The 72,089-nt window shown below is 34.7% G+C and overlaps 1 protein-coding gene across 3 annotated transcripts; it reads right to left on the bottom strand.

Annotated features, from left to right (window-relative positions):
- Positions 1-22,303: 22,303 nt before the first annotated feature.
- On the bottom strand, positions 22,304-65,468 carry Washc3 (WASH complex subunit 3). 3 transcript variants are annotated; one of them, XM_005322358.5, is made up of 7 exons: positions 65,300-65,468; positions 64,659-64,757; positions 57,131-57,196; positions 54,775-54,873; positions 50,187-50,294; positions 33,348-33,412; positions 22,304-22,545 (listed from the first exon to the last, which is right to left on the bottom strand). In XM_005322358.5, the coding sequence occupies exons 1-7, from the start codon at positions 65,348-65,350 to the stop codon at positions 22,461-22,463; spliced, it is 573 nt and encodes a 190-aa protein (XP_005322415.1). In that variant the 5' UTR covers positions 65,351-65,468; the 3' UTR covers positions 22,304-22,460. The 3 variants fall into 3 exon arrangements, with proteins under 3 accessions (XP_005322415.1, XP_005322414.1, XP_040135222.1); XM_005322357.5 differs by having other exon boundaries at positions 50,187-50,297; positions 65,300-65,466; XM_040279288.2 differs by lacking the exon at positions 50,187-50,294.
- Positions 65,469-72,089: the final 6,621 nt, after the last annotated feature.

The following is a 72,089-nucleotide window of genomic DNA, read 5'->3' as shown; positions in this document are numbered from 1 at the left end:
TGGGCCCTGAATGTCAGACTAAAGAATTTGGAATTTGTTTACTGGGTGATGAGAAGAGACCAACAGCTTTTTAGTGGGGAGGTGATGGGCCTACAGCTTTAGACAGATTACCTTGGTAGATGCTGGAATTTAGGAGTTGAAGGGAAACAGGGAGGTGATTCTCAGGGCATAGGTGAGGGGGTAACATGGAGCTGAACTAGAGTGCTGGCAGTGGAGCATCAATGAGGAATAGTTGTCACAGGTGCTGCAAAGTTTTAGAAAGACGGTGATGAGTTTGATTTAGGAAATGCTAAGGTATGAGAGTGAACTACTGATAATGCTCTATGGTAAAAAATATACCTGGGCAACTGTGCTGAAAAATAATAGAGAGGCTATGAGAACTCACAAAATGAGTTGCTTACACGGACCCAGTCCACAGCAAGGAGCTAAAAGGTCCACATCTTATTTTTAGTCCTTTTTTTCTTTTTGATGTGATTATATGCAAAAACTATTAATTCTTTTCAAATAGCTTGGGAGTTAACATTGAAAAGCAAGCTTTCACTTGTTTCTCCTAAGAGATGACTATAGAGAAGATTGCAGTATTAAGGCTATTTGAAGTTTGCACTTATTGACTTGCTCATGGAAGCAGTAGTATTTGAAAATGAATCAAGTCAGATTCAGCAGTGCATTGCTTGGCCAGAGGTCTTGAATTAGGAAAGGTTCTAGAATATTAAGACTACAGCCAGCAGCCAAGAGTCACGTGGCTTGGGGCACAATGTTACTGCAGAAGACACAAGGAAGCAAAACACCAGCAGGTTCTGGCAGGCCTGCTTTGTTGGTCTACGTGCAGCTCCCAAGGCAAAATCATTCTGGACAGGAACATATTTGCTCCTTGGGGGGTGGAGAGGGGGGTCTATAGAGCTTCCAAACAAGGTCAAGGTAAAAACTACAAAGGGATCTCCATTGAAAAGACTCTTATTTTTTTTTAAAATCCAAAAGTTATGTACTGCCCTATAGAATTTTTCTAACCAACATGGCACTCACTAGCCAAATGTGGCTACTGGATATTTTTAAACATTTTTTTGTTTAGTTTTAGATGGACAGAATACATTTATTTAATTTATTTTTATGTGGTGCTGAGAATTGAACCCAGTGCCTCACACATGTTAGGCAAGCACTCTACCACTGAGCCATATGCACAGCCCCACTATTGAATATTTGAAAAGTGATTAATCCAAGTTCAGATTTGTTATGAGTGATACCATACCATATCAGACTTCAAAGACAGAATAAAAAAAGGATGTCAAATAACTCATTAATACTTTTATACTAGTTTTATATTGAAATACTATTTAAATAAAATGTATTATTAAAATAAATTCTAACTATTTCTTTTTACTTTTAATAATATAGATACTGTGAAATTTTAAATAATTTATGACTTGTATTTTCATTTTATTAGAAGTGCTACAGAAAGTTCATGCTATTTTTGACTGCTTTAATAAAATAGTATTATCTCCTCTTAATTTTCTGGCTTTTTTTTTCCTTAGGGGGAACCTGTCAAAACATGTGAACTGTTAATAAACAGGTTAATGCATTCTTATCTGTTGTCTGGGACAATTTATCTGCATTTCAATGTTTCCATGAATATTAGTACAACTGCAGGTTTGTTTTAATGGTTATGATGTTCTGTACAGTTTGCATGTTATAAAAATGAGTTAAATAAAAAAAATGTGAAAGCCTTCATTATTGGGTGCCATTAAATAGCAAGAAAGGCAAAGAAAGGAAAAGGTTTCATATTAATAACTTTCAAACCAGCCAAGTTGTTGTCTGACATGTTCAAATAGATTCGACCTTTCTAAAGAAGAGGTTATTGCAAAATACTCCTCTCCCATAAAGAGTTTGGAACCAATATCTGTTAGGAAACCAAACTATAACTGCAAAATCTCAAAAAAAAAACAAAACAAAACAAAACAGTGCGTGAAGGATCGTTTTGCTCTCCCATTGGTGAAGAGCAAGTAACTGTTTAGAAAGGGTATCCCTGGATTCAACTGTAGGGCTTCCAATTCATTTTGTTTTTGTTTTTTTCTTGTGGAAATTGTAATGTTTGATCATAACACTGACCTTTAGCTTAATTTGCCCTAATTCTGCAAACTTTCCTGCTTCACACCAACAAACTTCTATGATTCTACAAATTTGGTGTATGTTAGCATTTAACAGAATGTGAAATAGCCTCAAGGATTCTCCACCAAATGGAACTGATTATACAATGAAAATAAAATTAAGCAAGGATCTGAGACATCATGTAAAATATTTTACTATGTTTTGCAAGCCTCTTTGCATTCAAGAAGCAAGTAAGTTTGTTTTTAAATAAAAGTAGTCTTTTTTAAAAAAAGCAAATCCTTATTCACTGTCTTTGAAGTGAAAACAAGCAAAAAAAAAAATCAAAAGTTAAAACTACCACAGTGAGATCCAAAAGGGAGAGTTATAACCTGAGGCTTGCCTGCCACACTGAATCTGCTGTGCTTCAAAGCTCTTGGGAGCTGTTTATGTATACAGACAGTCTGATAGTACTCAGTAGACAGTGAACCTTTTGGAAGAACAGACAGTTCTTAAATACCTGTCACTGGCGTTATATTGCAGAGCAAGATGAAACTGAAAGATTCTCATGTTCAGCCTTTAATATTGGTACAACAGAAATGACTTCATCTGTGCAATTAGTGAACAAGCTGTTCCCTCTCAAGTAATAGCTCCAGGAGGAGAAACTTATTTTGACTTTGATTTGTCCCATTTTTCTTCCACACTGAATGTTGTAACCTTGTGAACCAAAATCTCTTGGCCTAATAATTACAGTCAACATGAAAAGCTCTACCCTCAAATTATAATTATTATCACAAATAAAAAGAGGGAAAATCAATTAATCTCAGTCCTTCCATTTCAATGTTAACAGATGACATCCACCTGCACCTTGGAAGTTTTGTGCTCCAAATATTTTGGCACTTTTTCATCTGTAAAATAAAACTAAATTTCTGCTTAATAAATAGCAGAGGGTTATGTTGTTGCTACTATAGTTGCTTGATTGTTCTGCTTGGGTTGTGTACTCCAAAAAGTTGAAAAGTACTTCAATTCTTTTACTTAAATGGTAAAGAGTTTCTTTACCATTCAGTTTCAATTATTTAAAGAGAGAAGACTGAAGAGAGGCAAGCACTTCCAGAAATAGATGGCTCTTATATGATCAGAGTATATGAGAAATTGCAACTTGAACATTGGTTGAGAAGAAAATGTTCAGATATTAACATATTATATCCCAGAAAAATAAGAATATAAGTTGTGAGTTTTAACTGAGTCAACAGTGAGTCTAAATAAGCACACCCATTACTCTTTTTCATCAAAATCAGAAAAGAAGTATCATAAAATCGTTCCAAATATACCATTCTTCCAGGCCTACTTTATCTTGCCAGTGATAAAGTAAAGGAATCTGGGACTCTCAGCAATGTTTCTTAAGGAATGCCAAGAGTTTTTAGGACTTAAGGATCTAGACTCATCATTTCAAAGGAAAAAGTGAATGTAGAGCAAGGGCAAAATGTTAGGAAATGCTCCCTTGAAAAGTAGCAGCAAAAATTCCTTTATGCTGTGCCTTTTGAAGAGGGATTCTTACTAGAGCCCACTTTAACTTGGGAAGAGTAAGTTCAGAAAATACTTTTAAGTATCACCATTTTCTCTCTAAAAAGTGTTTTTGGCTGGGTTTGGTGTACACCTTAATCCCACCTTAATCCAACTCTGGAGGCTGAGGCAGGAAGATCACAAGTTCAAGGCCAGTCTTGGAAACTTAGTGAAATCCTGTCTCAATATAAAATAAAAAGTGCTGGTGATATAGCTCAGTGTAGAGTGCTTGCCTTGCATAAGGCTCTGTGTTCAATCCTCAGCACTGAAAAAAAATGTTTTTTTCATTTAATTTCACATCTGATATTTTTTTTAGTGAAAAGATTATTTATTTATTTGTTTGTTTTTCTCTTAGTGCTAGAATGGCACATGTGTTTCCACTCTAGTCATGTTATTCTATTTTCAAACAGTCAATGCACTAATAGGGATAAAGGGTAGATCAGCAGTAGACACAAGGGAGGGAGCCAAATACCCACTATGTCCTAGCACAGTTACTAACTTTGAACTGATTTTAATGAATCCTTCTGAAAGAGGGTCTGATTTAGGAGATGATTTCACCCAAGACATTTTTTTTAAGTGGGTAGCCTAGTAACCTAGAAGAATCAATGTGCCATTTCTAGCTATTCCCTAGCACTTTTCTGGTCTTCAGGCCATAAGTTATAAAGCTAGACCAGGGCCAGGATAAATTATTTCGGTAGATGCAACATAGGAAGCTTTTCATTTGAAGGAACTATAGGCCACTGGATTAGACCATCTTTTGATGGCTACACAAGTGATTGGAGATTTTTGTGAATGACGGTATCAGTAGATTCAATTAACCATGAACAGTTCTTGTAGTCCTCTTTTGTTTTCCCCCCTAAATATTTTAGAAATGATACAGAAATATGTCAACCACATCAAGATGGGTATAGAAGAAATGAGTCAATATTTCAGAAGAGAGAATCAGAATTGATCATATTCATGTTATATTGGGGAAATGGCTAGAATTGAAAGGGAAAAGTTCATTGAAGATAATGTTGGGAGGAAACAGGACCTTGTTCATTTAAAAAATAATTATTGAATGTGTACAATATACCAAGCTCTATTCTAGGTGTTGGTTTAATTTCAAGGAACTCATATTCTAATGAAATCTGAGAGTCTAATTGAAATTGAAGCATTGAACTTTCACTTATGGCCATGATAGAGTAACAGCAAAAAAATTTATCCTCCCTTCTTTTTTAAAATCTATTTTTTATTTCTTTCCGTATTTTTTGTTGGTGCATTACAGTTGCGCATAATGATGGGATTTGTATATATTTGTACATGCACAAAATATAACCATATAATTTGGCCAATACCATTTCCCAGCACTTCCCCCCCTCCTCCTCCCACTACCTTCCCTTCTTAAACAAAAGCTTGAAACAATGGTTACAGACATTGGAAAGTAGGCACAGCAGGACAGAGAACCACTCCCCTCAAAAAAGGGGGGGGGGGCAGAAAATGAGCCTGATGAAGGTTCCAGCTTTTTGCTTAGAGAATTTTCAGGCCATTGCACAGGAAAAGGGTAGCCTGCAATCTCTCTGAGTTGAGACAAGGTTCAGAGTTTGGAGATACCAAAGCAGTAAGTCTTCAGGGGGAGGACAGAACACTGGAGAGAAAGTTACAATGAAGGAGCACTTCAGATATTTGCAGGGGGTCTCCTTGAGTCTTCAGCTACATTACTAGAAGTCAGCACTTGGATTTGAGGAAAGTACCAAGGCTGGAGAACAAGCTACTGGAAAGAAGCAGGTGGAGCAATCCTTGAAGCACAGACAGGGCTGGGAATACTCTATGTTCCCATGAGCCAGAGTAGAAAGACTTCCAAACACATAAGGAACTGAGTGGGGCCTTACAGAAGGGTATTGACTCAACACTAGTAGCTAGTTATTCCTAGTTGAAAGACTATTCTGTACCCACAAAATTTAAGAGGAAGCCTCAAAAACAGTACACTATTGCCCGGTAGTTTAACTGCATTCCAATGCAAAGACCAAACATATTTAAAGGATTATAAACATCCAGCACCCCAAAATCATTAAACTTAACAATGTCTGATACTCAATTAAAAATGATTAAACATGCTTAGAAGCAGGAATATAAGACCAAGGATAGGAAGTAAGTCAATAAAAACAGGCCAAGAAGTGATACAGATGACAGAACTTGTACACAAAGACATTAAAACAGGTATTATATATAGTCCAAATGTACAAAAAGTCAGAGGAAAACATGAGCATGATGAGGAGGGAAATGGAAGCTAACTAAAAAGACTTAACTCAAACCTCTGGAGTTGAAAAGTGCCCTGGATGTGGCTGGGATTAGGAGCAGATTAGACATTACAAGAAGAAAAGATCAGTAGACTTGAAAGCACAATAGAGACTATCCAAAATGAACCACAAAGACTAAACACACTGCGGGGAAAGTCGAACAGAACATCATTGAGCTGTAGGCAACATCAAGCAGCCTAAGGTGTGTGTAATTGGAGTCCCAGGGGGTGAGGAGAGGCAGGTGAGGACGGAAAAAATATTTAAAGATATAATGGCCCAAATTTTTTCCATTTGATCAATCTGTAGCATGGTTTGAAAAGACCTAGAAGTTCTTTTTCATTAGAAAGCACTACCTCTGAGGTCATTTCACCTGGAATGCCCCAACTGCTTCTTCACCTCCACTGGTCTGAAACACACTTTAAGACTGCAGCCTACACAAGACATTCCCGGACCCTTCCAAGTGATTTCATCCTTCGCTCAACAGTGAATACTTTTTGGATCATCAGTTATTTGAGAGTTAAGTCACAAAGTGACTGGTGAAAGTTCCTGCAAAGTTGTTTCTCTTCTTTTTAATTTTTATGCAAATGTTTCCATGTTTATGTCCTTCCTCCACCCAAATTTTAGATTCTCTTTCCTTTCCCTTCAAAGTATACCTCCTCTACAGAATTGCCCTGTTTCCTGTTCAGATTTCTATTATCTTTTGAAAAATAAGCTCAATGACTAAAAATCTCCCATGATCCTTCTACACTCTTGAGTTCTGTTGTTTTATCCTTTCCCCCTTCACAAATAATCCTCTGAAAAGATTTTTCGATTTTTTTTCATATCCTATGTATATCTATGTATATCTCAACAATGCAATGCTGCATGGAAGCCATCATCCCCCCACCCCCCAAAATTGTTCTCATCAAAGTTACCAGTGACTTATTTGCTGCCCATGTCCAATGGAGTCTTTTAGCTTTAATCTTTATTTATTCCGCAGAACACTTGGAGCATCTGCTATACCTGGAGCTGGGAATATGATGCTAAGAAATACAAATTCCCTCCCAGAGCACAAGTCTAGCAGGAAAGTCAAGCAATTAAGCACAAGGTTTTACCTGGTATTTGTTGATGGTGGCTACTCCCTCCCATTTGAACTTCTCTGTGATGTTGGCATCTGTGTTAGCATCTTCCTGGGTTGTCTTCTCCTTCTGATTCTGATCATGTTTTAACAGCCTTCATTTGAGCTGTTTTTCTTTCACCTGTCCCATGGTTTTCCCCACTGTTTCCTTCCTTGGCCTTCTTCCCAATTTATATCTCAAATTTTCTTCATGTTCTCATTTATGTTAATGGTTTCATCTATCTACTTCCGAATCTCTATCTCAAGTCCATGTTATTTCCCTGAATTGCAGACTTGCTTTACCTCCTAGAGAGTTTCACCTGGATGTCCATAAATGCTCCAAAGTAAACAAGTCTCAATTACATTATTATTATACCTACCCTTGTTCCCCTATGAGCTCTTGAATTTAGTAAATGATACCATAGTCTTAAATCTTGGCACATTCTTTATTTCTTTTTCATTTAAACCTCATTTCCAATTGCTCACCAAATCTCATTCATTTGTTTGTACACATTTTTCAGGAGGGTCTCTATCCTCTCAAACCCTATAACTGGTGCTTTGATTCAGACTTAGTCATTTCTCTTTTGGGTCTATTAGTCATATTCTTCTGCTTTTGGTCTTGGTTTTCATTTTTTTAAATTCAATCAGTTTTATACAGCAAAACATGGCCTTTCTGAAATAATATCCAATTACTTTGCTTCCATGCTTAATATCTTTTGTGAGTTCACCACAGAATTTCAGATAAAAAACTCATGTTCTCCTTTGTGGCCCACAATGCCCAACTAAAAGCCTAGTTTCTCACCTCATTCTGAATTACCCATTTCCCCATGGCATCTCATATATCATGGTATTTGCAAATATTGCTCCTTCTGCTGAATCTTGCCCCTTCCTCCTAATGTCTCTTCAGGTCATTCTTAAGGACTCAAATCAGACATTGCCATATCTATCAGCTTCCCTTACATTGCCCTTCCCCAAGCTGATTAGATGCCCCTCCTGTTACATCCATAAAATTTTCCACAAATATTATTTGTGAAGTATTTACCTTGATGTTAAAAATATTATCTGTTTATGTTTACTAGTTTGTAAATGCCTCCCCACCCTCACTATTTCACATGTTCATCTTTATCTCCTAACAAGCCTATAAACTATGTGGTGATAGCAACCAGAACTGCATAAAACCAAACCCAAAGGAACAGAATGGAAAACCCCAGAAATAAGTTCACATATTTAAAGGCAACTGGTATCTGACAAAGACACCAAGAAAACACATTGAGAGGAGGACAGCTTCTTCAATAAATGGTGCTAGGAAAACTAGACATCCATTTGCAGAATAAAACTAGACCCTTTTCTCTCACCAGTTTACCAACAACAAAAACAACAACAGAAAAACGGATTAATCATTGATAAATTTCTTAAGTCATATGATCTGCCCAGATTGAGTCAGGAGGATATAGACAACCTAAACAGACCAATATCAATGGAGGAAATAGAAGAAACCATCAAAAGACTACCAACTAAGAAAAGCCCAGGACCGGATGGGTATACAGCAGAGTTTTACAAAACCTTTAAAGAGGAACTAATACCAATACTTTTCATGCTATTTCAGGAAATAGAAAAAGAGGGAGAACTTCCAAATTCATTCTACGAGGCCAACATCACCCTGATTCCTAAACCAGACAAAGATACTTCAAAGAAAGAAAACTACAGACCAATATCTCTAATGAACCTAGATGCAAAAATCCTCAATAAAATTCTGGCGAATCGGATACAAAAACATATCAAAAAAATTGTGCACCATGATCAAGTAGGATTCATCCCTGGGATGCAAGGCTGGTTCAATATATGGAAATAAATAAATGTTATTCACCACATAAATAGACTTAAAAATAAGAACCATATGATCATCTCGATAGATGCAGAAAAAGCATTCGACAAAGTAAAGCATCCCTTTATGTTCAAAACTCTAGAAAAACTAGGGATAACAGGAACATACCTCAATATTGTAAAAGCAATCTATGCTAAGCCTCAGGCTAGCATCATTCTGAATGGAGAAAAATTGAAGGCATTCCCTCTAAAATCTGGAACAAGACAGGGATGCCCTCTCTCACCACTTCTGTTCAACATAGTTCTCGAAACACTGGCCAGAGCAATTAGACAGACAAAAGAAATCAAAGGCATAAAAATAGGAAAAGAACAACTTAAATTATCACTATTTGCAGATGACATGATTCTATACCTAGCAGACCCAAAAGGGTCTACAAAGAAACTATTAGAGCTAATAAATGAATTCCGCAAAGTGGCAGGATATAAAATCAACACGCATAAATCAAAGGCATTTCTGTATATCAGCGACAAATCCTCTGAAATGGAAATGAGGACAACCACTCCATTCACAATATCCTCAAAAAAAAAAAATACTTGGGAATCAACCTAACAAAAGACGTGAAAGATTTATACAATGAAAACTATAGAACCCTAAAGAGAGAAATAGAAGAAGATCTTAGAAGATGGAAAAATATACCCTGTTCATGGATAGGCAGAACTAACATCATCAAAATGGTGATATTACCAAAAGTTCTCTATAGGTTTAATGCAATGTCAATCAAAATCCCAATGGCATTTCTTGTAGAAATAGATAAAGCAATTATGAAATTCATATGGAAAAATAAAAGACCCAGATTAGCAAAAACAACTCAAAGCAGGAAGTGTGAATCAGGCGGTATAGCGATACCAGACCTCAAACTATACTACAGAGCAATAGTGACAAAAACAGCATGGTACTGGTACCAAAACAGGCGGGTGGACCAATGGTACAGAATAGAGGACACAGAAACCAATCCACAAAACTACAACTATCTTATATTTGATAAAGGGGCTAAAAGCATGCAATGGAGGAAGGATAGCATTTTCAACAAATGGTGCTGGGAAAACTGGAAATCCATATGCAACAAAATGAAACTGAATCCCTTTCTCTCGCCATGCACAAAAGTTAACTCAAAATGAATCAAGGAGCTTGATATCAAATCAGAGACTCTGCTTCTGATAGAAGAAAAAGTTGGCTACGATCTACATACTGTGGGGTCGGGCTCCAAATTCCTCAATAGGACACCCATAGCACAAGAGTTAATAACTAGAATCAACAAATGGGACTTACTCAAACTAAAAAGTTTTTTCTCAGCAAAAGAAACAATAAGAGAGGTAAATAGGGAGCCTACATCCTGGGAACAAATTTTACTCCTCACACTTCAGATAGAGCCCTAATATCCAGAGTATACAAAGAACTCAAAAAATTTAAAATAAGAAAACGAATAACCCATTCAACAAATGGGCCAAAGACCTGAACAGACACTTCACAGAGGAGGACATACAATCAATCAATAAGTACATGAAAAAATGCTCACCATCTCTAGCAGTCAGAGAAATGCAAATCAAAACCACCCTAAGATACCATCTCACTCCAGTAAGATTGGCAGCCATTATGAAGTCAAACAACAACAAGTGCTGGCGAGGATGTGGGGAAAAGGGTATACTTGTACATTGCTGGTGGGACTGCAAATTGGTGTGGCCAATTTGGAAAGCAGTATGGAGATTTCTTGGAAAGCTGGGAATGGAACCACCATTTAACCCAGCTATTCCCCTTCTTGGTCTATTCCCTAAAGACCTAAAAAGAGCATGCTACAGGGACACTGCTACATCGATGTTCATAGCAGCACAATTCACAATAGCAAGACTGTGGAACCAACCTAGATGCCCTTCAATAGACGAGTGGATAAAAAAATGTGGCAATTATACACAATGGAGTATTACTCTGCATTAAAAAATGACAAAATCATAGAATTTGCAGGGAAATGGATGGCATCAGAACAGAATATGCTAAGTGAAGCTAGCCAATCCCTAAAAAACAAATGCCAAATGTTTCCTTTGATATAAGGAGAGTAACTAAAAACAGAGTTGGGAGGAAGAGCATGAGAAGAAGATTAACATTAAACAGGGGTGAGAGGTGGAAGGGAAAAGGAAAGAGAAGGGAAATTGCATGGAAATGGAAGGAGACCCTCATGGTTATACAAAACTACATACAAGAGGAAGTGAGGGGAAAGGGGGAAAAACAAGGGGGAGAAATGAATTACAGAGGGGGTAGAGAGAGAAGATGGGAGGGGAGGGGAGGGAAGGGGGGATAGTAGAGGATAGGAAAGGCAGCAGAATACAACAGACACTAGTATAGCAATATGTAAAACAGTGGATGTGTAACCGATGTGATGCTGCAATCTGTATACGGGGTAAAAATGGGAGTTCATAATCCACTTGAATCAAAGTGTGAAATATGATATGTCAAGAACTATGTAATGTTTTGAACAACCAACAATAAAAATTTTTTTAAAAAGAAAGAAAAACGGATTAATGTCTTTAAGGACTTAAAATGGATTAAGGGCTTCAAGGACTTAAGTGGAAGACCAGAAACTATGAAACTAATGGAAGTAAATGGGATTGAAGGAATGGGGGGAACTTTAGGACATTGATTTGGGCACAGATTTTGGGGAGATTAGACCTGAAAAGTACAGTCAGGTAAAGCAAAAGTAGACAAATGGGACCACTTAAACTAAGAAGCTCTGTCCCACCATCACCACCACAGTGACATCAAAACAATCAACAGAGTGAAGACATAACTTGCTGAATGGGAGAAAGTATTTGCTAACTATCTGTCTGACAGAGGATTAATATTCACCATACATAAAAACTCAAACAACCCCCAACAGAAAACAAATAACAAAACAAACAACTAAGAAATGGGCAACTGATCTAAGTAGATGCTTCTCAAAAGAAGACATACATATGGTCAAAAGTATGAAAAATGTCCAACATCATTATCCTTCAGGGAAATGTTACTCTAAACCACCAAATGGCTTGATCTGGAATACCCTACGAAGGCTCCTGTGTTAAAGGCTGGGTTCCCGAAACAACAATGTTCAGAGGTGGGGATGTGGGCAAGTGATTGAATCATGAGGGATAAAGCCTCATCAATGGATTAATCATTGGAATAATCAATGGATTAATCCATTGATAGATTCATAGTTTGAGTAGATTTTTGGGAGGGGATAGAAACTGTAAGAGGTTAGAGCTAGTTGAAAGGTGTGGGTCTCTGGTGGCCTGCCCTTGAGGACTATATCTTGTCCCCAGCCTTTTGTTTTCTCTCTCTCTCTCTCTCTCTCTCTCTCTCTCTCTCTCTCTCTCTCTCTCTCTCTCTCTCTCACACACACACACACACACACACACACACACACACACGTGCACATCTGCTTCCCAGATGCCATGAGGCATCTTACCTCCCAGCACACCCTTTCACCATGATGTTCTGCTTCACCTCAGACTCAGAGCAACGAAGCCAGCCAACCATGGACAGAAACCTTTGAAATGGTAAGCCAAAATAAGTTTTTCTCCTCTAGATTATTTTTTCAGGAGTTTTGTCACAGAGATGCAAAGCTGACTAATACAATCACAGTAAGATGATATCTTACCTCATTTATAAAGGGTATTATTAAGGAGAAAAAAGATAACAAATGCTGGCAAAGATGTGGAGAAATGGGAACTTTTGAATGCCATTATTGGTAGAAATGTAAATTAGTACAACCAATATGGAAAATAGTATGGATGTTCCTTAAAAAACCAAATCTAGAAATATCATAAGATCCAGCAATCTCACTACTGGATATATAGCCAAAGGAAAGGAAAATTCAGTATGTCAAGGAGATATTTGCACTCCCTGGTTAATTGCAGCATTGTTCACTGCAGCTAAGATTTGTAGCAAACCTAAATTTCTACCAATGAATGAACAGATTAAGAAAATATAGTATATAAACACAATGGGATATCACTCAGGCATTAAAAAAATAATAAAATCGTGCTATTTGTGGCAACATAGATGGAACTATAGGATATTATGTTAAGTGAAATAAACCAGGAACAGAAAAACAAATACTGTATGTTTTCACTCATTTGTGGAAGCTAAAAAAAGCTGATTACATAGAAAGAGAGAGAGGATTAGTGGATATGAGAGTCTAGGGAAAATAAGGGAGAGAGATAATAGAAAGACTTTGGATAATAAGAAAAAATTACAGTTAGACAAGAGGCATAAGTCCAAACATACTATAGCACAATAGAGTGATTACAATTACTGACAATTTATTGTATATTTCAAAATAGCTGGAAGAGAAGCTTTTCAATGTTCTCACTTCACCTCAAAGAAATAATAAATGCTTGAGGTGATGCAGTTGCTGATTATCCTGATTTTATCATTATGCATTGTATACATGTATCAAAATATCCTGTTTCACTTTTATGCACTGATCAAAAAGAGAGAACATAAGCTACCCAAAGGAGAAGAATTTTGCCCATTTTGTTTATTGTAGTACCCTTGACACTCAAAACAGTTACTTGACATATAGTAAGTACTCATCAGTCATTTGTTATATAAAATAAATAAATAAATCTTTGCCCTGGTTACTTAGAGCAGTACCTAGCACATGTATGAATCATTAAACTCTACTGCAACCTCATTTGTTCATCTGTCCCCCTCCATGATTATAATTTCTCCAGGTGACTGACTGATTTTATTTATCTCAGTATCTTTAGTACCTAGAAAAATTTGTGGCATATTCTCCATTCAATAAATGAATCTTCCCACTACTATTGCAAAAGTTCCTCAGGGCAGAAGTAACACCCGACAGCACCCAGAACAGTGCCTTCCACATAAAAGATATTCATTGAATGTGTGTTTATTGCAAGTTGACCATCAATCACAAATAAAAGACCCAATTAAAAAAAGCATAATACCAGTGTGTATAAATAGTACTATAAATTTACAAAAGACATTTTCTTAAACTTGATCTTTAGGGTCTTACCATTTTGAGTTAATAATTAAGTGTTCACACTATTAAAAAGGAAATCTAGGGGCTGGGGTTGTGATTCAGTGGTAGAGTGCTCACCTAGCATGTGTGAGGCACTGGGTTCAATTCTCAGCACCACATAAAAATAAATAAAATGAAGGCATTCTGTCCATCTACCAATTAAAAAAAGTTTTTTTTTTTAAAAAGGAAATCTATGGGAGAAATATGATAAATCAGATTTGCTTCATAAACTATTTTCTTTATCTGGATAATGCAAATATCTGTTAATTCACTAGAGGTTGCAAAATGGTGATATTTTATTTCTAAATTTTCCCTGTATGCTAGAATATTTCTATGAAGACAAACTTTCCTTCACCAATTATTTGATTACCCCAAGATACAGTTTTTGTGGAAAAGGCAAGTAAATTCTTGTTTGTTGTTGTTATTTCAAAATAACAAACTAGTTCACTTCCAACCTTCTTAGAAAATAAATTTTAACTAATTTCATTTTTTGTAATCTTTTAGGGTTTATTCATATTGTAACATATATTAGAATTTTATTCTTTATAAAGATTGAATAATATACACATTTTGTTTTTTACATTCATTTGTTGATGGATATTTAGGTTGCTTCTACCTTTGAAGTATTGTGAAAAATGCTGCAATAAACATGAGCATAAATATCTGTTTGAATTGTTTTTGCGTCTTTTATTTTTTGAGGAATTGTCATACTGTCCTACAATGCCTGTACCACTTTACAGTCCCACCAGCATAGTACAGGGTTTCAATTCTTCCACATCCTCATCAATGCTTCTTTCTTTTTAAATAATAGACATCCAAATGGATATGAAGTAGTGTCTCATTGTGGTTTTGATTTGCATTTCCATAGGATTAATGACTTTCAGCATCTTTTCTTGTACTTCTTTGCCATTCATATATCTTTGGAGAAATGTCTATTCAAGTATTTTGTTTTTAAATTAGATTGTTTTTATTCATTTATTTTAATATTTATTTTTTAGTTGTAGTTGGACACAATACCTTTATTTATTTTTATGTGGTGCTGAGGATTGAACCCAGGGCCTTGTGTGTGCTAGGTGAGTGCTCTACTGCTGAGCCACAACCCAGCCCAATTGGATTGTTTTTGATGAGTTAAAGTATTAACAGTTTGTGTGTTTATGCTCTAAATTCAGATTGGATATAAAACACTGTTATGATTTAGATGTGGTGTCCCCCAAAAGCTCACATGTAAGACAATGCAAGATGGTTAAAGGAGAAATGATTGGGTTGTAAGAGACTTAACCCAATTAGCGAATAAAACTCCTAATAGGGATTAACTGAGTGGTAACTGAAGTGGTAGGGTATAGTTGGAGGAGGTGAGAATTAGGGCATTGCTTTGGCATATATATTTGTATCTGAAGAGTGGAGTCTCTACTTCCTGTTTACTGTGATATGAGCTGCTTCCATCTGCCACCCTATCCTGCTGTGATGTTCAATCTCACTTTGAGCCCTGGCCTTCTAAGGACTAAGACCTCTGAAACCGTTAGCCCTCAAATAAACTTTTTCTGCTCTATAGTTGTTTGTGTCAGATCCTTTAGTCACAGCAGTGAAAAAACTGACTAAGGGCTCGGGATGTGGCTCAAGTGGTAGCGTGCTCACCTGGCACGCATGAGGCACTGGGTTTGATCCTCAGCACCACATAAAAGAAAATAAAGATATTGTTTCCACCTAAAACTAAAAAAATAAACAAATATTTTTTTAAAAAACTGACTAAAACAAATACTTAGCTCATATTTTCTCTATTTTGCATTTTTTTTTTGTACCAGGGATTGAAAAACAATGATACTTACTTAACCACATTTCCAGTCCTTTTTATTTTTTGAGACAGGGTCTTGCTAAATTGCTTAGGGCCTTGCTAAATGGCTGAGGCTGGCCTTGAACTTGCAATCTACCTGCCCCAGCCTTCTGAGTCACTGGGATTACAGGTGTGCTTTACTGCATCTGGCTCTTTTGGTATCTTAAATGTGTTACTCCAGTAGCTTTTTATAAAAATATTTTATTTTTTCACTACAATTCTTAATACACCATTATATCATGATTTATCATATCTCTGATTATATAAGGTGACACCAAATTCACATCTTCGTACATATATTTTGTATAGTGATGAGGGTCTCCTTTCACAATCCATGCTATTCCCCTTCTCCCTCTCCTGTAGCTTTTAATATAAGCTATTGCATCAAAAAAATTTGTTGAAGCTGTGAACAGTAGTACATGCTTACAATTCCAGCAGCTTGGGAGGTTGATGCAGGAGGACCATAAATTCAAGGCCAAACTGGGCAATCTCAATCTCAACAAGAAAAAAAAGTTTGATGATAATTTAATCCTATTTCATTTAGAAGTGACTTGGTCTGTTTTTACCTTGATGCCCAAAGAACATTTTTTCCCTTTTCCTAATGTCTAATAGGTTTAGTAAAGTAGGTTTAGAAAAATTAACTGCTCTGGGTTACATGGTGTGTCTTTTCAATAAGTAATTTCAATATGTAATCTTTTTATTTTAGAAAAGTTTTTTGAATAATGCTTTATAGTGTTTTATTGCACTGTTGGTTTTTTTCTTCATGAACTCCTATTACTATATGTAGGATATTCTTTGATATATAAGTAGGTAGCTAGATGGATAGTTTGTGTACATATATAAATGCTTTTTCAAATCCTCCACATCCTTGCCAGTATTTCACATGTTCCACCTTTTAGATTTTAGCTACTCTATTTGGTGTACAATTGTAACTTGTTCCAGTTGCAATTTGCATTTTCTTAATGAGAAATATTAAGCATTTGTCATTTGTGTACCTTCTTTGTCGAGATTATCTATTTAAATCTTTTGTCTTTTTTTGTTGTTGAGTTTGACTAATCCTAGAGATTAGTCTTTTATCAGATATTTTGCAAATATTTTTTCCTAGTCTATGTCTTGTTTTTTCATTCTCTTGTGTCTTCCAAAGTGTTAACAACTTCTTTTTGTGTTACAATTTATCAACTTGGTTTTTATGGATTATGTTTTTGGTATTAGATTTAAGAAATCTATGCCCAACTTAAAATCACATTCTCCCCTGCCCTCAACTTTACAGTTTTAGGTTTCACATTTAGGTTTATGATACATTGTCAATTAATTTTGCATAAGAGTCAATATATGGATATCCAATTGTTCCATCACCATTTGCATTTCTGATTTTTTTTCCCCTACAGAGTGACTTTGCATGTTTACTGAAAATTAGTACCATATATGTGTTGGCATGCTTCTAGGCTCTATATTATGCTCTATTCATCTATTTGTCCATCTGTAAATCAATATCACACTTTGTGGAATTTTGTAGCTTTATGGTAACTCTTAAAATTGGTATTTGTGGTCATCAAACTTTGTTCATTTTTAAAGTGTTTTGGCTATTTCTTTACACTTGCATATGAATTTTATAGTGTCAATTTCTATAAAATCGGTTTTTCTTGTAATTCCTTTTTCTGTTCTTGGTTAATGCTGGTCTCATAGCATATCTTAGGAAGGAGTTCCCTAATCTTTTAGTTTCCTGGAAGAGTTTATGTAAAATTGGCATCACTTCTTTCTTAAATGTTTGGTAGGATTCACTACTGAAGCCATGTGGTTATCCAGTTTTCCCTATGGCAACACGTTTAACTATATATTAAATTTCTTTTACAAATAAAAATTATTCAGATTATTTTATATATACAAATGCTTTTAAAGTTTGTGTCTTTCAAGAAATTTTGTCATATTTTAACTCATGGAGTTTTTTTATTGGTTTTTATAGAACTACTGTGACTATACTGGCCATTTGGTGTCTTCACCACACCCCCAGGTAAGAGGTAACTATGGTTCATGATGAATGAGTTAATTAATTTGACTGTGGTAACAATAACATAATATATATGTATATCAAATCATCTTGTTATTCTCCTTAAATATATACAATTTATTTGTATAATATATATATATAAATATATACAAAATATTAAAATACAATAAAAGAATACAATATATGTTTCCAGGTTTCTCCAGATTTTCTAAGGTTTGAAGCTAGAATGAGCATACAATAAAATATAAATTGGTATAGTTAAGAGGCCCCTGTGAAAATGCAGAATTAGCTTTACTTGATTGCCACATGGTTACATATTTCAAAGCCAATGAAAAATTAAGAGATCCACACTAAAATGTCCTTAAGAAGTGTATGAAAACTTCACTGCAGATTAATAAGATTACTGAAATTTTAAGTACTTTGCTTTTGTATGGATAATTAAAAGCGCTGATAATGTAAAATTTTTTGTGAAGTTAAGCAATTTATTCATATAAACAAATCTTTTATTCCCCCTTTCCTTTCTTGGGAGAATTATTCAAACTCTTCAGGGCCTCAAGTTATTCAGACTAGATATTTGCTAAGATTTCTTCTAGACTTAAATATACTTTTATTCCAATTCTTAGAAATTATTTCAAAATTGTTTTTAATCTCAACTAATTCTGAAGAGTTTTATATCAATTTGAAGATAAGTATACACAATTGTCTAGTAAATAATTTGTAGCTACTATAAAGTGATTTTTTAGAAGTATTTGATATCTGCCCATCTAAAGTAATATTGTTTGGGGAAAGACAAAATGGAATCACAAATAAAATCTTTATACTTCATGTTTCAAAGGACAATAAATGTCTTAAGATTTTTAACCAAGTCAGTGTGACGTTTGCTTTATTGTCAGTCCTTTCACTTATTAATCTTACCAACAAAAAATTTAAAAGTTAATTTTTTGAAAGACAACTTGTCATTGTTGCAACAGCTATTAAAATACAGGATTAAATTGTGGGAATTTCCAAGTCCTTGATGGGGGAATGTTAGAACAGGTAGTTAGGCAGACATGAGCAAGAGAGGTAGAGAAAGGAAATTCAGGCTGTTCCAGGCAACACCCAACTGGCCAAAGAACTGTCTTCTTGAGGTTGGTTAGACAGCTTCCTGCCATTGTGGAGAAAATGGGCACAGTCTATGTTGCAAAAAATTTCTAACATGGCAAAATCAGTGCAAGCACACTAAACCATGCAGGAAAGTGTAGTAACCGCCTCAGATAAACAATTCAGAGTGGGAGAATCCCAAGCAGGACATAAAAGCCCACAATGTAGAATACACAAGGCCATATCCTCTCTTGGAAGCAGTCTGCTCCATATACCTCAGAGTATTAATTCCATTTCATTAAGTAAATCCATCATGCTTTTCTAACAGATAAATCAATAAATAAACTGTTGGAATGTAAGTTCTTCATGAACCCTAGATATCAAGATTGTTTTTGTGAAGAACATACATGATCAGAAAAAAAAGCATTTTACTGACCATTATATTGTCTGGACACTCTTTAAGAGCACATGGACACAATATCCAGAGCCAGGCTCTAGTTCAGATATAAAAGTTTCACAGAAAAACTCTATGAGATGTGTGTAATAGGAAACATTTAAAAATTCTATTATAACAGAATATAAAGATATAGATTTAGTTATTGTTTATCCTCTGCTCATTTTTGGGAAGATTTTAAAAACTAAAACTTTTAATGAAGAAGTTCTGGAAATCCTGTGTGTGGCTTATGATCCAATTTGTCTTTATATCCAAGAAGAAACTATATATTTTAAATAAACATAAGCTTGGGTCAATCTAATATTTTGGAGGAAGACTGTCTATATCTGCTGCTTCTAGTGATACCCTGAAATACATCTCTGGGTCTCTCCTGGAGTTCAACCACAGATGTAATAGAGAGTTGTACTCAATCTTTTGGGTTTCATCTTTTGGTGAAGCAACCCATCTCAAATGAAAGCCTCATTCTCCAGTCTCCAATTCAGTGTCCTTTTTAATGCCACAGAAGACCCCAAGGCCTATGAGCAAGAAGATCCCACAAGTGTAGGGAGTAATACCCCCTAGTAATAGTCCTAGGCTAGTGCACAAATGCTCCACCCTCCAGTCTTCAGATGGGCAATTCTGGGAAGCATTATTCATTTGTAAGGAGTGCTAGTACTGAAATCAAATCTCAAGTACCCACAATGGCTAGCTCAGTAATATATCCTTGTATTGGATTTTCTTCCCTCTTTCATTCTGGTTGCTCTCATTTCTACGTCCTGGGGTTGATTCACAAATACAAGTATCTATCTCAGAGTATACTTTAGGTATGAGAAGTGACTCTGGAAAGAAAATCCATTAGGATGGAATTCTGGACTAGATCATTTACTCCTATTTCTAGGTTAAGAAGGATGGTAATTGCCCTCCGTGTGCATCATAATTCCTGTGAATCTCATCTATGGTGGAATAGGGTGAGAAGTAATGGAGTAACTGGTAGTTCTGTCACTAGAACATCATGGGGGCAAAGGATTATGGAACTCACTAGCATTTGTTAACTGCCTTGGATATTTTGAGAAGAGAAATTGACAGGCCCAGATTGGCCAATCATCAACCCTGAGCATACTGTGGAAGCCAAAAGGCCTCCTGTCCAGGAAAATCAGACCCAGAGTGTAAAAATGGTAAAGGAGAGGAGAGGTACAACCTCAACAAGTTTACTTTGCTAAGCCAGGGCCCTGATAGCAAAGGGGTGTGACTGAGATATGGGATGAGAAAATCTGGGCTTCAGAGGCCTGAATCCCTGGTTTCCTCTAAGCCCACTACACCATCCAAAGAGCTCTTTCTTACACAATCAAGGAAAGGAGCCTCCCCTTACCTGGAGACCACTCAGAGTATTACCTGAAGCTGGTGACTTATAAGAGAACTCTCATCCCTAAGACCCAACTCTGCTCTCTGGCATTATTTCAAGATGATTAAATGATATCAGGTTTCGTCTGAGAGGGAAAATATAGTTATTGAGCTGGGAAGAAATAGGTTCCATACTGAAAGGATTTCAGGAACTGGCTGGTTAAGTACTGCTAGTAAGCTAGATAACATGTGAGAATAGATCTTTGAGTTTACTGGATCAGAGAGACAGAATGTAAGGTTGGATAAAGGAGACCTTATTGGTCAAAATAACCATTCTCTGGGACAAGAGAACTTAACTTTTTAGGTCTCTTTACCAGGCAACCAACTTTGTCCAGCAGAGTTTCTGGCACAGACCAAGAGAAATCTAAAGTGGGTGGTGAAGGAAGGAGATGATAATAATAGTTTTGGTCTGGATTGAGGTGCAGCAACAAAGACTGCAACTAATCTTCCTGTGTAGTCTTTTAGGAAGGCTACAGCTGGCCATCATCTAGAAGTCTCGGTGACAGAGTAGACTTAATATGGAATGGTCAAAAAGTGGACAGCAGCAAACACCTCTTTTGCTCCACATTACTTCTTTTCTGCTTCTAGTAGCAGCCATAGTTTCCCTGGATAGTTCTAAGTAAGCTCAGGTTTGTCCTTCTTGTCAGTGAAATGCCAATGTAAGCATGAGCATCTTGATCTGCTTGCTATTCCAAGTCCTGCTTCAATATTGGGAGATACTGTTTCCCCCCAAAAAAAACAGTACAGCCCAGAAATGTAGGGGAAGTTAATGCCCCTGGCAGCAACTCTCAACTATAATGGGTAATGAAAACTGCTAACTAAATGTCTGCAGTTCTATCAGGTGGACAATATTGGGAGGCAGTCTATAAGCTTCTTAGGAGGTCTTAGAGCACTCAAGACCAAAATAGTAACCTTGATAATACAATACATCTTCATATTGGTTTTCTCCTTCTTCTCCATGTTCTTATTTAGGCTTCCTGAGATCACCTCACAAATGACCTCCAGACATCCAAATCTTTTCTCTGACTCTACTTTCAGGTGACCTAAACTAGGTTGAGAACCACTAACCAAATGCATTTATGTCTCTTCATCTAAGTATTTTGGGGATTTTCTAGATATTAAACAAAAAAATATTTGTTTATGAAGAATTTTTTTTGCAAGTCGAGGTGAGAGCATTTTAATTTTGTGCAAATGAAGTTTTCCGGTTTAGGCAATAAAGAAGCTGGTGACAATGATGCTTGCTTACTCTGAACCACATTATAACTACCTTCAATATTTCTACTTGAAAATAAATAAAAATATCTCACTTTCATACTCATATGAACTACTGGCCAAGGGGTAATGTGCATACTAATAAATACTATCAATAAGTTCCAGATCCATAATAGATATGACATATAAGTTTCAAGTTGTCACAATTTCATTCCAATATTATCTTCTATCAGAAATTTCTTTAACAATTTTTAGAATAAAAATGTACATAACTTTCCATGCTAAAATATTCACATTAACTTCATTCTATAATGCTCACTGCATTCCTGGAATAGCTTACCTTCATTTTAAAACACTAGTTGCAATTGAGGTTATTCTATTTTTGATTTCAGAACCCTTATTTTGGTAACAAGACATACTTGCAGGTTATAAATGCTTTATTTTTTTTTAACATGAAGAAGCTTGGTGGTAAATATGTGGCTATTTGATGTTTTCTATGATGAAGAGAGTCAGACTCTCTCATAGAATGTAAACGTACCCTTACACATGTATATGTAATTTTTATCAAAATTCAGCTTAGTCACTGAAAGAAGACTCGCTATCTGAACTTTCTTCTACAGTCCTTTCACTTTCACCATCAGGCACTGGAGCATCTGGCCTTCTGAAAGAGAAGAAGGAAAACAATTTTTAAAGGTTTTTTTTCCAATTGAAGAGAAGCACTTACAAACTGTAAATTAGGTTCATCTTAGTCTACGGAGGCTAATAAATCTGCCAATTCTGTGTCCTTAAATGAGGGAGCCTCCTGCACTATAACAGCATGATTCTCTCTGGCTTCTGCGCTCCATGGGGATTAAGTGCTATTCCTGTAAGGCCACGGCTCTATTTTCTCTTGCCAGCCCTTACATAGTGTGCTACTTCAGCAGTTTCTGCTTCTCATTACCATGGAGACCAAACTATAGACAGAGATGTGATCTGTAGAAGCTGGCATGACCAATGCTAAATCCCTGCCACCTCAAGTGTACATGAGGCACAGAGAAAGGAAAGCTAGAAGTGGAGAGGAAAGGAAAGTCTTCATGTTCAGGAAAGTTGCAGGGAGAAACTTAGAAGAGAGTTCAAGAAAGGCCATGAAGAAATGTAGGCAGTATGGAAATTTTATGGGGAAGAAAAGTGCCTGGTCAAATGAGGTTCTTAATATTTGTTGGATATTTTCACTTACAAGTTGTAACTCTAGAGAATGAACATAAAAAGTGTTAGTGGGTAAAAAATACCATTTCACAGATTCCCTGGGTAGACAAATTGGTTAAACTAACTTTGTAGGGGTGTGCTATAAGAAACCAAAGTGAAACTTTAATGCTGTTATTAAAGCAGTCATTTAGATACGCCCCACTAGTGTTTGTGCCAACAAATCATTTAATCAATGCAGTAGCACTATTGTTCTTTTCATTCTTATCAAGAAAGTAAATTAAGCAAGAGCAGTATTCTTTTGGGAAAATTAAGATGAAAAGGAAGAATAATATAACTACTATGCCTTAATAATGAAAATCACCAGACTATTTCTGCCTCAGGCTCCTTAATTCTTACTAAAGACTTAGGACAGTCAATAAATAGAAACTAATAGTAGTAAAATAAGAAAATGTATTGTCTACCAGTTAACTTTTAGTTATCAAAAATAATGGCTTACATAAATTGATATGTTTGGCATGCTAATTAACAGAAGGAAATGGCACTGTTCTCTACCTTCAAATATAAACTCATTTGCTCTACTGAAAAATTTTAGGTTATACCTGTAAGGCAACCACATATACCAAATACAGTAACACTTTTAAAACTGATAAAACATTTCCAGGTTTTGAATGATGCTCCATCTGCTAAAATACTAACACAGGACCATTATCTCCATCACTCTTTACAAAAGCAACAAACAACTTTATTAGCAGTGGGCATGAGTATTGGGCACACTTTTCCATGTAAATCAATCTTTATTATGTGGTTGATTTCTTTCATCTCTACTATGTTAGAGGAAAAAATACTAGAGGGAATTACTTCAAAACTGCATCAAGATTATATTAGTATCTATGCAACTCAAATGAATAAAATAATGTATGTAACTCCTTAAAACAGATGCTATTTAAAGGTAAAAGTACAAGGGAGTAAAATTTTAAATTTATTGTGTGTGTAATCATTGACAGATACATTTGATACTATACTGCATACTAGTTAAGAACACAGACTCACTTTTGGGTCAGACTGTCTGTGTTCAAATCCCAGTCTTACGACTTACTTGTTGAGCAACTTTGAGGAAGCTATTTAAGCAATCTGTGCTGGAGTAACTGATTGGATTGTGGCAATGATTAAATTAATAAATGTAAACTACATTGAATAATATCTGGAACATAGTACTAAAAACAGTTATTATAATTACATTATTCTCACTGTCAGGCACCTATTATTTGCTAAGAACTGTATTCCTTCAGGGGTAATGAGTAACAGGTAGTTCTTGCCATGAAACAGGTGACTTTTAGTAGGGGAGACAAAAATGCAAAAAAGTTAATGTCACATAGTGTAGATGAACTAAGTTTGTGTGAAAAGAAAAAGTAATCAATTCTGCTAGGGTTGGTAAGAGAAAACTCCAAAGAGGTGGAGATGCTTACAAAGAGTTTTGAGGTGTGAGCAGAGTTTGCCAGAAACAGAAAAGTTGGGATAAGTTGAAGATGATAAGATGATAAGGTGAAGATGTTCTGGGTAAACAATAAAATGGGAATGGTGTGGCATACTGCATTTGGGAACTATAAGTCATCTGGTAGCTAGAATGCAAGGCATATTGGGGCGTAACAATAGAAAAGATCATTTGGTAGGAGAAAGGTGAAGGATGGGGAGAAGTTAAATGAAATTTAGGTTTTTCACTGAAATAGCATAATTAAGCTTGGGATTCTTTTTTTAAAATATTATTTTAGTTGTTGATGGGCCTTTATTTTATTTGCTTATTTATATGTGGTGCTGGGAATCAAACACAGTGCCTCACACGTATAAGCATGCACTGAGCTACAACTCCAGCCCCATGGGATTCTTTTGATTCTTAAGTTTAATACATTTTAAAAATTGAGCTATGATCCACATATCATAAAACTCACCATTTTAAAGTACACAAGCTAGTGGTGTTTAGTATATTCATAAGACTGTGCAACCATTACTACTACTTAATTACAAAACATTTTCATTACACCAAAAAGACGACTTCATCCATTAGCAAGCACTCTATATTTTATATTTCCCTTTATCCTCCAATCCTGGAAAACAATAATATATTTTCTTCTATATTTATGAACTTTCTTATTCTGGAAACGTCATATAAATGAGATCACATGATATTCAGCATTGGTGTATGGTTTCTTTTACCTAGCATAGTATCTTCAAAGTTCACCTTTACTATAGCATTTATCAGTACATAATCATTCTATATATTGAATATTTTTCCATTGCTTATATATACTACATTTTGCTATTTATTATCAGTTGAACGACATCTGGGTTATCTATTTTTTGTTATTAGAAATAATGCTGTTACGAACAGTTGAGTACAAGTTTTTAATGTGAATATATGTTTTAATTTCTTTTAGATATATATACAAAGGAGTAGGATTGGGGGTCATAGGGCAACTCTGTTTAACCTTACAGTGAACTCCCAATTACATTCAACAGTAACAGTGTTGTTATCATTTTACATTCATACAAGTAAAATGAATGAGGTTTCCAATTTTTCCATATCCTCACCAAAATTTACATTGTCTAGCTTCATTCTTCTTCTCATCTTTATTGTGGTAAGATACATATACCATAACATTTACCATCTTTACCATTTTTAGATGTACAAGTCAGTAGTATTAAGTATATTCAGCAGTGTTAAGTATAGATAGTTGTGCAACCACCACCATCCATCTCCAGACACCTCATTTTGCAAAACTGAATCTCTGTGCCCATCAAACAATATCCCCACTTCCCTTTGGCTCCTGACAACCATTATTTTATCGCTGTGAATTTGAATACCTTATAAATGTGAAATTGTACAATATTTGTTCTCTTTTTTTTATAAAAGAGAATAAAAAAATATTTATTCTTAAGTTTTAGGTGGACACAATATCTTTATTTTACATTTATGTGGTGCTGAGGATAGAACCCAGTGCCTCATACATGCTAGGCAAGCACTCTACCACTGAGCCAAATCCCCAGCCCAATATTTGTTCTTTTTGACTGGCTTATTTTATTTAGCATTGTGTCCTAAAAGGTTCATCCTTATTTTAACACGTGTCAGAATTTCCTTCAAGGCTAAATATTTAATCATCATGTGTATGCCAATCTGTTCATCCACTCATCTATCAGTAGACACTTCCACCTTTTGGCAACTGTGAATAATTCTGCTATGAACATGGGTGTATAGGTATTTCTATGAGAATTTACTTGTGATCTTTATCCAGAGATCTTGCTTTTAATCTTTACCTAGAAGTAGAATTGCTAGATGATATAGTAATTCTGGTTTTAATTTTTTGAGAAATCACTATACTGTTTTTGGTCTTTGAATGTGGCTTCTTTCACCAAGCATAATATCTTCAAAGTTCACAAATGTTGTAGGACCTATCAGTATTTTATTGTTAAGTACATTTAGTAGTGTTAATAACAGCTGCATTATTTTATAGTCCCATGAACAGTGAGTGAGGATTCCAGTGTCTTCATATCTTCACCAACACTTGTTACTTACTGTCTGTCCTCATTCATTTAAAAATAAATACAATGCTATTTTGACTTGGAATCATTAGAAGAACAAAAAGTGTACACTACTTCTCTTAGGGTACAAAAAAGAGAAAAACTTCAAGAAATCACAAAATCAAATGAGGCATTACACAGGAAAACATTTTGTAAGTTACAAAGTCTTAGACAATGTGAATAAAACTCATAGCAATGCCATTGGTTTTAGCCTAGGTATCCATATTTTCAGGGGAAACAGAAATTTAGCTCTTTATATTATGAACGGTTGTATTCTTAACTTGATTCTATGCAATATGTATCTTTCATCTTAACTTGTTGTTCATGGAGAAGTTTTAAAAGATTACTACTTTAAACTACTAGCCTAAAATTCAACAATTATTAATCCAAATCCAAAGGAGACACATTTCACTACTGAAATCTAGAATGATGAGAACTTTATAATAGTTTCTTACTATTTTAAGTATATAAATGAATACTAAAGAAGAGTGTATCAGCAATATAGAGAAAAATATATAAAGTCACAAGTACATTCATGATGCATCCTGGATATTTAAAAAAATTCTCCATCTTTAAAATTACATAAAAACACTGCCTTGGTGTTAACATTTGAACAAGTGTATTTATATAATCTAAAGCATCAGGATTATCAATAAATTTTTAATAAAACCAAAATTTTTAAAAAGCTTATATTTAAACTCATTACTAAGTCTAAATTATCTAATTATATTTTCAAAGAAATTACTAGGTTGACCTTAATTAAAAATGAGCCAAGCTGGGCACAGTGGGGCATGCCTATAATCCCAGTGGCTCAGGAGGCTGAAGCAGGAGGATTGTAAATTCAAAGCCAGCCTCAGCAACTTAGTGAGGCCCTAAATAACTCAGTGAGACCTTGTCTTTAAATAAAATACAAAAAAGGGAAGGGGATGTGGCTTAGTGGTTGAGTGCTCCTGGATTCAATACCCAGTACCAAAAAAAAAAAAAAAAAAGAAAGAAAAGAAAAAGAAAAAGGGGGGGGGGAGAGCCAAAATTTAGGAAGGAAAGGAGATAGAAGGAAGGACTAAGTATATACAAATCAGTACATTTTAGCAAATAACACTGTGCACATGCTAATTTTGACACTCCTTCTTCTCCCTAATTCCTGCTGCCCTCACCCTTTCCCTACCCACTTTCTTGCTTCAGTCATACAATCCAGGCCTGACCAATCACAGGCATCTTTCTTTGGAGGACAAGGGATTCAAAACAAGAGGACACGTAACTCATGCAGGGCCAATTGCAATGATTCTCTAGAAATGAGATACTGTGTTATGGAAAAGTGACTAGAAATATTAAAGCCTTGCTGGGGGTTCTATTTCCTGGTTTCAGAGATAAGGCTCCGTGATTGGAGAGTCATGTTTTATTACACCAACGAAGTAAAGCTGGTATGATTAGGGGAAAGAGAAGATTCCAGCTATTCAGCCTTGATGACACTGAGGCCCTACATCCTTTTCTACACATAGACTTTTTAGCTATGAGCCAATAACTTCCCTTTTTGTTTAAGTTGGTTTCTGAATCCCTGAACGTGAAGGGAGTCCTCAAACACAAATACTGTTGAATAAATTTTTTTCACTGAAGGAAGATTTATATTTGTGTTTAAAGACAGTCACTTTTAAGGACACAAAACCAAATAACAGTCTTTATTTATGCAGATGAAGAGTTTAAAAATATTTTTCATTTTGTTAAATTTAAAAGAGTTGAATTTGGGCTGGGGTTGTGGCTCAGCAAGGTGCTGGGTTTGATCCTCAGCACTACATAAAAATAAATAAATAAATGTATTTAAAAACAAAGAGTTGAATTTAAAGTAGATTAAGAACCAAAAACAGTAGTAAAACTACTGCTGAGCAGGAGATGGTAGGGAAAGGGTGTGGTAATTACCATTCAAATCATTTGTCCATACGTTTTCAGTTCATACATAAAGTTATAACTTCATATGACACTGTGCTATATCAGAGCTCTATGCAATGGCAAGAGGTAGTCTTAAGGGAAGAGCAAAACACTAAGATTCTTATTACTTAAATTGTATTTACCATATAAAAACCTCTAGGGTTGTCAAAAATTTAACAGTTTTGACTTTGATAATAGCTAGTCTCCTTAATAGCGAGGGAGATTTGTTTCAGTATTACATTTACTCAAAGACACTGTTCCTTTCTGAATGTTCCAAGACACATATATTCTGTTCTTTGTTTTGGTAAGCAGGCTTTTACATCTAGGGAGACAAATAAATGTCAAATATCAAGGAGAAAAAGAGCCAGGTCTTCCAGGTAAGATGGGTTTTTGCTGTTGATCTTGGGATCTTTTACTTCCTGCAGCTAGTTTTACTTCCTCGTCTGCTAGTTACCAACAGACCCAGAATGCTTTTCAACAACTCCTCTTTGCTATTGCTATTATCTCTCTCTTGTGATCAAAGTTTCCAACCAGTTTAAAAATAATAACTTTTGGACATTGATTTTAAAAACAAATGTCTTATGTTTTTTGGCTAGTATATGCCAGTCAATTGTTGAGGACTGGCAATTATATTGAACAGAAAATCCAGTTCAACATAAACAAAAATACATGAAACCTTATTTTTGGAATTGTCCAGTTGTGGAATTGAGATCTGTTCTATTCTCATCCAGTTCAAACCCAAACTTAAGTCCATTTGGTGACTTTATAGCAGGAGGCAGACAAAGAATATTGGTAGATAAGGAATTCCCTTAGAGAGCAGGACAATCTGTTAGATATGCCAGATAGGCCTTAAAAAAATTCATGCTTTTCAATATCCTTTTGTTTAACTCCAATAAATCCCCTCCTGACTCAGTGATAAGCAGGCTGAGGTAGTTACTTTTATTTTTGGCAACCATAAAAGTAGTCATTCCACCATCTGGGAAGACAGTATAAATGTCTTTTGAATAGATATCTCCAGGATAAATGCCAACTGAGCTGGTTCTGTTCAAAGCCTGCAGAGCAACTTGAACTCAATTATATGCTTTCTTTAGCCAAATCAATATGCTGTACACTGCACCCTCCCACCAAGATTGTGTGTGACCAGTTGAATTTCAATTTCAGAAGTCTCTTCTTTTCTAAAAAGTTGAAAATACAGATTTTCAGTTTGAGAAAATAGACTATAATTTTAAAAGATAATACTCTGTGTATGTGAAATATGTCTTTGTTGAAAACAAAGCAACTGCAGGATTATAAACAAGTTGTGATTCAAAAGCCTGGTGAATCCATTGTTTAGAACTTGCTACAAAGTTCTCCATAAAACCATTCACAAATCACAGCTAACATTTATTGAACATTTACTGCTTATCCAAACTTGTGCTAAGTGCTTACAACATTATTGATCTTACTTTGAACAATTCTACTAGGGGGTGAATGCTTCTATTTTGCAGTTTGTTGATAAGGAAAGAGGTTAGGCAATCAAAGAGGTTAGGTAATCAATTCCAGGTTATACAGCCATAGAGTGTCAGGAAAGAACCTAAACCTCAGCAAGAGACCATCTCCAAAGCCTGCCTTAGCCTGAGCTTTAAACAGCATGAATTCCATTTCTTGCTGATGGAGCAGATCAGTGGCTAGTCTATTTATCCTAGAGTCATAATAGTAACTTTAGCTCTGAGACACAAATGTTCTGGGACACAGAACAGGATAGGGGAGAAATGTTTTTTTGTTTTTTTTTTTTAAGAAAATCTGGGCATTGATTGAAAGAATTTTTAAAGCATGATTTATCCATTCTGTATTTCTGAATGCAAGACTGAAGCAGATTAACCTTTGGACAAAGACCAATTAAAATTTTCCATTTTCTTTCCCTTTAAACTCTTCTGAGTATGATGGTGACAAGGGTATTTTTCACATATCTTTCAATTCAATGGCACTGAAACTAATTTTTATAAGTTGAATAGTAAGTACTAATTCTTAGTTAAAGAAGAACTATCGTTATTTTCAATAACAACATTTCATTGGATATTAAACAATAATTAAACAACCAATCAAAAGTATCAAACAAACAATACTTATTTAATAATTATAAGTTATTTTCTTCAGCCTTAAAGACTTTCTAAAACTCTCTGATAGTCACACTTTTCTAGAAAAATTGCCAGGCTTTCTTCCTCTTTATCATGCAAATATTTAGCTTAATTAGTGTATTCTTTTAGCCTCCAATTTTTTATATATACAAATCCAAAGCAATGAATTTACTGGTCACTATTTCCATATCAACCTCAGTTTTCCTCTTTGCTCAGTACAGATAGACGTAGGCTATTTCTTCTAACAGTTATGAGTTTGTCTTACTACCTAAAGCTCATAAAATAGAAAGCGTATTTTATAATTTAAAAGAAAACAGAACAATCTTTACTGAAAGTTCTTGGATGAGGCTTATTATGTACCTAAGATTCTAAATAAAAGTGTACTCTCTTCTCAGATGGCACATTTTCTTCTCTTTCATCACCTCTCCCAAAGTGAGGCTCCCTAACTTTTATGTAAACATGATGCCAAAAGCACCGAAATTCCTCTGTTAACAAGGTGGCTGATTCCACTTATCATATCTAGCTAAATGTAGTTGGAACTGACTTGCCAGTAGTGGTGATAGGTTACAGTGAATCACTCCCACTCCAACCAGTGCCCCTGGTGACCAATGGCATGTACTTCTGAGGTAATGGTCACAAGTTAGGCTCCAGGCTGTGGTTGAGAAGCTGCTTTTCTGTAAGACAATGTTAACTGTTACTGGAATTCTACCCTAAAACTTGGCACTATCTCACAACTGATGTTTCTTAACATTTATAGACAATTATATACCCTCAGACTTACAAAGTAAAATATAAGGGTGAGTTGGGATCCTCCTCCTGGTAGTCACCTATGGACTCTTAAGGTAGAGATACCTAGTAGACTCTTAAAGGATAACAAATTAGGCAGGCCACAGAGAAGAGAGAAAACATTTAAAGATACCAAAAGGGAATAGGAAAATGATACATGCAGATGACTGCAAGTAGTTTGTGATAGGTGCATGAGATAGGCATGGGTGGAAGAGTAGCAAGAGACATAGCTAGAGAAAGAATCTGTGACTTGATGGTGAAAGTATTTGTAGCAATGCTTAGTTAGAGGGCAGTGGAGAGTCACAGGCCACGTGCAGCAAGAATAAAATATGAACAGATCCACTCAGCCTTTGTGGACAGCTTAAAAGAGAACAGGAAAACAAATCAGGAGCTGCTATAATAATTCGGGTGAGAAATGATGAGTCTGAACAACTCTGGGTATGGAGTTGTGGTCAGATGTAAGAGATACTAAAAATGAGAAAAATCATAGTGATTGATAGAGAGTAAGAAAGAGAGAAAGAGCTACGGTGATTTTCAAGTTGTTAATGTGAATAGCTGGTTGAACTAAAGGGCTACGAAGTAGCTTTAGCTTGGGCAGGGGATGAAATAAAACCAGTAGCCCGTAAAGGGACTGGCTATCCTGCATATGCTGATGCTTGTGAGGTACTGGTTTTCCATTTAATACATTTTCTCCTGAGAAAATAATTTTAAATCATCATTAAATCATCAAAGCTTATTTTAGCTCTTTGATATTACAGATGGTTTGCTCTATATTTCCAGAAGCAAAGAAGAGGTCACAATCAATGGTAAATATATTTTTAATTTATAGATTTCTGTAAGTACCAAATGGATTAAAGCCAAATTCATAAGCAAACACATGTTACAACCCATCTGCTTTTAAACAGAAACAGTTTCTGTTTAAACAATTTCAAGAACAAATGCCAAATATCCCAGAGATGCTTCAAATTACCAAGCCATGCCATGGTACTTGAACCATTTGCTACTTGGAAATACACCAAATGTAGATACATGTTAGAAATCTGGTTTTGTAGACCTTAAAACATCCTTAAATTATATATTCTGAAAAACAAAATATGAGAAAAAGATTTTTATGGTGTTTCACCTCCCAAATGCACACCTTTTCTTGATGGGCGAATGCCAAGAAAAATTCCTAAGTATACTGCTAAGTACTATAGGAAAGCCTGAGTAGCACTGGGCTGAACTAAAACCCCAAACTGCAAAAGACTCTTTACAAAGTATCTAGATGCTTACAAAACAGAATAGTTTTGAAAAATCCATTAAAATGTATTTTATCAAGGATAAATTATATAGCCAGTTTTCTTGGAAGGAATGAATTATCAAAATTCTGAGACATGATTTTTTTAGCATTTCTCAAAAAAAAATTTTATAAAACTCGTACAAATCAGTATCTAGTTTCATAATAACCATTAATGTAAACCCAGGGTAACTTTTTGCCCTACTTATTTCTTTATCTGGCTTAACCTAGGTCAAAAGCAGAATAAATTTCCTACACATAGACGTCTTAAATGAAGAGCTGGCAGATAATAACTCCCACATCCATGTCCTCCCCAAAAAAAGGAAGGATGGAGAGAAAAAAATAAATAACTGTCATCAAATATTGACTCTTTTGGATACCTAGATTCATGGTTGGTCTATTGAAACTGCTTCTAAAACATGAAAAGGTTGGTATTAGTAGCAGAGAATATTTTCTTTCTTTTTAATATGGCAGAAAAGGAAGGAAGGAAGTTGGTCTTCTCAACTGAAAAACATCATATATGAAAAAAATAGAGAGCTTAAAATATTTCTATTATAATTGACAAATACAGTGTCTTGGCAGTGTATTAGAAGAACCACTTACTCAAGAAGATCTGGATCCAGTCCTTCTGATATCATTTTGTTTCTTATTGCCATCACCGGAACACCCTAAACAAAACATAATAATTCAGTCATTAAAAATGCCCCTGTGCCTCCTTCATCGTGCTTCCACATGCCATCTAAAATAAGATCTTTAGATGCATCATTATTTAAAATAGTCCTATTTGCTTTTGTTAGTCTGTGCACTTGAATAATTTGTAACAAAGTACACATGTAAGCTTATTCATTACTAATTCTGCTGTATAGAAAGCAGAGATAATATTCCCGCACTTATGTAGCCAACAGAAAAACACTGATAGGTCAAATGATTAAAACCAACTGAAGTGATACAATGAATACTTACTTAAATATAGGAATAAATGTCTTTTCAAGTAAAAATAAAGATTTCAGAATGTTTTTTAAATATAATATAGTCATACTAATATTATTCTAATAAGAAAATGATCCAATTCCATTTAGACACCTTAGGAACATAGGTTAAATAGAATTCAAGGACCCTCTAGGTACTTCATTATACATATTCCAAACCATTCCAAACACAAAGCAATAACAGTTGTATAAGTGTATTAAGTTGCAAAAATATTCAGAAAATGTGAATTTCATCATTCAGGTTAAGAATATCAAAACAGTAAGAAAAGGACACAACAGAAATAAACACAAATTTACTGGAAAAGGAATCTGATTTGATGAATAAACACACTTATTTACAGCTCACCTGATTAAACTCTAAGGGAAAAAGTCACAATCAAACCTCCGTCAACTCCCCCTCTTCACACCATTCCCAAAGATAAAGAAACTAACCTGATGTATAAAATTAACGGCCTTGATTATATCACTTCAAGAAGTAGGGTGCATCACTGAAGGGGACCTTGTCCTTATGTCTCTTTATCCCATGTGGCAGAAGGAGGAGGTTGAGTTGGGTCCAATGGGAAAAAGCTCAATCACTGCTCTATTGCTATTGCAAACTCTTCCCTTCTGTCTTCCCATGCACAAGCCAGATGTGCCATTCAGTTTGGAACTTAAGGTACAGAAGAGGCTCCTTGGGAACTTTGATGCTTTAACCCAATTTCTCAGAGCTGGTGCCTAAAGTTTCTGGGCACTAGCCCAGCTAAGGTTCCTTTGCTTTCTTTTCTAAAAGTCCCTGATGTGTTTTCTGGCCTCTGGGATCCTACAAGGTGGTTAGCAGTGAATTTTCTACAGTTAGTGGTAGAATTCTGATATCCCAACCCACACTTCAATGTTTAACATCATGTGGCAGCACAATGATAATAGAGACCTGCATAATGGGCAATGTGAGATTCAGGGCAAGCCAGATTACTGAAGGACCAATTAAAGAATCACTGAGGTGATCTTTGAGTTATTATCCTGAAGATAAATTAGTGGTTTGCTTCAAATGAAAAACACAAAAACTTAGAAATACACAAATTTTTATTTGTCATACATAATAAGCTTGTCTAAAATATTTTTAAAGAACAAGTAAATATCCTCACAGTTACTTCTCTTGTCCAAAATGCAAATTTTACATTTCCAAATAAAATCTGACTTAAGTCCAGACAAGCACATGTAGAAACATGGAAGCCAACTATATTATGAATTCAATACAAATATATTTACTGTTTTCAAAAAAATTATTAATGTGTAATTACACAGTAGTGGGTTTCATTGTGGCATATTTGTATAAGCACATAACAAGTTGATTGATTTTAGTCCCCAGATATTTCTTATAGAAATGTTATAGATCTTCCTAAATCAGGTCAGATTATCATTAATGATGATCCTTGGGTTTTAAATCAGAAAATTTTATTTATTTCAAAAATTTCTTATTTACCTTTAAACTGTCCATAAGAGGCATTTATAAGAAGAACCATAATTGTTGATTTGGGCTGAGGAGGAAGAAAAGTCCCTGTGCTCTCTTAGAGTTTGTGAGGTTAAATGAGGCTGGCAAACAAAGGCTTTCTTTCAAGATTACAGGTCACTCAGAAGATATCTTCTCATGAGGGGGAGAGCAAAGGCAAGGCAGCCATCTGAAGAACCATTTATATATTTATCTTCATAGCTACTGTGTTTTATATTATGAATTAGAAAAATTTAACCTATTAAAGATTCAAATAACAATGGATGCTTAAATGCATTCTAAGTACTGGATAGAATTTAAATAGCATCAACATCAAATCCTCTTCAAAACCATACCCCTAAAAGTACTCTTGTTTCACAAGACAACTTTATGATATTCTGAAAAGTGAATTATGTTTGGAAGATAAAGAAGATAGAAGATAAAACTCTGGACCTTCAGTAACAAAGCTTTAAGGATAAATGGAAGATTAGAAAAGAAAAGGCCTACTTTGCTTAGCAGTATGCAATGTGAATAAACTCTTTACATTCAGAATAAAATAAGCAAGAGATTAAACAAGCACCAATTTTTAAATATATCACCTAGAACCAAGACTTAACTTTAGATTTAAAACAAAATTTACTTAATAACAAAATTAATTTAAGTTTAATAATAGAGGAGAAAGCTAACTCCTTAAATGATAAAGAATTTAACTTGATAATTAAATGTCATCCAACTATTTAGGATACCAGGGAAAGTTAGAATCTTGGAACATTTCATAAAAAGAAAAAAACACTAAAGTACTAAGGAGATAAAAGGGGAAAAAATAGAGGTAATGTCATACTTCTTTTAAAAAAAGCTCTCTCAGCTTCTATTAATTATGGTTTGATGGTATATGGGCTTTCTATAAACCCAATTTTGTGATTTATTTATTATAATTAGAATAATCCACAGGACATCATTGGAAAGGTTAGACAAATAAGTTACAAAGCTGAGAAAACAGAAGGGAAAAGAAATGAGGTTGAAAAAGAAATTCCTGAAATACAGCAAAGAAAGTATGTATGGGGTGGAGGAGAGGGAAGATAGTGGCAGAAAGAGAGTAATGGAGAATAGTGATGTTAGTGAAATTAGTAGAATTAGAATTATCTTAACATAGTTTAACATTAGTAGAATTAGATTTATCTTAACATTAGTTTCATGGAATTGGTCATAGTAAAAGGATATCCATATTCTAATCTTAGCTTCTTGGAACTGGTTACAGTACAAGAGTATAGATAAACCCAAAATTCAGGAAGTCTTCATCATTTCTATATAGGTAAAGGAAAATACATATGACTTCTAATATTTTATCCTATGAGAGACATATTTTGTACAAATCTCACAAAACATGATAAAAAAGAATAATTTGGCCTGGGTTCCAAAGGATGCATTCCAAAGGGATTTGCTGTAATGTTTCCAGTGATGTTGCTTAGAAAATTAGTTGTTTTTCTATATTCTTCCTTAGACGTCAAGTAAAAGAGTCTGGTTTGTTAAACATCAAAAAGAAGTGTCCAATTTCTAATCACCAAGAGACAAAGCTACTGGTGGTCTAAGGAGGACATGAGAGACCTCAAAACTAAAGTCTACTGAACTGTGGGATTTTTTTTGGCAAGTGATAATGGCAGTTTGTCCAACATAAGTAATGAAGAAGAGAGAAGGCAGCCATAAGTCTGATGTTCCAAAAAATCACGTCTGTTATTTGCGTCACTGGAGAAAGTGTATAAAGAAGCCACACTAATGAAATTATGATGGCAGCACTAATGGTTAAATACTAGTTTCTTATATCACAAAAACTGTCTGGAGGTTTAAAGCCCTGCCAATATTTATATATATTTGTTGCTGGGTTAATGAAAGCCAAGCTACTAAGTCTCTTTATAAACCATGTTGAAATTTTCATGAAGTTTTAGATTAGAAGAAAGGAAAGTTACTATTAAGTTTAACAGATATAAATGACTTTGTGTTTTTTAAAACAAAAAAAAATGTTCTTTGTATTTTAGCTTTTCCTCTCATTTTATGAGTTTGAATCACAACAATTCAGTTAGGAAAGAGGGAAAATATGAAGTTTCTTTTTCTACTTAGAACAACAATAAAAAAGATGTACTGAATTGATAGGTGGACAAAATGTGTTTTATTTTTCAGGAATAAGGAAAGAGCAGGAATTTGAAAAGATGCTATTGGCTAGGAAAAGGCAGGATGTTCTTCAATCACGTTCCTTTTACTTTAATTTAGTGAAATGCACTCAACCATATCTTTGCCTTTTGACTTTCAATAGTGCTATTTTAAAAATAGGCTGCATATAGTGAAATACTTTTGTAGGGTATTATATTTAGGACAATTTTTTAGATAGATAACTGTTTCCTAAAAAAAATCATAACACAAAAGAAAGCACATACGTAATCTTTCTCCATCTGTAAACTTTCAAGGAAGGCATAAAATATCAATTTAAACAAATCTCTTCATCATTATAACATGAATATAACTCCCTAACAAAAGTGAAGTTTTATCTCTAAAGACTTGTATGAATCCAGAAAATGTTATACTCTGATACTGTTGCTATCAAGGGTTGAACTTCAATATATAGGTCAATAAAAGGCTCACAAATATTGACTAGTACTATACATAATGAAAGCTAAAAATAAACTATTCTCTTTTCAAGGATTATCTCAAAAGATGAGTTTGTAGTAGAAATACTTTCTTACTGACTGCCATCATATTTCTTTAAGATGAAGGAACAATTTACATGAAAAAATGGATGAAAATGAAGATGGCCCAGTGGTACACACCTGTAATCCCAGCAACTATGAAGGCTGAGGCAGGAGGACTGCAAGTTTGAGGTCAGCTTCAGCAACTTAGCAAGACGCTATCTCAATAAATGAATAAGTAAATACATAAAAAGGGCTGGGATGTAGCTGAGTGTAGAGTATACCCAGGTTTAATCCCTAATACTGCAATTAAAAAATTAACACATACTGGTCATGATCAGAACCCCAGAAAATTGGTAAGGCAATTACTATTCTTTATTCATAAAATAAATACATTTTAGAAAGATGTCTGTACCTTTTAGGGATAAGGAACTATGAAGAAAAAACTTTAAGAAAATTATTTCAAAAAGCCAGGAATCTGTTATTATGAGACAATTCCAAATAAAGCTATATAAATTCTTTCCATGTGATTAATTTACCTCCTACCAATATATTGTAACATGATAAATATCAGGTCTTAATGATCAAAAAAAGTACATAGAGTATTTTGATTGGATTTTCTTTAAATTTACAAATGCTCAAGTATTTGTTGATTTAACAGTATTGAGGTTGTGAAAGACCCATTTTATTCACCTTTATAATGCAAAAACAATATCTAAAATGTAAAGATTTGCTTTAATGCACTAATTAATGATAGCACTCCATCATAAATATATACCTCATTTTGTGCAAATGACATTTGCTTACTGAAACATGAACTGAATATTAGAATTTTCTAAATTTTATTATACTTTCTAGAAATAAAAACTCCAAAAGAATATTTATGGAAATCATTATGGAATTTGCTACTCAAATTAAGTGTTATAAGTTAGGTCTCCTGTTCAGTTTTTGAAAACTACTGGTTACTGAAAGCTTGGTCCTTGTCCCTGATGCCAAACCAATACAGGAGGACATGGTTTTGGTTTGAGAAAAAGAAAAAAAAATTTTTTTTTTTGTTGCTTTGTTAGCAAAAGAGAAACACAGGGTACTCCTGTCCCAGAACCTATGATTCTGCCTATCAAGGGGAACAGGGGGTTTTTAAAGAGGTGATTCAAAGGCTACATTCCCCCATGTTCTCAGTCCAAGTTGTAATTCACTTGTTAATTTGGGAGACAGTCATATTTTTTTTTTTTTTGAGATCTTCTGGTGCCATCCCCAAGTCTCAATTACTTTGTTCCAGTGGTGGGTGTGCTCAAGGACAGATAACTCTGCCTTGAATGAGGGAAGAAAGGTAATCCTGTTTCCCGTGAGATTAGAGAAGCAGAGAGACTAGGCAGCAGGAGGAAGAAAGGAAGAGAGAGAAATATTCCCTTTTAAAAATAAATTGCAGTGGCAGAATGGCAAGGGCTATTCTCAAAGCAGAAAATGGACCACTGTTACATTACTAAACACAGCAATAAAACTACAAAGAATTCTTAGTAACTGATTTTATATAAAGTTGTTTAGTGATTTAAATAACAGAACATTCATTTCTGAATTAATTGTCCATCAGTGACAATGTGTTTAAATAGGTGTATTATGATTCTCTCACACAATGTCCTTAGGAGTATTTAATGAAAGATGGTCAGGATTAGGCATTCAACATGGCTACAGAACCAAAATTAAGGGCCAGAGTCTGATTAGAATGTCAATATCTCATGGTCTATCCAAATAACTAAATAAAAATCATTTGTGAACTTGGGCTAGAAAAAAGAAAAGAAAATTTGTGATGCTGTTCTGTATTATGAAAAATTTGAGCAAACTATACATAGGTCTAAAAATACTAATTGCCCAGGAATGCCCACCCCCTTATGAATACTTACACTATTTGAGATCCTTGTCAGAATGTGGTATTAAGCTGAGAGCAGTAGCATACACCTATAAATCTAGTAATTCAGGAGGCTGAGGCAGGAAGATGCAAGTTAGAGTCCAGCCTCATTGACTAAGTGAGAGCTTATCTTGATAAAAAATAAAAAGGGCTAGGCATGTGGTTCTGTGGTAGAGTATCCTAAGTTCAATCATCAGAATTGGAAAAATAAATAAATAAATTTAAAAAGCCTGAGTTGGGGGGAATATGGTACTAAAAATGCCTTCCTCAAGCTCAAGGCCTCTGAAACCCCTCAGGCATTTCTCTCTCCTGAGGTAAGCCTGCTTCCTTATTATAGTGTTTACTCTTTCTTTCTCCCTCATTAATTAGCCACAATCTTAGACCAAAAAAAAAAATTAATAGTAAAGGTGAAAAGCTGGATACTTCTAATAAGAGTAAACCTAAGAAGGGCAATGCCTATGGGGTCCCCTCTTACTCTTGCAGGGAACTCTGTTCTCTTTTCTTCTCACTGAATAAATCCTACACGTTTATGCTCAATAAATAAAAAATAAAATCTAAGAAAGTGACTATTTATATTTAAATGGTTATTATTTCTTCCTCACCAATTTGGACTAATTTTATATAAGATTCCTTTCCTTCTTATTTCTGACAGATGTTCAGTGGTAAAGGAGAGAAAGACACTGAGAAATCAAAGATGAATAGCTAAAAAATAAATTTTGGATTAGAGTTTAAAAACTATACCATGCATTTCAGCAAGCATAACAACTGCTATTGCTACTGCATATCCTCAGGAGCCTCCTTAGGAACTTTAATAGTAGAGTGCTGTTCCTTTTGTCACAACTTCCAAAGATTTGTTTAAATGATTTGGAATGAAAGATATGGAATCCAACGTAAAAATATTTTTCTGCCAGTACTGTTCATTTGTTACCAGTTTATGTGCAATTTAAAGGACTTCCTGTGTAATTTAAAACTATCATAAGCTAATCTTCTACAAGTTCCCTCTTATGTGTTTGCTTGCTTGTACTCTGTGTCTTTATTTTTTTGTGGGGACAGATGTATAACATTATGGTGAATTTAAGGCAGATGAAGTAATTTTATAGAAAACTAGAAAAATAAAACTAAAATTACAAACAAAACATTTTGGCTTAAAAGAAGGACTGAAGAAAAGCCATCCTACACATTATCTAAATTATTTTTTTTTGTTTTTTAGTTATGCATGACAGTACAATGTGTTTTGACACACCATACATAAATGGAGTATAACTTCCCATTCTTGTGATTGGACATGATATGGAGTTACACTGGTCATGTATTCATATATGAACATAGGAAAGTTATATCTGATTCTTTCTATTATCTAAATTATTTTACTCTAATACCAGTGATACAAAACTATGATCTGGATAACAAGTTCCTGAAGAAATATATTCTCATCAAACACACTTTTATACTAAAGAAAACGTGATTTGACAAATTTAGTATCCTAAATTTATTATCTTATCAGTTTTTTTTAATTTTTAAAAATTTTTAATTATTATTTTTTGTAGATGGGCAGCATGCCTTTATTTTTATTTATTTTTGTATGAGATGCTAAAGATTGAATCCAGTGCCTCACACATGGTAGGCAAGTGCTCTGCCACTGAGCCCCAGCCCCAGCCCCACCTTATCAGTTATTTTTTAAAGATTATTTTACATTTTAATTTTTTCTTGTGTTTTATTTACTCGCCTTTAAAATTATTTCTCACTAAAATTAATTTTTAATTATATAGTGCAAAAAACAACAACAACAACAAAAAAACCCAAAGAGCTTAAGTGTACAGTAGCCAAATATCCATCTACAGTTCTAACAGAGACTAGCATTTGTGTAAGAATACCAGTTTGTCGATAGGTGACTATTCTTCAAATATATACTACGGTTCACAATTCAAAATGTATTTTCCAGAGACTTTAGGCACCATAAACAAAAATAGTTATAGTAAAAAAGTAGTTTTGGAAGCACATATGATATTACCTAATAAATATGGACAACAACATTTAGTATACCTGCCAAATAACTATATGGTAAGTACTTTCTACCATCTTCTATTGTTATCACATACAAGAAAAAAGCAAGAATTTAAAATCTGAACTTAAAATCAGTATAATTGTTTATTGCTAACAAACACTTAAAATAATTTTTTAAAAGAATAAGCAGATACATAAAAGGGCAAATAAATGATTTAAATTAAACCTAAGATTAAATTTGTTGAGACTGTGACCTGTTCTAGGCTCCCTAGGCAACATGCAGAGGATTAAAAAGGTAGCCAAAATGATTTTAAAAATCATGATTTGTAAAACTGGTATAATAATTCTTCACACATGGTTTCTGTAGAGTACAGCTCACTGACTGCAGCAGAGAATAACTAATTTTTATGGTTCTTTGTCAAAACATTCTCTTGATTCTAGTTTTTCTGGATAGGCAGGCCATGGCAAAAGCATAGGTAACACTGCAGATGGCTAATTACTTACAGGAAAGCTTTACCTAAACTTTCTTGCACTTAATATAAAACAGAATACAGAGGAAGGAGGGATAATTTTTGGAGGTCACTGGAGTTTCATTTATGCCAACTCACAGTTAACTATTCTTACCGTTCTGCTAAGCTTTGTATCTTTTTTCACTTAAAGTCAAATAGACCTGGTGAACCATTTAGTTGATGGAAAGAATAAAATTTTCTTTTCAATTTTCAAAGTAAGCTAATGAAATTATTAAATAGACAAATGTTCATTTGCATCTTTATCTACATTCATATGTATAGAAAATCAAGTCATTTGATATATACTTTCATCTTCAAGTCTCCAAATCCTCATGTATTAGAAAAGCATTGACCTTGGCGTTGATTCATAAACTTCAGGCATTATAAAAGAAATGAAACACTATTATTACATACACATAACACTGCTGAAAACGAAAAAAGAAATAACATAGTTGTTAAACTCAATCTGTAACAGTATTTGTCACAGTTATGATTATATATGAACCAGTAGCTCCTCCTTTTGACTATACATTGATTGATGACAAGGAACCTACTTTGGAGTTTTCTAAGCCATAGAAAAGTCATATTCTAGTCATAATAAAAAAATTAAAAGAACTTTACTCTTACAGTAATTACATCTTGCTTGATATCTAAAGAGCACTCTACTTCATGCTTGATTATTGTTTCACCAGTTCCAAGGTGCATAACTTCTTGATGAACATCTTTAATAATCATTTGGAGCCTCTGTGTCCTTAGGTAATGGAAGCACATTTCCTCAGGCCAATATCCACTGCTGGCAACAGATGCATCAGAACCACCAGAACCAAAGAGATTATTCAATTCACATTTTAAGCAAGCCAAAGAAAATAGAGCTTTAAAAAAGTCTAAGTGTCCGAAGAGACCGGTTTGGCAAATATGATTTCAAAAAATACAAGTCATTAGCTTCTTAATGTGGAAGTTGGACTTTCCCAATGCACAATTTATTACTGGCAAAGGATTCACCAAGCTCTGCCAGTAAAAAGGGGAGAATTGTTGGAAAAGTGATCTATGTACACAATTCCAGTTAAGTTATAAAAGCAATATGTAATTTAGTAAAGGCTTGTGCTGCACTATTATGACAACAAACATTAAATCAGAATCAATTATCTGCCACATTTGGAACACAACAGTATTACTCAGTGAAAAATCTTGTGTAAAACTTGCTTAAAAAGGAAAAAAAAATCAGAAAATGCCAACAGGTGTTCCAGGAACTTTCATTAATAACAAGATCCAAATCTGAGGATCAATTAATAGACCATGAATATAGAAGGAACTTCAGAGTTCATATGTGTAAGAAAACTAAGGCTTGAGAGGTGACATGAACTGAGCATGGTCATACAAAGAATGATAAAGCACAGAAACTATAGCATATTGCATTTCAGAAGTACAGAGTAAAGATTTAAGTACACTCCTAGGCATTCAAACTGTCTCCCAGACAACTACTTTCTGGAACTGTCATCATTCTTATGTCTCACAAATGGCAGTAATCCAGGTGCAACAAAAAAAAAAGGCATGGAGACCAAAAAGCAAAGTATTGCTTATTGCTCTATGAATTGGTACTTGTTAGGCAAGTGAAAATTAAAGGGGCTTATATTAATTGTATGGTTTAAATTATTAGACTCCAAAATAGATTTATAAGTATAAGTGAGACAGAACAACTATGAAAACAAGACATTCTAGGAGGAAGCTAGAACCAAGGAAGAGAAAATTTTCACGATGCTTAAGGAGAAAGCCCCCAAAGATTCTAGTTCATCCTGATATAAGGAGGAAACCCAAACATTAAAAAAAAAAGTCTTTGTAATCTGAAGAACTTTCCATGTCTTTCTATCTATAGTCAATGACCACTACACCTAGATGATCTGCATATTTAAGCCTTTTATATTAGAGAAAAAGCTCAAAGGGCTTGAGATATACTTTTGTACTCTGTTATTCAAGAGGATGAAATGGTTCTACAGAATAATTCAGGAAGGATGTGGAAAAGATTACAAGATTGTTGAAGGGCTACGTGGTACCAAGATGCAAAGAAGTGGAAGAATATTACCCTTTGGAAAAAGATAAGAAGCAGTATAGATAGAATTATAGGTATACTTAAGGAGAAACTCATATTTTTAAATGAAAAGAATATAAATCAGGCACCAAAAAAGAAATTAATCATAGTTTAAGGGAGCAGATGTTGTAGCTCAGGGATAGAGTGCTTGCCTAGCAAGCACTGCTTGAGGTAACAAACCTTTAGCACTGCTAATTCCTTTTTGATGCTACAGAGATGATGATTTTTAGGGTCTCAGGAATAGATTTTTATATTGTTAGTATAAATAAGTGATTTTTCCCTTAAAGACAGGTTCTGTTTTTTGAGACCAAGCTGCCCTTCTTTTTGATAATACAATTTCCTAACAACTGCAAAGAAGGCTTCTAAAACTCAGCTTCAATAACCTATGATAATATATACAATGGGAAGTAATTACTCAAAATCATATCAATAGACAATGTAGAACTCACTATTCTGATATGTCTTTTTCTACAGTAACAACTAATTAAATTTTTTAAAAAAATATTTTTTAAAGTTGTAAATGGACACAATATGTTTATTTTATTTATTTATTTTTTTATGTGGTGTTGAGGATCAAACCCAGTGCCTTATGCATGCTAGGCAAGCACTCTATCCCTGAGCTACAACATCTGCCCTCTTAAACTAAATTTTAAGTAGTAGATATGAAAGAGAAATCTTGATCACTTTCTGAAGTTGAGAAAAATTGGGAATTTCAATGAAATCTGCAATCTTTCAGGGAAAGCAATACACTTTTCACTAATGACAAGGCAATTTGTAAAGATGATACTCTCTAGAATGATCTGGAGTTAGATTCCTTCTTAGGGCCAGCAGTCAAATTTGTTTATCTTTATAACTCTCTGATTACTGTTTGTTCTTCATCACATTCAAGAACTTGAACCAACTTGGCATTAAAAACAAATGGTTAGAAGGTATACCACCACCCTGGAGTATAGACACAAAAGACTATTTAGATTCTTCTATGTGAATGGGGAAACATGGAATGAGTCAATGGTATGGATTATAATGGGTGTCTCTCTCTCTCTCTCTCTCTCTCTTTTTGATGCCAGGGATTGAACCCAGGGGGGAAACCACTGAGCCACATCTCCAGTCCTTTTCATGTCTTTTTTTTTTTTTTTTTTTAATTTAGAGACAGGGTTGCTTAGGGCCTTGATAAATTGCTGAGGTTGATTTTGAACTTGTGATCCTCCTGCTTCAGCCTCTAGAGCTCCTACAATTATAGGCATGCACCACCTCGCCCAGCATCATGAGTCTCTAATTAGACTCCACTTCTGTGAGGTTAAAGCAAGTGGTACTGTCATCTGTTTTTCCAGTTTGGGTTTTGACAAGTCACTCATGATACACTTAAGAAACAGGAGAAACAATGTATTTATATGTTGCTTAATAATCATAACCCAAAGAATAATGATTAGCAGATTCATGTTAACTTTAAGGGAGATATCTACTTGATCTATTCTTGGTTTGGTCCTATAAAACATTTAAAATCAATAACTTGAAGAAAAAATATATTTATACTCTTTCAGGTGACACAAAGCCTGGAAGGAGACTTGGTATGTAAGACTACATGATCCACTGAAACATACTTATGGAATACCTTTCTGGCTAAAAAAGATTAATCTAGACAGTGTTCTTCCTCTTAGGGTTCTTATTTTGACTGGGGAGATTAAAATATGCAAAAATAATTATAGAAAAAAAACTAAAGTAACAAATACCTTAATGAATATAGAACCAGTGGTTGGACAGGTCAATATGGTTCTCTTTATGTGGGTGGGTTCCGAATCTGGGATGATTTCATAGAAGCATTCATCATAACATGTTAGATGAGTAAAATGTGGACATGTAATAATCAAGAGAAAGGAAAACTAGATTCAGAGATGGAAAAGCATAGAGTTGCTTACATGGGGAAAGATTTGTGGTTTTGTCTGATTGAACAATGGAATTCAGGACAGGGAGCACTAGGAAATAAAAAGTTGGGTAATAAGATTCTGGGATACAGGTTGGCACAATAAACTAAAAACAATAAAATTAAATTTAACTTGGATGAACTTCCAGTTTTAGGATGGCAGTGTAAAGATACTGCTTCCCCCATTCTCCTTGATAATCAGCCCCAAACACTTAGAAATAGAACACAACCTCCAACTTGAATGATTAAGAGGTATATATGAACCAAATGTATAAAAAGTAAAAGCAGACAGAAGAATGATGACCTGGCATAGCAGATGAAGGCTGAGTCCACGTGACAGGGAGACACCGTGAGGAAGTAGTAACTCCAGAACCCTGGAAATGTTTAGGGTATAAAAATACCCTGACCAAAGGCTGGAGGGAGGCAAAGAGATTAAAATAGGAAAATCTGGCTAAAAACAGGAAAAGTCTAAGGCAGATAAAATTGAATCCCCACTCAGACTCAAGAATACTAGCCAAAAGGACAGAGTTTTCAAGTACCACTAGAGAGTTTGTTTTTAATAAAACTAAAATTTTCTTAAATGTTTTTAAATAAAAAATCTAATGGTATTTATACAGTTTAAAATATTTTTAAGCATGTTTTACTCAGATGATCTTTTTCTTTTGCATATGGTCTAGATCCATGTTACAACTCCAGAAAATCTAAGAGCAGAGCCCAGGAACACGCATTTTAGAAGTTTCTCATTCTGAAAAGCATATCAGGGAAGGTATAAAGGGAACAGGACCAGAAGACAGTGTAATTTGAAGTATGATGGCCAACTAAGACCTCACTTAGAAGATAATATTTGAATAAAGAATTGAAGGAAGGGCAAATAATGATGATATTTGGGGAAAAGTGTTTCCAGCAGAGAAAACAGCTGATACAAAGGCACCCAGATAGGAGAATGCCCATTTATTTATTCAAGGAACATTAAGGAGGCCAGGAAGGCTAGAACAGAGTGAGGATATGAAATCAGAAAGGTAAAGGGTATGGAATATTATTCAACCATAAAAATGAAATTATGGCATTTGTTGGTAAATGGATAAAACTGGAGAATATGATACTAAGTGAAATAATACAATCCCCCCAAACCAAAGGCCGAATGTTTTCTCTGATATGTAGATGCCAACACACAATAAGGGGGGAGGGGTGAAGAATAGAAGTTCTTTGGATTAGACAAAGGGGAATGAAGGGAAGGGAAGAGGGATGGAAATAAGAAAGACAGTAGAATAAATCAGTCGTAATTTTCCTATGTTCACATATGAATACATGACCAGTATAACTCCACATTGCATACAACCATAAGAATGGGAAGTTGTATTCCACATAGTTATAATATGTCAAAATATACTCTCTAAAGTTATGTATATCTAAAAAGAATTTTAAAAATTTAACAAGTAAGGTAAAGGGTAGCTAAATGGTAGGAAAACCTATCTCCTAGGCCTGTAAAAGACTTTGGATTTTATTCCTAGTGGAATGATAAGCCATATGATTAGAAAAATGAGTTTTTACTTTTTGGTTGATACACATTTTTTTCTTTACACATTTTGATTGGTGCATTATAGTTGGACATAATGATGGAATTTGTTGCTATATACTCATATGTACACAACATAACAATATAAATGTGACCAATTATCACTCCCCAGCACTTCTTTCCTACCTCTTCTCCACCTCTTGGACACTTTCCTCTATTGATCTCCCTTTGATTTTCATGAGATTCCCCACCCATTCCCACTTTTCTTTTCCTTTTTCCTAAGCTTCCACTTGAGAGAAAACATATGACCCTTGACCTTCTGAGTCTGGCTTATTTCACTTAACATAATGGTTTCAAGTTTCATCCATTTCCCTGCAAATGACAATTTCATTCTTCTTTATGGATGAATAAAATTACACTGTGCATATTTACCACATTTTTTCTATTTATCCCTCTATTGATGGACATCTAGGCTAGTTCCATTAATTTGGGTATTGTGAACTGTGCTATTATAAACATGGATATGCATATGTATCATTACAGTATGTGACTTTAATTTTTTAGGATAAATACCAAGGAATGGTATAGATGGGTCATGTGGTGGTTCATGCATAGTTTTTTAAGGAACCTCCATACCAATTTCCATAGTGGTTGCTCTAATTTAAAATCCCATCAAACAGTGAAAAAGTGTTCCTTTTTCTCCACATCATCTCCAGTAGAAAAAATGAGTGTATAAAGGGTCATCTTATAAACACACACACACACACACACTGGAAAGCAACAGAACTTATTTAATAAATAACAAAAGTAAAAACTGCAAGTGGGTCTGAGAATCTTAACTAAGTAGGTCTACACAATACCTAACATAGTAACTTCAAGTAAGTATTTGACAAATATCTGTAGAATAAATGAATAGTGATAATCCACCCTTATCTGTGGGTCTATGAGACCCCCGGTGGATGCATTGTATATAAGCACTGCAATACTGCAACAAACTGATCTGATAACCAAGACACCCACAAATTCACCAACATGCAGATAGTACATACAGCTGAGCAAAGGGATGATTCACACTCAAGGTGGGATGGCATCAGAAAGGCATGAGATTGAAAACTTATAAAGTATTTCTAATATTTTCATATGAAGGTTGACTATGGTTAACTGAAACTGGAAAGTGAAACTGTAGAGAAGTGGGAACCTTCTGTATAACAGAAAACACAGCCTTTCTCAAAAGATTTCTGGTCATTCTTGTAGATACCAAATAGATATTTCCATTTCCCGTTTTAGACTGATTACTCTATGTTTTGTGAGTTACTTTTTGAAACTTTTTCTCTTTTGTTTGAGAGCCACACAGTTTTTAACAGTCTATCTTTTAAGCTTAGGTTTTCCTGGGTTCTAGCTTTAAAAATGTATTCATTATTCATAATCAAACTGACTCTGCTTTATTCTTACTAAGTAAAGAACTATGTATATTTTCATCCCCAAATCTATTTTGTTCTGAAATCTAGAGCCCAGGCTATTGACTGTCAATGAAAATTCTAAAAGCGACAAATCTACTTCTTCCACTACACAAAGTAAATGTACTTTCTTTACCCTCATTTTGGTTTCTAAATTAGCCAATATATTCTTTCTGGTTAAGAGATATATTTGCTTTTATTTTGGTGATAAATAATGCCATGGATTGCTTAACAAATCTGTATTTAGCCTTTGGTATTAGTACTTCTTTTGCTTGATAACAGAATGTTATAAAAGCATTAATTTTTATACTTAACAGAAAAATGGCATTCTTTCAACCAGTGGCAGTAGGACTTTTCTACAGGCATAAAAAAAATTAACTTCGGCTACTACAGACAATTGCAAATATTTTTTCTATCATACCATGTTATTTTCTCTTAAAAATATATATAAGAATTCTGAAGTCATATATAAAAACATTACCTTACATGGCTAAAAGCCTTTCCTATAAACCAAATCATTGATAGATAAACATCAGAATAAAATACATTTAAAAAATTATTTATGCTAGCATAAATTAAGCTAGTCATAAGATTTACCAAATGAATAGTCTACTTCCTTTTCTTTCTAATACATCCAATTTTGCAGTGAAACTGTGTAAAGCAGAACTAATTACATAAGTTTATATTTAAACTATGTTAATTTGTAGTGTAATCAGTTTCAATGAGAAAGATTTGATTTCTCGTTACTTTTTTTTAGGGTATTAATTAAAATAGGATAGAACTGAGAGACTAAAAAATTTGGTCACTCAGTTTAGCAGTTTGCTCAGATTGAAAAAATAACAATGAAACCTCCAGGGTTAAGAATTTATAATGAGGCTGCTAGACAGAGAAGACAGACCAAATTAGCTTACCACTTGAACCATTTTGAGATATCTGGCATATCTTGGATCCTTGGCTACAGTTAAGATATTTTCTGATGATACTTCACTTTCCTGTGGTCCAGAGTCTTGTGTACTGTTCTGCTGTAGAGAGTATTTTGTGTAAATCTTTAGACAATTCACAAAAGGGGTCTATCATGTTACTTAAAAGGGATGTTTCTTTTTATAATTATAAGGCAATAAATATTAGAAAGAATATTCCTAAATTTAAATACCAATAATTTAATTATGGGATATATTTCTAAATATGTATAAACACTTAAATATGACTTCAGAGGAAGCTACATTTAATATCAACAATACAGTATTCCTTAAAATTAAAAAGTATATTCATGGCATTTAAAAAATTTTAATCCTCATTTACTTGTCCCCAGGGTGTTGACATAAAACATGAATTATAGGTGGATATATTATACTTTAGATGAAGCTAGTAAAACTATTTGATCTCTCAATTGTTCAACTCTAACAGTGAATTAATTTCCTAGGTAGCTATGATCTGTACTATTGAAACTCCTCATTTATTAAATTTTCTTATTCTGAGGGTACGTGACTTCTAAATTTTTTAGAAAGCAATGCTTAGAGAAAACTCAGCTTCTCAGACAAAATTATTTGGTTTTGTATATTTCGGTTATAGATGGAAATACTATTATCAATGGTAACAATGTCCACAGAATGGATAAGATTAAATACTTTTTACAATGAGAAATACTGGGGAATGGTCCTTTATACAAGGATGCTTTTGTCCTACAGGCCGTGCTCACTTCACAGGATATTATGTTAACTGAAGCTTGACCACAGCAGACCCTCATCATCTCTAAGCACAGGGCTGACTACCTGTTTACTGTACTTGATTTTTTCTTTCAAACTGAACACTTAAAGTAAGTTACTTTTGTGACTCTCACTGAGTATCAGAATATAAGTGTTGGGAGGAATTTCTTTAACAAATGAAATCATTTTTAAGTCTCTATAAATATAGTAAAATGTAGATAAATCAATATTTATAAATTTTCATAATCTTAAAAGTTTGAATGTCTTAAGGTTTTCCACAGATATTTCAAATATAAACTGAACCTGTCAAGAACTCTGAAGCAAATAAAAAATCCAAACATCCTTTAGGTTTCTCCCTTATATTTAAAATATATTTAGAACATTACAAAAGTGAGTGTGGGTATACATATATGTATTCATTTGTAATACAATTAAATACAAAAAATCCAAAATGCTGTTAATTGAATAAAAAAATTAAAAATAAGATTCAAGGTTTTTTTAAATTTTATGGAAAACAAACTCTCATAACAGTAGAATGGAGCAAAGGAGAAGTACATTTCAGCCAGTTTTCAACTCTCAGTTGTTAACTTTTGCTCAATAATCAAGGCCTCAACAAGGTTTAATTAAGTAATGTCTTACACATTTGCTACATGAATGACTTATTAAGTCCTCTATCCTGTCTCTCAACTATCCTTCATTTTATTCTTAAATTAACTCCAATCTGTATAACTGATGTCTATTGTGAACAATAAGAGCTGAACCATGAAATTAAAGTTGAAGAAAAATCATAATCCACTCCTTGGGTCTTTGACTCATATATAGATTATAGATGGTGATAAACGGATGATTTTTAAGTACATAATTATCCTTTATCTGATAACTGAGTTGATTATAATATCAATGGAAAGTATATAAAGCAAAATTTAAGACCATTTCAAAATATTTCACATAAAATATATCAATTAATAACAATGAAGAAGAAAAAAGAAGTTGATTTTAATATTAAAAACATGCTGAATAGTCAGGTGCAGTGGCACATGCCTGTAACCCCAACAACTTGGGAGGATCACAAGTTCAAGGCCAGCCTGGGAAACTTAGTCAAACCTTGCCTCAAAGTAAAATTTAAAATGGGTTGGGGATGTAGCTTAGTGGTAGAGAACTTGCCATGTGGGAGGCCCTGGGTTCATCCTTAGTATAGGAGAAAAGTGTGCTGAACACAAAACTTCATAATTTTTTAAATCCAGGAAGCCAACAGAAGTTTGTAAATCCTCTAAAATAATTATTATACGATTTTAGAATAAAATTGTGAGAGAGATAACAGGTGATTACTGAAATGCAGCTGTGATTGTTGGTAATGATTTAGAACCTTAAATAGGCAAGGACCGGCAGCTTAGTGGTAGACTGCTTGCCTAGCATGTGTGAGGCACTGGGTTTGATTCTCAGCACCACATATAAATAAATAAAAATAAAGTTCTATCAACAACTAAAAAAATTTTTTTAAATAGGCAAGGACCGACACACAACTGTATAAAAGTTCTGAAATACATATTACAGATTGCATTCATAATAGCACCTGGAAAATTAACATTCAAAGATAGACAGATACCATTTAAAAACATCAAATAAACATATAACAACTCTAACCACCAAAGAGTGACTATTGGGTAAATTGGAAATACTTTCTTCATATTCTTTATAGATGCCTTCCTTTAGGAAAAAAAGTGCCTACATTTAATTGAGAAAACTTACAAAGTTAAACTTCTGTACAATAGTTGGATCTCCTCTTAAATGTTATATTTATATTTCAGCACATATAATGAAACTTATTATATTAATTAAATGAAGGCTAAATTTTCTAATATCTAATTGTTAAGTAAATGATCATCTAATCCATTTCCCTAGCACACAGCCTATCTAAATATAATGGCTCATCTCACAAGGCCTTGTAGCACACATTAATGTGTTCAATGGATTAAACACAGTACTAGTTATAGTACAGTGTAGCAGGTAAGAGCTAGGACTCTTAGCACCAGACTTCCTGAGTAAAAATTCTAGCTCTTACATTATCATTTGCCCTAAGTACTCAAACTTTGTGTAATCCTGTAAAGTAGGACTGTCCTTCAGTATTTGTGAGAAACTGGTCCCAGGATGACTGATGATAATAAAATACATGAATGTTCCAGTCCCTTATATAAAATGACCCAGCATTTGCCTATAATGTATATACACACTCCAGTATACTTTAACATTAATTATAATATCTAATACAATGTAAATGTCATGTAAATAATTATTGAGATGTTGAGGGAATAATGATAAGAAAAAACTCCATACATGTTCAGTATAGATGTAATATTTAAAATACTTTCAGTCTGTAGTTAGATACAAAACCCATGAGTACACAGGATTGATTGTATTTATATTTTATAGGTCTCTTGTGAGGCCTGAGTTAATTTTGAAACGCACTTAAGCATGCTTGGATATACAATGAGCACCCTTTATTAGCTATTAACATTATTATCAACACCGTCATGATCTAAACAATACCCTGTGAAAAGTACCTCTCAAAATTTAAGAGCTACCAATCACCTAAGAGTCTTGTTAAAAAGTAAGGTTTTGACAGGAGATAACAGGGGATAGTGGCTCACATCTGTAATCTCAGCAACCTAGAAGGCTGAGGCAGGAGGTTGGGAAATTTGAGGCCAGCCTCAGTAACTTAGCAAGATCCTGTCTCAAAAAAACAAAAAAATAGACTGGGCATATAGCTCAGTGGTTAAGTGCTCCTGGGTGCAATCCCCAGAACAAACAAACAAATGAAAAAAGTAGATTGATTCATTAGTTAGGTGGCAGAAGATGAATGCCAGGAATTATTGTTAATTGTATTTTGTATGATAAAGTAGAACAGAGGAATTAAGTAAAATGTTATGTAAAGAAAATTTTGTCAAAATTTGCTGGGCATAGTGGTGCATGCCTGTAATCCCAGGCGAGGCTGAAAATTATGAGTTCAAAGCCAGCTTTAGCTATTTAGTTAGGCCCTAAGTAACTAAGTGAGGCCCTGAATCAAAAATAAAATATATTAAAAAAAAAAAAAAAGTAACTCAGAATGTGGCTCAGTGGTTAAGTGCCACTGGTACCAAAAAAAAAAAAAAAGTAAAATTTTTCAGAGATGGTCAAGGAATCATAGAGGGGTAAAGGGACATGATGTGTGGGATTCATTTCAGCAAATAACAAAAAAAAAAATAAAGCAATTGTGATAAAATCTTAACTGGTGAATTTAGGAAATGAGCATTTGAGTATTCATTGTATTATTCCATTTCTGTTTAAAATTTTTATAATTTATAAAACACTTAAAAGTGCATTTCTTAAAAGAACTCAGGAACATTTCCATGCTGAATTTGAAAAAAAAAATTATATTCAAGATTCTTCCTAGTCCTGTATTGACTGATTTTCTTTTTTTACAGGCAAAGAAAATATTAACTTGGAAGTCCCTCAAAATAACAAAACACAGTAAACTCATTAATTTGTACAATTAACATGTGTTAATAATTATAATTTAAAAATAAAAAAGAAGATATCCTAACCTAATAGAATAAAAAAGTATCCTATGTTAAAAAGAAAAAACAAAAAAATTAACAGCTTACTTTTTTCCTCCTCAAATTTCATTTTCTATTTTATAATCTTACTATTAAAAGTTTAACATTTTAATTTAACTTTTCTCTTTCAACCTGCTACCTAGGCCTATCAGGTTCAACCAAGAAGATTTGCTCATACTTCTTGCCATTTAAATACTTACCTGTGACAACTCTGAAGTAGTTTCAGATTGTGATCCATTTGTGACACTGGACACACTGGACACAAATGTGACATCATCTAGGCCTGGGATAGATGACAACTTTGAAAAGCAAATTAGTGTTGGTACATAAGAATATTCTTAGGTGTATAAATAAACACTAAATTTTCAGGTGTGTTTTACTGAGAGTTGTTTTAGTTTTAGGCTTATGTAAGTTTTATGAGCTCATAAAATCTCAACTCTAATTTTCCAGGTCATGAACTATTGTGAAAGACATTCAAAAATACAGTACTTTTGAAGAATTTCCCAAATGTAATTTTGCTTATAACCATTTTTTTCTCAGAAATTATTTTAAGGTGTAGATATTCCTGGTATAAGGACTGAGAACATGGGTTTTGGAGTCAGACTGTCTAAATTTAAGTCCTAGATCTACCACTCCCAAGCTGGGTGCCTCAATTTTTCTTACCTATAAATTGGGAATAAAAGTATTCACAGGGGCTGGGGTTGTAGCTAAGTGGAATAGTACTCGCCTTGAATGCATGAGGTACTTACTGGGTTTGATCCTAAGCAACATAAATAAATAAATAAATAAATAAAATAGGTATCATGTCCATCTACAACTAAAAAATTTTTTTCAAAGAAAATTTACAAAGTTGTAAAATTATTTTTATTTTAAATATATGTTTTAAAAAGGTGTTCTGTAGTACAATTTAAGCTTTATTTATCTGGGATATGAAAAACTCATTTACATCTTAATGTATGAAAAAACGAGTTTTCCTTTCTTTAAACACTTCTTTAATGTCAAGCACAGTGGTGCATGCCTGTAGTTGCAGCTACTTGGGAGGCTAAGGCAGGAGGACCCCTTTATCCCAGAAATTCAAGGTCAGCCTGGGCAAAAAATACAACAATACACTATCACTAAAAAAAAAAAAAAAAAATTCTTTAAATGTTACTAAAATGCATTGTTTCTGATACACAAAACATGGGTATGATTAACCATTCATTAATGGCTCATAATGAATACCATTTTCTTGCAATTATAACAAATGTTTTAAAAAGCACAATAGCATTGCAACCTAGAATGGTTAAGCATTTCAACCAGAAATAGTTAAGCACTTTAGGTCAGATTTGCAAAATCTAGGTAAACCCTTTTCTGATTTTATACTGGTAATCAATGATTCATATTTGGCAGATGTATAAGTAACTTTGGGTATTAATTCTGTGGCCATGGAAATAAATAAGGTTAATTTGCCTAGATCGTAACATAACTTGTGACCTTGGACTCCAAATTTCTGGGAATATCCCAATAAACAAGATACATAGTCATAATAAAAAATAATGGAAATAAAAATGGTAATAAGATCTCAAGCAGCAATACTCATTGAGAACTGTTGAGTGAAGGCAGTACTTAGTATGGTTGCTACAGCCAAAATAGTTTCAAGTGAGTATGGCTTTAGGAGAATATCCCAAGCATGTTCAGGACCAAGTAGCCTAAATTTCTAACCCAGAGAAATATTCTAAAAGAAACATAGTTGCTGAAGTTCATAGAAGATGTAGAAAGTGCAAACTAGATAGTCTGATCCTTATTCTACATACGTCATTATTTCTTCTTTCTCAGATATATTTAATAAATATTTTAGATCAATTTTATAAGATTTAAATTAATTTTAACTAATCATAAAAACATAAAAATTGCACATTTTTATAGGATATTTTTTAAAAAGAATAAAGTCACAAAAATATACCAGTGTTTTCTTTATAAACTGGAAAAACATGTACATATGTTACAAATGAAACCAAATTATAACAACATATGCCACTGTTGATGATCTAAATCTTAAAACTTTCAATCAAAACAGTTTCTATTTTCCCCAGATAACTCTTGCAATTTCTGACATCAAATTGTTACTCTTTATTAGCATTTAAGATATTTGTAAATGGAAAACAGTTGATATTGTCTGTAAACTTTGCTCTGGAGACATCTAAAGTTTTATATAACTGTTATTGTACTATTATTAAATGATAACTATTAAAATAATTTTGAATTTTCCATCAAATGAAATGAACTACAAAACAGCTCAATTTGTTAACATTATATTTTCATTATGCTTTTGGCTAGTATAATGAAAGAGATCTCAATCCACGTGTACATTTGAAAAGACTCAGTTAATAGTTCATAATGAATAATGAACAACATTTCCTTGCAATTATAATAAATTTTTAAAAAAGCAAAACACTGCACCACTTCACAGATGTAGAAATTAAATTGAATTCACTCCCAAATGCAATTAAAGTATGACTGAGAAAACTGGTTTATGTACAGCAAAATTTATATTATAAATTATTCATAAATACAAACCTTTGCATCTAAAATGTTGAGAGTTGTTTCAATTTGTTGGATCCGAAGAGAAAGGTCTGCCAGTTTCTGGAAAAGAGAAATTAGAGACATAGAATATAATTTTTAATTAAAACTATATATATATATAAGAAAAACAAAAGAGATATAAAATAATAGAAACCATGGCTTACATATTTGTCATTTTTCAATATACTACTATCTTATTTACATGAGTGGGAATGAAAACAAGTATTCTTATTTTTATTAGAATGCCTCATAAGTATTTTGTAAAATCACAGTCTTTTTAGCTTTATAAAATTAATTACCAAGCAATAAACAATCACTGAAACCAAAATATAAACTCAGCCTAGGATAGTGTCTTGTTTACTGCTGTACTCCAAGTTCCCAAAACACCTGAAACTCAACTAGGAGCTTAATAATTACATATTGATGAATGAAGGAATTCTTCATAGAAAATAAGAGAAAGGATAAAAATTCACCAAAGAACCTGGAACAAGATCTGCCTTCATAAATTATTGAAACGCATAAGTATATACAATTTGTCCAAAATTCAGGCTTCTCAAGTTTGAAAAATAAAAGGGGATGAAACTGGAAGATAAATTATTTGTGGGGCTGGGGTTGTGGCTCAGGGGTAGAGCGCTCGCCTAGCATGTGCGAGGCACTGGGTTCGATCCTCAGCACCACATAACAATAAATAAAGGCACTGTGTCCAACTACAACTAAAAAAAATATTTTAAAAAATTATTTGTTATTGAAAGAATTTAACGAGAAAAAATTAGAAAGCACTTAAAAGGAAAAAAAAGAAGCAATCTACCATCAAAATTCAAGATAAACCAGAACAAAGAGATTAACATGCTCCAATTACTCTGTACAGTTAAATTATCTATAGGGATATATATATGTACACAAATAAAAGATCATAGAATATGATCCATAAACACATTTATTTAAAACTCCCAATTCAGGGTTGGAGGTAAGACTCAGTGGTAGAGTGCATGGCCCTGGTTTTGATCCCCAATACTACAAAAGAAAAAATAAAATCTCCAATCATAACATTATCATATTTAATCTAAGAGCAGATGGCTTGTTTACTAGTTAGCAGATAGTTAGCACAGATACTTCCTGTGATAGTATCAAGCTTCGAACTAATAAGCAGAACTTGAACATCCTGAGAAATGATCATTTCATCTACAATTAGCAGACATAAAATACTGAAAGCAGCATGCAGAGTAGTTAATGGCTTTTTCACAGGACACTTGTATTGTTGTTTTCAGACAGGGTCTCAGTACATTTCCCAGATGACCTCAAATTCCTGGGTTCATGTGATCCTTCTGCCTGAGCTTGCCACGTAGCTGGGATTACAAAATAGCTGGGATTATAGGCATTTGCCAGATATTAGACTCTGTCCTCTGTAATTTAAAGCAGTTTTCTCATATTTTGCCTTTAGCAAGGTGAGATTTGTCAATGTTCCACCCTAGAAACTCTAGATGGTAAGGGTGAGAAATGCCTTGGTGGATGGTGGAATGACAACCATGAAGAAACTGCTCTTGGATGATCTTATGAACAGTTGCTTTAATAAGTTAGAATAGCCAGAATGATATATGAGAGCAATACAAAGTTCAATCTTATTTAACTTGTATTTTGTACTTTGTTCCAGTATCACATCCTTTCTCATACCTACTACAAAGTGCCTGTTCTACCAAACACTTATTTTTAAGATGAGCATCTTGATATCAACAAAGATATAATCTAGAAATAAAACATCAGAAACTAGTTTTAGTCTAGTTAATAATTTACAAATTCATTTGAGAGTTGCTAAGTATGTTAGGAATGATTGTCAAAAAAAGATAGGCAACGTTAGGAAACATTATATATTTTTAGATAACACATTTAACATTTGGGACTCTCAAAAAACAGCTCTAGAGAACATATGTAAAACCTTTAATATAAGATAAAAACACAAACTATCACAACAAAAATCTACCCAATGGAAAAAAATTCTTTTGTTGATATGACTTTGAGAGTCATTAAACAAAGTTGTTTTGAAGCTGGATGAGAAAAAGAGTTCTATTTCTGTTTTTAATCTACCTTTAACTTAAATTTGTCATTTTCCTTTTAGTTTGAAAAAAAAGTCATAGTAGTAGGACCTACAACTCTGTCATCAGAGAAATCACAAATTTTTATTACAATATTTGCAAATTTATATTTTGAAATTAAGATTATCAGACATGGTGATTATATAATTTAATGCTTTGATAAAGAGCCTACTACTATATTGTGTTTTCAACATATATAATTGGTTTCTTTTGTAATCCTTCACATTTTATCTATTTAAAAACATTGATTTGGCTTCAATAGATTGTCAAAGAGTCCATGGCACAATTAAAAATCTCTGCTTTCCAAAGAGAATTTAGCACATGATTTTGAGTCAATTCCAGTGTGATTATTGCTACATAAATATGTACCTTTTAGAGTTGCTGTCACTTGTGAAAATATAACTGGCTTCATTAATGGGTAGCTGTTTCATTAATGTTTGTGCCTTCTGCATTTCCCTTCTAAAGCCACAGACCACTTTAAAGCAGGTTTCTCAAACTTTGGTTCTATTGACATATTGGGATGGATATTTTTTTGTTGTGGAGGATTCCTCCCATGCACTATAGGATGTGTAGTAGAATCTCTGGTCTCTTATTCACTAAATGCCACTAGCACTTTTCCGTTATGATAATCAAAAATATCCAGACAATCCCAAATGGTCCCTGATTGAGAGCCACTACCCTGAAGTAAGGATGACTATGCATAAAATGTAAGTAACATGATCAGGGACAATACGTATCTCCACTTCTGAAAGTTTTAGCAAGAAAAATGAAAAAGTAACAGTCTTTCCCATCTATTTAACCATTATCTAATTTTTATGAGGATTTGAAACAAACTTGAAATGCCTTGGTTTGGGATAACAGGAATTTACAAGGCACCTGAAATTTGTCAGATATGCTGAAAATGTCTTGATTTATTACTTGCATATTTCTAAGGTAGCACATTTATTAAAGGGAAAAAAGAAGACATGAGGAAGAAGTATGGAGCAACTAGATGAATATGGAAACAAAAATGAAACATTGACTTTTTTATTTTTATTTTTTGTAATTGTAGATGGGCAGAATACCTTTATTTTATTTGTTTATTTTTATGTAGTGTTGAGGATCGAACCCAGTGCCTCCCGCATGCTAGGCAAGCGATCTACTACTGAGCCTCAGCCCTAGCCCTAAAACATTGACTTTTGTTTTTGATTATGAAATATCCAGCTTTTATATCCAATTCTCTAAAAGAGAAACAGTATTTTAAAACAATAAGTCTTTTGATATATCCCATTGGGTTGTATATAACAACCTAGAAGCCAGAAAGGGAAACAATAAATGGCTTTTATTAAGCTCCATCTGAAACTTAAATCAAGTAGTTATAACATAGGTAGCAGCAAATGAGATTCTATACAAAACATTATCTGGTTGCAAGTTAAGTCTAAGGAGGTTAAAAATTGGACATAAGATAAGCACTGTAAATTTTTTTTAAGATAATGTGAGAATACTCAGCACTTTTTCCTGTATTTAAAGATTTTAGAAAAAATAAATTTTTTAAATATTAAAAAATGATTTAAAATCCAATATTCTAAGCATAATAAGTCTGAGTCAAAATAGCAGTTCTGAATCTCCTGTTTATGAAGTATCTTTGACTTTAAAACTCACTGTAAGATTGTCTCAGGTTTACCTGCAATAGGATGGAATTTGTACCAATGGCCCACCATTAGGATTTCTCTGACCAGGTCAAGAACAGAAAAGCTTAGTGAGGATTTGTGAAGGAAGAAGAGATAACCCTAAGGAACTCTGAAATTTGGATCTAATTCAAATACTTTCCTTTCCTTGTCCTCTAATCTCATCATTCAGAAGAGTTACAGAATATCCTAGTATGCAAAAAGTTTTCAAAAAGTTGTGTTCTTCACAGTTATAGTTTTGTATTCTTCTCTTTATTAGAGAACTCTAAAACCAGTATAAATGATGAAAAAAGAGTCCTAGAAATTTGTTTCAAATTTCATTCCAGTTTGAGTTTAGCTATCATTGAAGTTGTTATAGTTTGGGTTTAATTAAAATCAGATCATGTGGGAGAAAAAAAAAATTTCTTTTTTCATCTAATTCACTTCCAGTTTAAGACATATCAACTGAAGTTCATTTTTATTGTTGTTTTTGAGGGAAAAAGTCATTTGGGGTCTTAAAATTTTAACAAAAACAGACTACATGCCTAATGGGTGCTATGAATAAATTAAAAATTATTTCAAAACATCACACTGACTTTAACTTCAAAGAATGGCACTTTACATTTGAATATATATATATATATATATATATCTTTAGAATTTATCACATCAAAAAAGACATCAAACCAAATGGACATGGTATAGCAAAAATATGAATCTGAAAAATAGATTTTGAAATAGCTATAAAAATTATGAAATTATGATTATGAAATAAAAATGATACAAACATGATTGTTATTCAGATCAGAAAGTGCAACCCAAGACAAGAATGAGGCATTTCTGACTTTTCCAGTTAGAAGATATGTTGAAAATCCAGTTCTGCTATTTTCTATCTGTGGCAAATTAGAGCCCTTGGTGCAGGTACAAATGTAAGGTACTTGAATATTTGCTGAATGATAAATGACTTAAGCAAACGATTTAAAACTCTTTACATCTTAGTTTCCATATATGTAAAAGAGGTATGACTAAATTGCTCTCAAAGGGCCATACAACACAGGTAAAGCACTTACTAAAATTCCTAGCACAGAGTAAGCATGTGATAAATATTATTATCTCACCATCTACAATTGACATAAATATTCAAGCTGCTAAAATGTGAATTGTAAAGAATGAGTTATAATCAACCTCAGATTATCATACATAAAGAAGAATAAGGTTAGAGACTAACAAGATAGTGGAATGGGACTTTGAAGCACTCATCCACCTGCAGAAACATCGATTTGATAAACTATTCCCATATGAACATACATTTATAAGATAGGGAAGTCAGATAAGAGTATAGTACCTGAGTGTAAAAAGACACACAGAAGGTAAGAAGAACAGTTTTCGCATCACCATCTTTACCTTCTGCCCAGCTGTAGAAGTACAGCATGGAGAGGAATATTCTCCAATTAGAAGGAGGAGAGAAAAGTAAGCATTAGACTTTGCTTACATTTCTTTTTATTTTTTGACTACACACAGGGTCAACCTCAGTAAACATGGCATTATGCAAGCCTCCATAGTTCCAGAGTCTTGGCCAGTACCCAAAGAATACCGGAAAAAGGAATTCTTGCACACTGTTGGTAGGAATATAAGTTAGTAAATTTTTTGGAAAACAATATGGATTTCTTAAAAACAGTGCTTCATATGACCCAGCCATTCCACTACTGGGTGTATATTCAAAGAATGTAAAATTAGTATATAGAAGAGATATCTGCACTTACAATGTTCATTGCAGCATTATTCACAATAGCCAAGTTACAGAATCAACCTAAGTATGCATTAACAGATGAATAAAGAAAACGTAATATTCATATATAATGGAATGCTATTCAGACTTTAAAAAGGAAATACTTTCATTTATTATAAGATAGATGAATCTAGAGGATATTATGTTAAAAAATAATAAGTCAGGCACAAAAAGGCATATATCACATGATCTCATTTGTATGTGGAAGACTAAAAAAAAGTTGAACTCAGACATTAAAATGGTGATTACCCAAGGCTGAGGGAACTGAGGTAGGAAGACTGGGAAGAAGTTGATCAAAGCATACAAAATTCTAGTTAAACAGAAGTAATAAGTTCAACAGATCTACTATAGGTGATGACTGCAAGTAATAACATTACATTGTATCCTTGAAAATTGCTAAGAAAATAGCTTATAAGTGTTCTTATCACAAAAAAATTTAGTAGTATGGGACGAAGTTCATTTATTAAATAGCTTGATGTAGCCATTCCACAACACATTAAAAATATGAAAACATCATGTTATATATCATAGAAATATTCAATTTATATTGTCAATTAAAATAAAGGATAAAAGGCCACAGACTACCCTTACACTTGTTTGTTCAACAAACTTTTCTCTTGAGTTCAAGGAAATACTAAAAAATAGTGACACAGCTAAAATAGTGTGGGGAAGTTGAGGGAGGAACAATAAGAGGTTAAAGAGTGAATAGACAAAACAGTCCTAAAATGCATTTGGAAGAATAGAAGACCCAGAATGGCCAAAGCAATTCTAAGCCAAAAAAGCAATGCTAAAAGCATTGTAATACCTAACTTCAAATTATACTCCAGAGCTATAGCAACAAAGCATGGTACTGGCATGAAAACAGATCAATGGAACAGAACAGAAGACATAGAAACCCACACATCTACAAGTCACTTGATCCTTGACAAAAGTGTCAAAAACATACACTGGAGAAAAGACAGCCATTTAAAAAAATGGTATTGGGAAAACTGGTTAACCATATGCAGAAGAATGAGACTAGACCTTTACCTCTTTCCTTGCACAAAAGTCAACTCAAAATGGATCAAAGACCTAGGAACTAGAGCAGAAACTATGCAACTCCTAAAAACAGGTAAGGTCAAGAAACTATGCAACTCCTAAAAACATATGGCTGCAGGCTATCAATTATCCTATCTCATTTTTGTCTTGGTGAAAATGCAGAGGAAATTTTGATAAATCGACAAAAATAACAGCTGGAATTCTATGCAAGTAAAAATGGTCTTGCTGTCTCCATGCAATTTTTAGTTATACTAACACACCTAACAAAAACTAATTGCTAAGGCTTTACCTTATATAAGACAGAATGTTCCAATGGCTCACCTGTGAATTGTCTAAAAGTCCCATGATTCTTTTTCTTAAATTCAATTTCAACTATGTTTTTCATTTTCCTCCCCATTCTCTTTTTTTGACTATTTTATAAGACAGGGAGAGTCCCTGGATCTAGTACTTCCTTAACTTGGTATTTAACACTACTTCACAAGTCATTTGCAGAAGGTATTTTTATTTCCATAATGATATTTGATGTCAACATTGTGTTTCTAGGCTATCTCACCCTAGCCAACTTTTATGTCAACAAATGTAAGATAATTTTAATACAAACTATGAATATTTTAAATTAGTATTTTAAAATGTCAATTTGGGGAGGAGAATGAAAAACAAAATTCAAAATTAAAAAATGTTTTAACTGTGAAATTTTGGATTTTCTTTTATTCTCTTTAATCACAAGAAACTTGAGTTAACTCACAAAGGCCTCTAGAATACTCTCATTCAGCAGAGGTAGGGAGCAGAATTGGATGGTAAAGAGTCATAGAGAAGCTAAGGAGTGTAAACACCACCATGGATTGACATGAGCCATGTGAATACATAAAGACTAGGATTCTTGTTTTACTCCATTTTTCAACCTAAAAATTCTAAGGTGATTTCTAGGCTATTTGAGAAATCAGTATCACAATACCTACCTCCTCACAAACTGTAGAAAAACGGTTGAGGAATTGTACAGTATGCACCACAAACTGATTTAGAAATGCCACCGTTCTTTTCTGTTGAATAGCTGGCACCTGTGTTTTGTAAAAACAAACATGATTCACACAAATGTACACCTTGCAATGTTTGGGGTATTTGGGCACCATAACGGGGCATTTTGCTGTGTGATATGGATTTCTTGGAGGAGTGAGAATAATCGTTAACTTTTTTTCCAAAGCCATGGGTGGAATGTCAGAAAACGACAGAGGCTCTGCAGAAAAGTTTTAGAAGGGCCTCTAGATTCGAATGTTTGTTGGAACAGACACACACACAAACTGGAGGGCCCGCCGGAACAAAAAAACATAAGAATCAGAGGTCACAACAGGTCTGTCTCCAGGGGATCAACCTTGGGCAGAGGGACACTGGACACCGAATGAGAAGGCGGGAGAGGTGCGTTATCCTCTTAATTGGTTCAGGAAGGACCCCCTTTCAGGCTGAGCTTTGAGATTCTCTTCTTAGGTCAGCAGAAGACAGGGTCAGGGTGGGGCCTGTAGAGGTGGCCTCTCCCTGGACCCGGGCGTCCCTTCCCCAACCTCCCCCGCCGATGGCCGGAAGTTCAACTGCGTCTTTTACAAACCTTGGTCAGGTCTATGCCTGACCCCATGAGTGGAAGCCCATCTTCATCCATCTCCGCAGCGGGCGGGGGACCCAGAGCTCACCCACAAACCCCTCCCAGATGTACCCCGCCCAACCCGGTAACTACGCCCGGAGCCTCGCCGAGTCCCCGCCTCCCGGGCCTTTCTGTCGGAAGGAAACGCCTCTCCCACCAATCACTCTGCGGCTCCAGGAGAGCCCGCCCCTTCGCTCGGCATTCTGGGGTTTGTAGTTTGTGGTTCGCATTATGACGTCAGCCTGGAGGAGAGCTGTGGAGGATCAGGAGCGCGGCTGCAATTGCAGTAGTAAGATCTTAAAAAACGGAGGTGGAGGCTAAGTAAAAGAAAAAAGAGGTCGGGAGTTGCATCCACTTGAGGTTTTCCCTGCCTAGTCTTGTCATATAATTAACTCTGTCATTCATTTAACATTTTAACATGTTCAAGCCTTACAGTTCACCTTGAAGGGGGGAGGGTCCCTCCACCGCTGATTAAGGAGATGACTGACATACCTCTCCCAGCTTTCACATCCCTCCTCTTTTTTTTTTTTTTTTTTAAACTGAAGGTCAGCTACTACTTAACATACTGCTTAACATTGTGGGAAATGCAAAAATTGGTCAAAGCGAGCTTGCTGCTCTGGAAACGTTTATGCTCTGAAGGAGGATATAAGACCTATATATCCTCTTTAAAATATGAAATAACAAAGTTATGCTAACGTTGAGGCACAAAGCTATGGAAGTGGCTGCTATCCAAAAAGGCAGAACAGTGACCTGGAGAGACCTTTACACCTGGAATTTGGAGATCTTTGTTCAGATTTTAATTGTGTAGTTTACCAGCTTTATGATCCAGGATAAGTCAACTGACCAAAAGTTGGAAACCCTTCTATATAGCAATCGAGATGCTGAGTACTGAAAAGATTGAGGATAATCTTCGCCTTTCAGAAATGAATAGTGTAGAGAATACACGCAGAATTTTGATTTGCACTATCTAGGCAGACATGCAAACAAAACTGTAAAGATGATACAGGCATCCACAAGGATGCAAAGTGCTTTTGTACTATAGGTAAGAAGCACTTCCAGGTGAGCTGAGGAAACCAGAGAAGGTAGACTTAAGCAGCTTCTTAATGATAAGGCGTGTTAAGCAGACAATTTGGGATGGATTTTTGTACAAAGGCACAGAGGCATGGAGTGTGGTATGGAGAAAGGGAAAGCTGATAGTGTCCAAACAAAAGAGCTCAGAAATAGAGAATGGCAGGAAAATGAGGCAGGAGAAGTAGAGATTTAAAAAAAAAAAAGTTCATTAAAGGCCTTTTTTGTCAGATTTTATACAATAACTTCATGTTTCTCTAAATGTGATCCATGGGCCAACTGCATCAGTTATTTGTGAGTGCTTCTTAAAATGCACATTCCTGAGACTGACCTCAGATAAACTGGATTAAGATCTCTGTTGGATGGGCCTAGAAATCCGCATGTTAACCAACCCCAACCCCTGTGGTTATCTGAACCCGAAAAGTTGAACATTCTTTTTATAGGTGATGGGAGTCATTTAAAATTTTTTGAGCAGAGGAATGGCATGATACAGACTTGTTGAAAGGCTAGCAGTGCCTGGGACAGAGATGTGTAACAAATGGTGCAAACAGAAAAGTTGAGTCAAATTGTATGTGTAGAAATGGGAGGTTGAAGTGAGGAAGGATAGATTGAGGAATAGTTTTAAATACACCTCTCTTCATGTCTATGACTAGTTGGACTTCCTTGAATATTTCATTGTTGTCTTTCAACAAACACCTACTGGTCACCTTCCATTTTCTATGTACAGGCATACTTCAAACACATTGTGCATATCCTTTCAAATTGCTGCAGTAAAGCAAATATCACAATAAAGCATGTCAAACAATTTTTAGTGTATATAAAAGTTACATTTTTACTGTCCTATAGTTTAAATGTGCAATAGCATTATGTCCAAAAATGTACATCTTAATTTTAAAATACTTAATTGCTAAAATGTGCTAAGGAACATCTGAATTTTCAGCAAGTCTTAATCCTTTTTGCTGGTGGATGTTCTTGTCTTGAGGTTGATGGCTACTGACTGATTAGGGTAATAGCTGCTACAGATTAGAGTGACTGTGACAATTTCTTAAAACAACAATGTAGGTTGACACATATTTTCACAAAACATTTCTCAGTAGCATGTTTGATAGCACTTTTCTCACAGTAGATCATCTTTCAAAATTGGCACCAGTCCTCTCAATCAGTGCTGCTGCTGTATCAACTGTTTTCATAATACTTAAAAAAAATCTCAAGAAACCATTTTCTTTGGTTTTCCATGAGAAACAACTCTTCATCTGTTGATTTGATCAGAAGATTGTACAATTCAGTCTTGAGGCTACATTTCTAATTTTAGTTCTCTTGTTATTTCCACCATAGTAGTTACTTCCTCTATTCAAGTCTTGAACCTTCTCAAAGTCATCCCTGTGGGTTGGAATCAACTTTCAAACTCTCCAAATTTTTTTTTTCTCTCAGAATCAGACCCAGTGCTAGGCAAGCGCTCTCCACCGAGCCACAACCCTAGCCTTCCTTTAAAGCTTTGAAGCAAGGCAGTGACTTCTCCTCTTTAGCTATGAAGTAGTATGGCATCTTCTTTCCAGATAAGGCTGTCTTGTCTACACAGAAAATAAGGTGTGAGGGTGGCCACCTTCATCAGTGACCTTAGATAGGTCTTCTGGCTAGCTTGCTTCAGCTTGCACTTTTAAGTTATGGAGAAGGCTTCTTTCCTAAAACCCCACCAACCAACCTCTGCTAGCTCCAGACTTTGCTTATGCAGCTTCCTCAATTCGCTCAGCCTAGAATTGAAGAGAGTTAGTTCTCTGGAATAGGCTTTGGCTTAAGGGACTGTCATGGCGGGTTTGAACTTCTATCCAGACATTAAACCTTTGTCCATTTCAGCAGTAAGACTTTTTTTCTTTCTTATTATCCCTGTGTTCACTGGAGTAAATCTTTCCATTTCCTTCAACAATCATTTCTTTGCGTTCAGAACTGGACTGTTTGGTGCAAGAGGTCTAGCTTTTGTCCTTAATTTTCAACATGCTTCCTCACTGAGCTTAATCATTTCTAACTTTTGATTTAAAGAGATATGAGAATCTTCCTTTCACTTGAGCACCAGAGGTCATTGTAGGGCCATTGATTGGTTCAGTTTCAATGTTGTTGGGTCTTGGGGACTAGGAAGAGTTGAGGAGGGAGAGAGACAGAGGTGGTCAGTTGGTGGAGCAGTCAGAACACAAGCAACATTTATGGATTAAGTTTGCCGTCTTATATTGGAGTGATTTGAGGTACCCCCAAACAATTATAATAGTGGCACCCCAAAACAGTCAAGTGGTGATGAGAGATCTTCATAATAGATAAATTAATAATTTAATTATCAACATGTTGACATAAAGACACAGAAGTGACCATATGAAGCTGGAAAAAGGGTGCTGAGAGACTTGCTCTGTGTAGGGTTGCCGCAAATCTTCAATTTGTTAAAAAAAAAAAAAAAACAAACAAACCCACAATATCTGCAAAGCTCAATAAAGCAAACACAATAAAATGAGGCATGCCTGACCTGAACTGTACTAGTGCCACAACGATAAATAAAATAAACATTGTGACAGTTCTAGGCAACTGTACTTATGTTTTGTTTTTTTCCCCTTGATAAAGTCCATACGAGCTGGAATTTTTCCATTAGACTGTAAATTCCTTGGAGCAAGGATTATTCTTTTCTTGTGTCTCTTCAATTAGTAACAGTCACTCTGCTTTTCAGTGAAAAATCATTAATAATTTTAATGTGTCATTTTGAGGGCTTACTATGGTCCAAGGCTGGTGCCTAGCATTGGAAAACCATCCTACTACCATCCATCCATTCATTAAACATGCATTCCCTACTGTGTGCTAAACTCTGTTCTATAAATCAGGGACATAGCAATGAACAGAACAGACAAAAATATACCCTTATGAAGGTAAATAGACAAACAAGTAAAAAAAGAAAACATTAAATTGCTCACAGTACAAATTGAGAGATAGAAAAATAAAAAGCAATTAATAGTGTAAAGGCATGGCTGAATACGCCCTGAAGAGGAGCACCTAACAGATTAATGAAACTGGGGACAGTTTTTCTAGAGGAACTGATACCTGAGCTGAGTTTGAAAGCACAAAAATTAGAAAGGTAAAGAAGAATGGGGATGTGCATTCCACAGTGTATGCAAAGGCACTGAGGTTTGCGCTTTCAGAGATTTAAACATTCCAGGTAAGAATACCCCTGCCCTGGCCTATCCATCCTTTTGGTAGGAGTGAAGACAATACTTATTCTTGGCAAGAATCCTACCTTTTCCTCCTTCACTACCTCTCTTAAGACCATCATAATTAGTTCTGGACTCTGGTGACATCACTCATTCTTCAGATCAACCTTATATGGCTTTCTTCATCCATCACCTTATCCTTCCCCAACTTCCAGTCTCCTAATCTGACAAAAAGAAATTAGTTTCTAGTGAAATCCCCATTTCTTAACCTCTTCTTTGATCATTACTCTCTTCTAGCTCCCAACATGACTGTTCGTTCACACAGCTTCCTGTGCAGTCTGCAGTTCTTTTCTCATCCACTTAATCCTTGCATTATTTGGATAGGAGGTACGTATTGCTACTCATTGCTTCCAGACCATTACCCTTTCTTTTCCCTTAAAAGTGGCCCACAGTTCTGATTTCATGCTGTGAAATATAGATGATATCCTTGAAACTATCCTCCCTGCTTTGATGCTATGCGTTGCTTTTTGATTTTCTATAATTTTTCTGGTACCCTGGTCTCTTTTTTTTCTGAGAGAGAGAGAGAGAGAGAGAGAGAGAGAGAGAAGAGAGAGAGAGAGAGAGAGAGAGAGAGAGAAGAGAGAGAGAGAGAATTTTTTAATATTTATTTTTTAGTTTTTGGCGGACACAACATCTTTGTTTGTATGTGGTGCTGAGGATCGAACCCAGGCCGCACGCATGCCAGGCAAGCGCGCTACCGCTTGAGCCACATCCCCAGCCTCTAAGTCTCTTAATTTCTTAACTCTCCTCCAGTGTTATTGTTCTCCACTTTCCTACTTCAGACATACTGTCCTTTTCATCTTTCCTTTCACCTTTTAATGGTGTTTTTGCTAAGTACATCAACATCAGTCACTACCAATGCCTCTAAAACTACAGGCTTTTTTTTTAATCCCACAAATTTTAATTTCTGAAAAAGTAAGTATTAGTCTCTATAACCCACTGAAACAAAAGGCTTGATTTCTTTCTTTTTTTATTTTTTGTTACTGGGGATTGAATCCAAGGGTGCTCAACCACTGAGCCACATCTCCAGTATTTTTAGCCCTTTTATTTACGTGTGTTATTTTGAGCAGTGTCTCACTAAATTGATTTGGGCCTTCCTAAGTTTCTGAGGCTGACTTTGAACTTGCAATCATCCTGCCTCAGCCTCCTGAACCCCTGGGATTACAGTCTTGTATCATCATACCAGCTCCTTTCTTATGAAACACAAAAAGGTCCTGGAGGCTACAAATGGTATACCCATGTGTGACTGGGCCATTTCTTGCTTTGACCTCAAGAGAAGACAATGTGAGGGAATTTCAAATACTGGCTATATAACAGGGTGGCTGTGACTGGGTTTTTGTCTGTAAGTACAGGAAGCTCTTGGTGGTGACCTGTGAGGCTCTCAGATAGTTAGTGTATTTGGTGGTTGGTGGTCTACATCGTCATGGAGCACGCAGGTGGGACAGAGCTATGGCATCACATCCCAGAGGCTGATGGCATGTTGGAGGGGGAGACCCAGAAACTGTTCAGGCAAATAGTGAGTACTGTGAGCTACTGCCTTGAGTGTCATTCATCTAGACCTGAAAGTGGAGAATATCCTGGTAGATGTCAGAGGCAGCATCAAACACATTGATTTTGGCCTGAACACCAGGTTCATGGTTGGGCACAAGCTGAACAATTTCTGGGGCACACTCCCAATACCTTGCCCCTAAAGTCATCCAGAGGGAAAAATAAAAGGGCCCCTGGGTGTCATTCTATATTTGTTGGTGACAAGGAGATGCCCTTTATGGGGACTAATGATAAGCAGTTGAAGGAGTCGGTAGTACACGCCAGGTACAACATGCCCTTGCATGTTTCTGAGAAAGCATGGAGCCTCACCAATCAAATACTGAGGCCCACAGTGGAGCAAATCATGGGGCACCCATGGCTGGGCCAGGGTGAAGAATATTTCCTAGTCATTCTAGTGAGTCACTCCCCAAACACCAGGACCTCACAATTGTGACAGTCATGACATATAATACTGGAGTGCCCATGGCAAAATAAAACTATGATGAGAGGAGGGCTACACACCTGACACTCCAGCACCAGAGAATCTGGGGGTGGGTTGCATGTTCCTGGTGAAGTCTAAGTGTCAGGGACTTGGACCTTGCCCAGGCCTCAAGAATCCTTCCAATGTCCCCCTAAAGAGGAATGTCAGTGAGCCTGCCCTTCCCACCTTCCCCTTGCCCTGTGAGCAGCAGCTGCCTAAGGAGGCCAAGCAGCCAGGGCAGAAGGGCAGTGGAAGAGCAAGCAAGCCTGCCATTCATCTCCACTTCCTGCATGTGAGGACCCTTACGCCCCTCAAAGCCTCCCAGCATGACCTTGTGCCCCATGTGTCCAACCTCTTGAGTCTCCTCAGTAGGTGGGTCACTGGACACAACAGCAGTTCCTCCTGAGGTACCTCCACAGGACAAACCCATGACAATAGC

This window comes from Ictidomys tridecemlineatus, chromosome 6, assembly GCF_052094955.1.
Source record: "Ictidomys tridecemlineatus isolate mIctTri1 chromosome 6, mIctTri1.hap1, whole genome shotgun sequence".
Classification (NCBI taxonomy): domain Eukaryota; kingdom Metazoa; phylum Chordata; class Mammalia; order Rodentia; family Sciuridae; genus Ictidomys; species Ictidomys tridecemlineatus.
This window is presented reverse-complemented; position numbering and strand designations above follow the sequence as displayed.

Bases quoted from the DNA above. Each gene is read 5' to 3' on its own strand.
- Washc3 (XM_005322357.5), bottom strand. From the start codon at position 65,350: ATGGATGAAGATGGGCTTCCACTCATGGGGTCAGGCATAGACCTGACC. The intron at 33,413-50,186 runs GTAAGCTAATTT...TGTTTTGTTTAG, and splicing joins ATCTCAAAATGGTTCAAGTG to GGTGTTCCGGTGATGGCAAT. The intron at 22,546-33,347 runs GTAAGTGGTTCT...CTTCTCTTTCAG, and splicing joins CTGGATCCAGATCTTCTTGA to AAGGCCAGATGCTCCAGTGC.